At 40.2% G+C, this 66273-nt stretch overlaps 1 protein-coding gene and 1 long non-coding RNA gene across 7 annotated transcripts; one reads left to right on the top strand and one right to left on the bottom strand.

Annotated features, from left to right (window-relative positions):
• Positions 1-918: 918 nt before the first annotated feature.
• Positions 919-1560, bottom strand: LOC121655465. The gene is made up of 2 exons (XR_006013215.1): positions 1060-1560; positions 919-986 (listed from the first exon to the last, which is right to left on the bottom strand). It is a non-coding gene; the product is annotated as an uncharacterized LOC121655465 (long non-coding RNA).
• Positions 1561-16895: 15335 nt separating this feature from the next.
• LOC121653750 (NACHT, LRR and PYD domains-containing protein 3-like) lies at positions 16896-43821 on the top strand. Of its 6 annotated transcripts, XM_042007413.1 has the most exons (15): positions 16896-16955; positions 18090-18158; positions 20121-20205; positions 20489-20608; positions 20807-20938; positions 25975-26053; positions 26190-26409; positions 26549-28352; positions 28434-28598; positions 33088-33252; positions 34712-34879; positions 36362-36535; positions 42073-42234; positions 42693-42739; positions 42893-43821. In XM_042007413.1, the coding sequence occupies exons 3-15, from the start codon at positions 20162-20164 to the stop codon at positions 43432-43434; spliced, it is 3822 nt and encodes a 1273-aa protein (XP_041863347.1). In that variant the 5' UTR covers positions 16896-16955; positions 18090-18158; positions 20121-20161; the 3' UTR covers positions 43435-43821. The 6 variants fall into 6 exon arrangements, 4 of the variants coding, with proteins under 4 accessions (XP_041863347.1, XP_041863355.1, XP_041863364.1 ...); XM_042007421.1 differs by lacking the exon at positions 18090-18158 and having other exon boundaries at positions 16912-16955; XM_042007430.1 differs by lacking the exons at positions 16896-16955; positions 18090-18158; positions 42073-42234 and having other exon boundaries at positions 20043-20205.
• Positions 43822-66273: the final 22452 nt, after the last annotated feature.

Here is a 66273-nt window from a genome sequence, read left to right as displayed (position 1 = left end):
CAACTAAAGAAGTGTCTTTAAAATCCTAAATGGAATATTCCCATCACACAACTTCCTACATGAGAAATTTAACTTGGAGAACAACTCATGTGGATTCTGTGAGACAGAAATGGAAACAACAGAACTTATTTTTCTACTGCAAACAAGCGTATGAATCTCGGACGTCTTTCAAAGTGGCTTCACTCAGAAAATATCCCAGCGCCCCTCTGAATATGTGCTGAGTCACTGCTGGAGCATTAAAGGAGAAGAACTTGGAATTTCTTGGAAATAACTTGATCTGCTGGCCAAACATTTTATTGATAGATGTAAATCTGCCAGAACTAAACCCACTTTAATGGTTGGAAGAATGAAGTGAAAATCTTCTCAGAATGTCTTTGTAGAAAATGAAAAGAAGCCAAAGACTTCTTTCCTGGATGGACTTGTTCATGTTACTAGGCTGAGACCCACCTGCTGTTTGTTCTTAATCCCCTTTCTGTTCTCCTTTATGTTATTCCTCTGAGTTCAAGAGCCGCCTTAACACATAGAACACGAATAACATGGATATAGTGGCTTTTCCCACATGTTTGTAGACATGTTGTAAAGCAATAAAGCTTTATTAAAAGCAGCTTGTTTTCTGGTTCCAGACAGTAAAGCATGTTGGAAAGAAGGTGAGAACGATGTTCTGTGCAGAACAACTCATGAAATGAACATAGAAGGAAGAACATCGTTACTTAGTTTGAACCAAAGAAAAAAATGAGGCACTTTTGTCAATCTTTATATTTTAGGAGGAAAATTCCACATCCATAAAAGTACATTTCACAATCCAACAGCAGCATTTAAGCTGTTTCTGATTGAAGCTGATTTTTACTTTAAGTCTCTAAAACTGATTTTGTCATGATGCTAATAGGTTTGGACTCAAGATGACTCAGAATTCCAGGGATGGGTACAAACTTTTATTTGTTTACAATGTAAGGAATGTGCAATCCGGGTCTTCTAAGTTCAGGCTTCTGTGAATATGGAGACAGATGTTAGTAAGCAGGGGGCGGCAGGTTACAGTGCGTAATGGTGTGGCTGACGTACCAGCAGAGTGAGATCCAGCGGGAGAGGGAGGAATCCTCAAGCTCAGAGCCACGGGAATCCGGGGGGGAAATCTGCTGCGTGCTGTAGGAGAAGCTGCTGAGCAAAAGAGGGGTTAGTATCTGGATAGGTTGAACTGCCGGCCAGGCTGACAGAGTGGGAAACGAGAATCCTCGTGGGGGTTAGGGGGAGTAGTCCGTAATCCGTAATCCAAGTCCAATAATCGATTCCAGAGGTCCAGAGCCAGGAGATCCAAACAGAGACAGGCAGAGTACCAGACAGGGGCAGGCTGAGGCAGAATCCAAATCCAAGGCAAACGGGTCAACAACAGACGGGCAAACAGGCTGAGAAATAAGGGCTGGAAGCGTACAGGGTAGAACCAAGACGATCTGGCAACTGAGAGATGAAACAGGCAGGTATATAAAGTGCTCAGCGCAGGTGGAGCGCATCAGTAATCAAGCCAGCGTGCGGGGAAGATGCCTTCAGGGTAGCTGGGAAAAACCGGCTCCGAACCACGGAGCATGACAGATTTCTAATCAGAAATGCAGATCAATAATTAATATTCATTCACAGCTTTTCAGCCAATAAACTCTCACAAATACTATTATTATATATAGAATATTATGAAGTCTGTCACGCCAGTTTTTCTTTCATTTCTATTTGTTTACTTTCTATACTTTATTTTATTTTCTACTTTATTTTTCCTCTTCATTCCGTTTCTTTCTTCATGTGCATCTTGTACAAACTGGACTGGATTTACTTTCACTGTCTGTTTATTGTTTGTCAGGTTTGAATAAAGCATAAAAACAATGAAGACACAAAGACAATAATGTGAGACAGGTCCAGTTTCTCTGAACATCTGATGATGTTCAGCTTTAGTTTCACAGCAGTTCTCTCAGAGTTTCTGTCATACGTGTTGTTTTCTGCAGCCTGTCAGGATGTCTGATCACAGAGGAAGGCTGTGCTTCTCTGGCCTCAGCTCTGACCTCCAACCCCTCCCATCTGAGAGAGCTGGACCTGAGATACAACCATCCAGGAGACTCAGGAGTGAAGCTGCTGATGGCTGCAATGAAGGATCCACACAGACTCAGGTATGGAGAGGCTGCTGCAGCCACACAATGTCTGATAGAGGAGGAAGATCTGCAGACATTTTCTCTGTCCTTCACTCAGTCCTGCTTCATGCTGGATATGAGTGTTATATGAACCATCACACATGTAGGAGCCTTTTTCCTTTGCTCACAGCAGATATGTGAGTAGGAGAGTCTCCAAGGAGAACATCTGCAGGAACAACAGTGATAACTGTCTGTTGCTCAGAGTTTCTTCAGTCTGGAAACATCTCTGCAGGTTAAAGGGACATTCTGTCATAGAAACATCTTTTCTGTCCTCTGACCCTGGATCAGACACAGAGATGCTCCAGGAAATGTTAGCTTAGCTTAGCTTAGCACAGATATTTATAAAAGCGTGTGCACAGTCATGTTCTTGTAAAGTTCTCTTTAGAAATCAGTCCATGTGGAAATGTGCACGTGTTGATCAGACCTGTATTCCTACCTCTGTATAGATACATTTAAACACATGATGGATGAAAACCTTCCCATGAATGATGATGCTCAGTGATTCTCCCACTTACTGGAGGCTCCTGATGCTGAACCACAGCAACAGACCTACAACATGAATTTAGATGAGACACATATAGAGCAGGAAGTATTCTGGTCCCTGAAGATTCGTTCCCTCTAGATTCTTTCATTCATGTCGTCTTCTGTTGGTGCCGCTGCTCCGTGCAACGTCACACATGAGTGTCATTGCAGTTTTTATCAGTTTCCTTCAATTAGCTGCACACAGCTGATCACAATGATGGAGACAGTCAGTGGAGCCCCTCCCCCTGATCTGATCTGAAAAGAGGAGTTAGACAGGAAAACACAAGTTCTTTACTTCTTCATGCTCCTGAAGTCTGGCTTAGTGTTTGATGATCTGGACTCATAATGAGGACATGAATGAAAATGACTGAGAGAGTCACTGGATTTCTGTCCACACTTTGTCACTTTACACTCAATATTCACTCAGCAGTCACATGACTTAAATGTAGGTTGTTTTACCAGAAAATGCAGCGTCATGCTAAAGATTTCAGACCTGCCGGTGGACTGGATTCCTGTGGGACTGGATCAGGAGTCTTCCTGTATCAGTGCTGCTGATCAGTGGTGTAAATAGATGATAAGGACCTACTGGAGCCACTAGGAGGTGGAGTAGAGCCCTACTGTCCCGTAGGAATGGACTGATAACCACTGATAATGCTGCTTCAGTCATGTGATAACGGCTGGATCGGGTGCTGGAGGAGGTGATGGAGATGGCAGTGTGTGTGTGTTGTGATGAAGATGATGATGTTACATCAGGTTTCCTGGTTAACGTGCAAGGACTCAGTATGTTCACAGCTGATGTTGAGGAAAGATGAGACAGACTTTCCTGAATCCTGTCACATCCTGTATTTCAGCAGCTGCAGCTCCATGTCTGACCACCAGAGGCAGTCTAACCTCTCCTCTTCACTCAGGACTTTAGAGCTTTGATGATCCCATGCTGCTGATTCAGTAATTACTAATTCAATCATCCATCAGATGATCAGTCAGCTTCAATAACAGTGTAGATGTTGGAGTCAGTAGAAGCTGGTGATGTGGCTGCACTTCAAACTGGAAATGAATCAGCAGACTGGATCAGATGTGGAAGAAGTGTGGTGAGTTGATGCTGCTGATCCCTCTGATTCGTTCCTGCTTTAGAAAGAAATGTGTTTGTGTCCACACAGCAGCAGGATCTGCAGGAATAATGTGAGGGAACAAATCCTCAGTGTGATGATGAAGCAGCTGTTAGTGGTCAGTAGGAAACAAGCCGTCACAGCTCCAAACACACACATCATGGCCTCAAACAGAGTCTCTGACAGTCATTTAGCTTCATGTGCAGGAAAAGAACCACTTTAACATTTCCCAGCTGAGTCACAACAAAGAATCTGAGCCAATCTGCTCTGCAGAGGAGATTATTGTCAGAAGCTGATCAATAAGACTTCAGGGCAGAGAGAAGATGCAGCTCTTGGTTAGATCAGGAGTTTCTGCAGAGTTCTTTATCTGTGAAGAGATGAAAAGGAGAAGATGGTTGAAAGAAGAAACTGGGACTTCCACAAAGCAGTTTTCTTGGTGTGGGTGTGGACCAATCAGCTTCCTGATTCTGCTCCTTCTAGTCTGGAGATGCTCCAATCAGGTGGACGTGTCCAGATGTTGGACTGTTCCTTTCTCAGTGTAGAACAAAGTGTGTATGAGAGCCATGTAATGTCCATGTTATCATGCTCTGACCCCCTCCTCCTTTCAGGGTGGAGCCTGCTGGAGAACCGTGGTTGAGACCAGGAGGTCTGAGGAAGTGTAAGTGTGTTTTTTATTGGATTCATCACATTCAACCATCTTCACACTGTCCCATCACTCATTCATCAGTCAGCATCAAAGTGTCAATAGATCAATAACTGCAGCTGGATTGTGTTTGTTCTCTCCATCAGATTCCTGTCCACTCACCATCCACATGGACACAGTGAACAGAAACCTCAAACTGTCTGACAACAACAGGAAGGTGACATATGTGGAGGAGCTTCAGTCATATCCTGATCATACAGACAGATTTAACAGGCCTCAGCTGCTGTGTGAAAATGTTCTGACTGGTCGCTGCTACTGGGAGGTCGAGTGGAGAGGAGAGGTTTATATATCAGTGAGTTACAGAGAAATCAGGAGAGGAGACATTTTTACAAAATTAAGAACATTCCTCACAGGATATGACAGTTTGTTTGGATGCAATGATCAGTCCTGGAGTCTGAGATGCTCTGATGATGAAGGTTACTCTGTCTGGCACAATAATATAAAAACACCCATCTCCTCCTCCTCCTCCTCCTCCTCCTCTGTCTCTAACAGAGTAGCAGTGTATGTGGACTGTCCTGCTGGCTCTCTGTCCTTCTACAGAGTCTCCTCTGACTCACTGATCCACCTCCACACCTTCATCACCACATTCACTCATCCTCTCTATGCTGGATTTGGGTTCTGGTCCTGGTCTGGTTCCAGGTTCTCTGGTTGCAGGTTTGGTTCCTGGGTGTGTGTGTGTTGAGTGTAAAGAGTGTGATGGTAGCAGAGAAACTCTGACTGGTGAACAGATAGTTCAGTCTGTACATGTCTGTCTCTTTCACTCAGAAACATCTTTTCAGATTCATGGATTCAATCAGTTTGTGTGTGAAACTCTTCTAAATGGTTCCTTGGAAACTTCTTCCTCTTCCAGTCCTTTAAAGATGGAAGCTGTGCTTCTTCCAGGATCCACATGTTGTTTCCAGTCAAAGCTTCACACTGAATATCAGGATGTTGTGTTCACTTCATGTCAGCTGCAGTTAGTTCCACTTCATGATGCTGGAAATGAAAATCCTCCCAGTGTTTCACTCTTAGTTTGTTTGCTTCATTCTGTCTTTATTTGGACTTTCTGACATTTTCACATGTTGAATTAAAGATTCATTTTCACATCACAAATTTCATGTTTTGCTTCATTTTCACCACAAATGTTTGACTTTCTACTTGAAATGTAGAATTTAAAGAATTTTCATTCAAACTTTCACATATAAATTTTGTTTATTTTCTTTCAGATTATTTTAGACGTTTTGTGAAAATATTTGATGTTTAATGAAAAGTAAATGTTATAATTTCTCTGTTGGATTTCAGTATATGTGGTTTTGATATTTTATTTCAAATTTCATTTTATTTTTTGTTTCAATCCAGTAACTCATTGGAATTCTTTGAATTTTTTAAATATTTTCCATCATGTTTATTTCTTTGTTTTGTTTAATAAACATTTAACTTTTATTCTGAGGTTGTTTTCATGAGAAGAAACGTCTTGTTGTACCTCGATGTTCTACCAAACATTTCAGAAGGTCTTTGGTTCCTGCAGCTGTCAGATTTTTTAATGAATCTGCAGCTTTTTGTTTGTTTTGTTGTTTGTGTTGAACCATGTTTTTAGTGTATTTACATGTTTAAGTTTTTATCATGTTTTTCCTCTTTGTAAATGTTTGAGATGTTTCCTTTGGGGATGAAAAAAGCTGATCTTAAATAAAATTTTCTTTCTGTTGTGACTCATCTTGAATATTTTTCTTTATGGTTGTGATGATGATGATGATGATGATGATGATGATGACGATGCTCCAGTGAACCAGTAGATGAGAGAGATTCTGTACTTTTCCCTCCGAGACATAAAGAAGAAAATAAAACTACCAGCAGCATAATTTCAGGATGAATGTTATTGTGTGAGTTATATCAGCGGCTCATTTCCAATGAACAGGAGATGAATGAAAGTGGCCTCCAGTCAGGGCGACTATATTTCTAATCACATCATCAGGGTTTGCTGCCTGTTGACAGGCTGGGCTGATCTGCAGTGATTTAATAACAATGAAGTTCATCTCTTCTTCCTCTTTATCTTTCTATCCTTTTCTTTTCTACTCGTAACCTCCTGTGTTCCTAAGAGGAAAACAGGATCCAGGTCCTGCTTCACAGGTGGAAACTGAACTGTGTCCAGGTCCCACTGGACGGGTTTATCCATCCATCCATCCATTTTCTTCCGCTTATCCAGAGTGGGTCGCGGGGGCAGCTGCCTAAGCAGGGAAACCCAGACTTCCCTCTCGCCGGCCACATTCACCAGCTCATCCGAAGGGATCCCGAGGCGTTTCCAGGCCAGCCGAGAGATGTAGTCTGTCCAGCGTGTCCTGGGTCTGCCCCGGGGCCTCCTTCCGGTGGGACGTGCCCGGAAAACCTCACCAGGGAGGCGTCCAGGAGGCATCCTAACCAGATGGCCGAGCCACCTCATCTGGCTCCTCTCGATGTGAAGGAGCAGCGGCTCTACTCTGAGCCCCTCACGGATCACGAGCTTCTCACCCTATCTCTAAGGGAGAGCTCAGCCACCCTGCGTAGGAAACTCATTTCGGCCACTTGTATTCAAGATCTCGTTCTTTCAGTCATTACCCACAGCTCATGGCCATAGGTGAGGGTAGAAACGTAGATCGACCGGTAAATCGAGAGCTTTGCCTTTTGACTCAGCTCTCTCTTCACCACGACAGACCGATGCAGAGCCCGCATCACTGCGGGCGCCACACCAATCCGCCTGTCGATCTCCCGCTTCATCCTTCCCTCACTCGTGAACAAGACCCCGAGATATGTAAACTCCTCCACTTGGGGAAGGACCCCATCACAGACCCGGAGAGAGTACTCCACCCTTTTCCGGCTGATTACCATGGTCTCGGATTTGGAGGTGCTGATTCTCATCCCAGCCGCTTCACACTCGGCTGCAAATCGCTCCAGTAAGAGCTAAAGATCCCGATCAAGCCCGATGAAGATGCTCACTGGGGGCGGGCCGGGGGGCGACCGGGGGTCCGGGGCGGTTGGGGGGCTGGCCTGGGGCTGGGCGGCCGGGTTGCTGTGGTGGGGGCCCGGCGGGGGGGTGGGTTGCCCCGGGGTCTGGGGGCTGCCTCCCTCCAGCTCGGTTGGCCTCGGGGGGCCTTGGTCGCCCTGGGCGTGCCATCGGGGTCGGGCTGATCCGATGCCGGGCGGGTACCCTTGGGATTACAATGTGTCCGTTGGGTCTAAGGGAGGGGTAGGGGAAAGGGGGGCAGCGGGGGTCCTGGTGGGCAGTGGGGGGGATTAGGGCTCATGGGGGTGGAGTCTGCTCTCCTTCTCGCTCTCTCCCCTCCCGCAGGTGGCTCCTTCGGGCGCTGTGCCTTGGACCCGACAAGGATACGTGTGTGCAACCTGGGGCTCTCTGGTCCCCTGGTGTGGTGGAGGGGCTGCCGGGGGTGGGTGGGCGTCCGGGGCGCTCATGCGTTGGGCTCTTGGCTGGGCTGGGCCTTTGCCCCTCTTCCCTCGGGTGGTCTTGGGGAGGCGGGGGCACCTACAGCGGCCAGCTGAGGAGTTGGCTGCCTGGGACGGGGATCTCTCTCCCAGTTGTGCCCCTCCCCGAGCCCCTCTCCTCCCCCGCCACCCCACATCATACACACTACACATAGGGCACTGTGGGGCAGGTGGAGGCGGTGGGTTTGGCTGAGGGGTCCCCATTGCGGGATCCCCCGGTGGACCCCTGCGACTGCCCGCCCCACTAGATTTTAATGACAACCTAGACATCAGTATACATTTAGGGCCTCGGGGGGATGGGCACATGGGCTGTGGGTGGGCGGACAGGAGCCACCTTGGTGGCCCTTCCTCCATCCCCTCCCTTTGTGACCTCTCTCCCCCCGATTTTATTTACATGTTAGACACTACCACATTTAACAGTACTGCACTACACACCAAACACACACTCACACACACTGAGGGAGTCCTGACGGGGTCCTGCTGCCTGGCAGCAGTGGGACCCACCACCATCTCATGGCTCCTTCCAGTTTTTAATTGCACACACAACTCAGGCTGGGGGGCAGGGGGGCGGGGGTCTTCCTACACCCTCGTGTCCCGGGATGCACTCGGGGCTGCGGGGGGTGGAGGTTCGGTGCCTGCCTGGAGTCCTGTGCGGGGTGCTACTGAGCGCCATCTGCCCTGGGGGCTGCCCTCGGTGCCGCATCGGGGGGCTGGTGAGACCCCAGGGAGAATGTATGTGGTTGTGTGTATGTGGAGAGGGTCGGGTCTGGGGCCCACCAGGCCCTAGACTCCCTGGGCTGCCCCTGGTGGGGGTGGGAGGGGGTGGGGAGGGGAGGGGTGGGGGATGAATGGGTAAGGGTTGGGGTAAAGAGGGTTTTTTTTGGGGGGGGGGGGGGGGGGCTGCGGACATGTTCTTGTCCCTGGGGTGCCTAGCCTTGGTGTTGGGTTGGCGTGGCCCACGGTGGTTTTGCCTGGGGCGGTCGGGCCCCGTCGGGTTCCTGGGTGGGGCTTTGCTGGGGGGAGTGGGTGGTCCTTGGGCCTGTGGGGCGCCTGCCCTCTGTGCGGCCCGCAGTGCCTGGCACCCGCTGGGCCTGCTCACCATCACCCTGGGCTGCCTGGTGCCCCCTGCCCCGTCGCGCCGGGGGTTCTGGTCTGGGGGCCCCTCTGCTCTGGTCCGGGTGGGCCGCTGCTCTGTCTACTTTGGCTGACCCGGGCTTGGTACTCTGTGGACCTGCTTGGCCTTTGGGGCATCGGGCTCCCGTCGTCCCCCGCTGATGCTTCGGGGTGCGGCGTGATCGCAGCCCCCTTGCGTGTACACATTTCCTCCTTGTTGCATGGCCACACATGCATGTTAACACGTGCATGCTCACAAATGTGCTCGTCTCTCCATCCACTTCTCACTAGATGTAGCTGATGTTTGTGTGTTGGTACGTTTATCTGCAGGTACGTTTGATGACTATTGTCATTTTTTATATCATCATCATCCTATCTTTCTTTTGGTATCATGTAGTACTGTGGTAGTTTATATTGTTGTTTTTTTTTTGTGATATGTTCTGGGCAGCATAGACAACTGTTATTTCCACATTTTAATCCTGTCCTTTTCTCCCTTTTTTTGCTCTCTCTCTTCCTCTATCTCACTGTCAGGTTCGGCACTGACATATAAGACTAAAGAAAATAAGATTACAATAAAAAATAATAAAAATATTAAGGGCAGCCATGTATATAACATGTCTCCGTTGGTAGAGCAAATCTGTCAAGCAAAATATGGCACACAGACCACCGTTCTGTATGTTAGGATGCTGGACAGGACAGGGAGAAAAAAAAAAAAAAAAAAGAAAAGAAACTAGATAAAGCAAGCATAATAGATAGATCAAAGGCTATATTAAAATCAAGTCACTGCATAAGACCAACAGAATAGATGGATAAAAGGCATCATTAAAGTCAAGAAAAGAAATAAAGCCACCATAACAGATAGATCAAAGGCTTTATTAAAGTCAAGACAAGACATAACACCAACATAATACATAGATCAAAGGCTTTATTAATGTCATGAAATGACATAAAGCCACCATAATAGATAGATCAAAGGCTTTAATAAAGTCAGGCACGACAAAACACCACAGAAACAGATAGATCAAAGGCTTTATTAAAGTCAAGAAACGAAATAAAGCCACCATAACAGATAGATAAAAGGCTGTATTAAAGTCAAGACAAGACATAACACCAACATAATAGATGGATCAAAGGCTTTATTAAAGTCAAGAAACGAAATAAAGTTTTTCCAGTTCACAAGGATAGTTTTCTTTGCGATGCATAATGCTGTGCGTATCATGTGTGCAGAGTTAATTGCCATATTAATGTCACCCAAGTCACCTAGTAGACATAGCGCGGGGATTGTAGGAATATTACATTTAAACCATGTTGACATGTCCACACATACCTGAAGCCAGAACCTGCGGACAGGTGTGCAGGACCACAAGGCATGGAGGTAGTTATCTGGTGCGTTTTCATTGCAGTGTGTGCAGATGTTTGATTGTGACAGACCCATCCTGAACATCCTTTGTCCTGTATAATGAGTTCTATGCAGAATTTTGAATTGTATTAGTTGCATATTTGAATTTTTAGTCATTTTAAAGGTGTTTAAACATATTTGTGACCATTTATCTTTATTAAAGTTACTGGATAAGTCACCCTCCCATTTTGAAGTTGGAAGACAGATTGAGTCTTCTAGTTTAGATAATAGTCTATATGTTTTTGATAATAGCTTTGGGGCATTGAGATTCATGAATTCTGCCACCCTAATAGGTAGCTGTAAGTTTAATTGATTAATGGTATATTTTTTACATATAGTAGATTTAAGCTGGTGATATTCTAAAAATGTTTTGCTACTGATTCCATATTGTGAAGTGAGAATATTAAATGATAAAAAGTTTCCATTTTCTATTATATGTTCTAACTGTTTTATTCCTTTATTTTTCCATTGAGTAAAATTGATAAGCTTTTTGTTTTGCAGTATGTCAGGGTTGTTCCAGAGGGGTGTAAACTTACATGGAAAAAGTGAGGATTTGGTTATTTTTAGAAAATCCCACCAAGCCACTAAGGAGGAACTGATATTGATGCTTTTAAAACACTTATGTGTTTTGATGGTTGAGCTGATGAATGGCAGATCAGAGATAAACACATCCTCACACAATGCTTGCTCTACATCTAACCATGTTTCATCCAGACTGCTAGGTTTAAGCCATTTGGAGATATACTGCAGCTTGTTAGCTAAGAAAACATGATTAAAGTCGGGTAGCTCCAATCCGCCTCTATCTTTAGTCTGTTGTAAAGTTTTTAGACTGATACGTGATGGCTTATTTTTCCATAAAAATTTAGATATGTGTGAGTCCAGTGACTTAAACCAACTGGAGGATGGTTTAGTGGGTATCACTGAAAACAGGTAGTTTACTTTAGATAAAACCATCATTTTAACTGTGGCAACCCTCCCCATGAGTGATATGGGTAAGCGCCTCCACCGTGATAGATCATCCTCTATTGCTTTAAGTAGCTGAACATAATTTAGCTTTGTTAGTTCTGATAGCCTGGGGGAAATGTTTATGCCTAGATATCTAATGTTTCCAGACTGTATTGTAGTATTGGGTATGTTCTGTAGGTCACAGTTGATGGGCATAATAATAGTCTTAGACCAGTTAATAGAGTATTCAGATATTGATGAGAATGTGTTAATAAGTGTGATTGTCTGGGGGAGAGACATCGGTGAGTTCTGGAGAAAGAGTAATACATCATCAGCATAAAGACTTATCTTGTGTTCTATATTTTTGGCATGGATTCCTTTAATCTCTTTATTTTGTCTTATGGCAGCAGCTAGGGGTTCAATAAAAATAGCAAAGAGTGATGAAGAAAGTGGGCAGCCCTGTCTGGTGCCTCTCTGCAAACAGAAGCTTGGAGAGGTTTGATCATTGGTCTTCACACATGCATTTGGGTTGTTATATAATATCTTTATCCAATCTATGTAAGATGACCCAAACCCAAATTTGTTTAACGTTGCAAATAAAAATTTCCAGTTTACTCGGTCAAACGCTTTTTCTGCGTCTAAAGAAATTACTGTGGATTCCAGATTATGTAGAGTAGAATAATCTATGATGTTAATTAATCTACGCATGTCAGTAGAGGAATGTCTACCTTTAATAAAGCCTGTTTGGTCAGGATGTATTATTAGAGGGGTTATTTTTTCTATTCTTCTGGCCAAAGCTTTGCTAATTATTTTGAGATCTACATTTATTAATGAAATTGGACGGTAACTGGATGGAAGTGTCGGGTCTTTACCTGGTTTTAATAGTAGAGTAATATTGGCTAGGTTCATATTTGAAGGTATTTTTTGTTTTTCCTTTATTTCTAATATCATATTGTAGAAAGTGGGTGCCAACGTTGTCCAGAATTCTTTGTAGAATTCTGCTGGGTAACATCTGGACCTTTATTGTTGGGCATATGCTGGAGAGCTTCATGGAGTTCGCCGACTGAAATGGGGGAATCCAAGACCATTTTATCTTCATGTTTTAATTGTGGAAGATTGATGTTACTAAGAAATTTATCAATATTGTCATCTGTTGTAGTTAGTTGTGATGTATATAATGTTTTATAGAATTCTTTGAAAGTGTTATTTATCTTGTCAGGGTCATGGCTGATGTTTCCTTCTGGATCTCTGACAGAGGAGATGGTTGTTTTCTCCTTGTTTGTTTTTAACTGATTAGCCAGGAACCTTCCAGATTTATTTCCATGCTCAAAATTCTCCAAGCGAAGTCTTTGCACCAAGAACTGCGTCTTTTATCTATTATTTCATTAAATTCAAGTTTAGCTTTCTTTATAGCATTTAGTGTGTGTTCTTCTGGGGAGACATGGTAAGCGTCCTCTAAGGATTTAATTGTGAGTTCTAACTCTGAAATTCTCAAAGTTTCCTTCTTTTTCTTATGAGAAGAAAAGGAAAGTATTTTCCCTCTCATTACTGCTTTTCCTGCTTCCCAAAGAACACACGCTGAAGTTTCTGGCAAGTCGTTATTTTCTAGATATAAGGACCATTCTCTTTTGAAGTAGCTGATAAACTCAGGATCTTTAAGTAGTGACGTATTAAATCTCCAGTTTCTAGTTGCTGGTTTATTGCTCTTACTTCTCAGAGTGAATGATACTGGTGCGTGATCACTAATACTAATAGGATGGATCTTGATTTCTGACATGTCATTCATCAGCGAGCTGCTAGTTAAGAAATAATCTAATCTAGAATAGGAACTGAAGAGAAGAAAGTGTATTCTCTTAGTGTGGGATGGTGAGAGCGCCAAGCATCACAGAGACCAAAATCCTTCATGTACTGTTTTACAGTTTCTGAGGATTTCCAGACTCGATGAGCTCCTGTCGTACTTTTTTTCTCCAGTATAATGTTAAAATCACCTCCTACAATTAATGTGTTATCTGAGTGACCATAGAGTGAGGCGAAGAGGGAGTGAAAGAAGGACGGATCATCAACATTTGGACCATATATATCTGCGATACATAACTTAACATTTTTAATAGATAATGTACTTATTATAAATCTGCCTTCTGGATCTATGATTGTATTATCTATATCAAAATTTAACCTTCTATTAATAAGAGTTGCTACTCCTCTCTGCCTAGAATTATAACAAGCTGAATACACGTGTGGAAACTGGGTTGTTGAGAGAAGATCTATTGTTGAGTTTGATAAATGAGTCTCTTGGAGTAATATTATATCTGCTTTCATTTCTTGCAAACGATTAAAAATTTTTAACCTCTTTTCCCCTGTGCCAGCTCCACGCACATTCCAAGTGACAAATGTGAGTTCGTTCATGAACCAACCACAGAAATGAGGGCTATATGCATATTACTGAAGCGTGTGTGCGTGCATCCCACTGCTTCTCTGCGTGCATGTGTATGTGCCTGTTGGTTGTGACAGGGATGTATGTGCACTTGTGCTTGTCCAGTTTTATGGATATAACATGATCTAGTGAGAAAACAGGAAAATTAAAGCACATACCAAGTCAGTAGAGCCACGGAGTGATGTCCGGGTCGCGGTACAGCTGTCCATTAATAAATAATTTATCCACCGCGATGACAGCGCGAGCACCTTGCGTGATGAATTTCCTCCTGATGGGAAACAGGACTCTCCGTCGGTCCAGAATCTCTCTCGGATATTGGTCGTTTACTCCAAAGTTCGTTCCCTTCAGTTCGCGGCCCTGGTTCTTCACCTGCTCCTTCTGTTTAAAGCTGACGAACTTCGCTACAATAGGTCTTGGTCTGCTGGACCCGGGTTTCCTCCCGCCGAGCCGATGGACTCTGTGAAAGGAGATGTTTTTCACCGTTTCCTCCGGGAGCTTCAGGTGGGTTTTGATGAAGTTTTTCACTGTGGTCTCAGGGTCCTCCTCCGTCTGCTCTGGAATCCCTGCAAACACCAGGTTCTCTCTCATGCTCCGCGCCTGCAGATCAATCACCGTTTCCTTCATCTTCTTCTTTTCCTCCGAGAGACGGGTCAAGCCCTCGTTGAGGGATTTTACCGACTCTCTGAGACCATCATTTTCTACAGCCAGAGTTTCTACCTGCTTCTGGCTGAATTCTAGTGATTCACGAAGCGCCTGGAACTCTTTGTGGAGAATTTCTACCAGGCTCAAACGCGCATCAAAACTACTGAGTTTTTTATCTATAGAGATCAGAACATCTGTTGAGTCGTTCCCCGGTGGTGAAACAGCTCCAGGTGAATCCTCATTTTGCTGTCTCTTGGACTTAGATGCGGTGGAGGGAGTGGACGTGTTGTTTGGTTTCCCCATGATGATTCTGTCGTAACAACGATCTATAAAATCTGTCAGGCTGGCCAAATCCTCCTCGCTGTGCTCCAGAGTTAACCTTTTAAAGACACTATTTTCCTACTTTAAAGAATATTTTGATTAGGCTGGCACAAAATACAATTGAATGAAAGTATAAATGTTTGGGCGCGCCTAGTTTGAATCTGCCGTCTCCCCGGAACTACGTCACCTACAGCATTAGCGTCACTTACCTGCCACCAGCCTACATTGACCTCTTTCAGTAAGAGTGTTGACCAATCTGTCTCATCTGATATTGTAATTCTAAAACCACACTACAGACATCTGCTGACCCTAACAAACCAAGGTCTGGAAACTGACCTCTCTGACAGGTCTCCCTTTTTTAAAAAAGTAGAGTCCACAACGGGATCCTCTGTAAGACAAGGCTTCCATCAGGGACAACGTGATTTTTAGTGTTCGATCACATCTCTCTAATAGAACAGGACAGGTGCAGGAGCCTGATTGTTGGAAGCAAGGGTTGCTTCCTAGAGACACACATAGAGGGAAAGTAGCGCCAAAGGACCTCACTGACTCACACCTTGCCTTCTTGCTTAGGGGATTGTTTTGCTTTGCTTTGCTTTGCTTTGTATATGGATTGCTTCGTTAAATAAACCACCACTACCAACAGGAACATGCATCACTCCCCACTCTTGCCACAGACAACAACTCCCAGTCACTTCCTCACATGTCACTTCCTCCCTCAGGATAGGAACCCATGATCCAGGACTACAACTCCCATCACACACATACATTACTTCCTCCCTCAGGATAAGACTACAACCCTGTCATACACATACATTACTTCCTCCCTCAGGATAAGACTACAACCCCGTCACACACGGGTCACTTCCTCCCTCAACACCTATGGTCCTGTTGCTGTGCAGATTGTCTTTTTGATTGAGAACAATGGATGATCAAACTACGTCACACGCTTACAACACCATAACAACAGCTGTGTTTACATCAAGTGATCATAACAGACACGCCCCTCTCTTACACCATCATTAATACAGGTGCACCAGGTGACCTGTCAAATTTGATGTAAGGAGGTTTTAATTCTCTTCCCTGCACTGCTTCGCATTGTGATAAATCCCCGTGTTCTCTAGTTTATATTCCGCTACGAGCCTTTAAAACCTCTTTGACTATCCTCTGTGGTATGAACGGTGAGAAGAGCTTTGACCTCCTCTTCAGTTCATATATCGCATGCTCTGTTGTTGTCGTCCATAGCTGCAACAGTGGTTTTTAATAATGGTGGGGACATAAGAAGCTGAAATCTGGCAAAGGGCGTAGCCTCAAATCACCAAACACCTATGTCATGTGGGTCCCAATGGAACGCTGAAAAGACAATGCCTTGGAGTGGGAGCTAAAATGGTTATAGAAACTGAAGGCCTTTACCCCTGGTTCCTATCTGTCTGAATGTATGAAAAAGTGGTCTGGCTCCTGAAAACGTTACAGGAACTTCAAAAAGTTCCTACAGTGGGAAAGTCCCTTATGAGCTTGGATGGAAGAAACATCCAGAGATGAGACGTTGTTGAAGTTAGCTTCTGATCTGTAATATACAAAAAAGGCCAAATCCACCAGGTCCTGCTAAAAAAAAAAAAAAAAAAAAAAAAAAAAAAAAAAACACCTAAATTATTCTACCGAGCTGGTAGATTCATTGAAACACAGCGTCTGATATGTGAAACCTTTATTCTATTTATGAAAACGTATACAAGGTCCATTTACTTATGTATTGTTAGCATAGACCACAATGCCCCCCCCCCAAAAAAAAACAAGTTCAGGCTCAGGATCATTTTTTGCTTTAACCCCTGCTCACAGTTAAATGTCACAAATCACCATAAATGTCTCCATTTCTTCAAGAACTGTATTCTGTTGTTTTGCAGGATCTGGAAAAGCAGAATGTTGACTTCAAACAACGGAGACATGTGGTTATGTCTGGTTTCCAAAAGAAAAGGAAGCGCAACTGAAAACTGCTGCTGTATTTTTTCCCATTAAACCAATAAAGGGAAGTTGAATTTGCTCTAACAGCAACTCTGGAGTGGCTGAGGGTAGTGTTATCGTTTTACAAAGTCACCAGAGGTTGTGTTCAAGTGGACAGCCTTCCTCAACACGGTGGACTGGTTTAAAAAAAAAAGTAAGTTTCAGCTTTGTTTTTAGTAACTTTACTGTTTATTTTTGTTCTGTAACGTTTGGAAAACATTTAAATTTCTCATTTTAGATTAAACCATTGATCACTCTTGTATTTGAAGAGAAATCTACATGATTAACAGATAATTCATGAACTTGAATCAAATGTCATGTTGATCATCTGAAGTTTGTTTTTCTCAAAAACAAAACAAAAAGAAAAAAAAAAACTACGTCTTCATTTCCTAGATCCAAAGTGTTGTTTGTACTGTAGCACTGTCTATAGAGAGGGCAGTGGTAGACGAAATTGAAGACAGTTTATATGTGTTAACAGACCCCCTTGTAACTTTTATAGTGAACATCTACTGTATCTACTACTGTAAATGAGTTTCATTATGATCAAAAGAGGGGAATTGTTGTGGAAATTTCATATATTCCCTTTACTATATTGTGTTATACTGATCACTCTTAAGGTAAACAGATTGTTTAAGTTCTTGGTAATAGAGTTTAATGCTGAGTAGCCTGTTGCTATCGTAAAAGTGGATGCATTCCTTAGAACGGTTCACGCTGACCTGTGTGACTTATCTGATACTAGCCAGATACCTTCAGGATGACCCAGAAGGGCATCCTGCCTTAATGTCACTGGGGTTGTTTATGTGCGTCAATATAATGCAAAAGCTCATTAGGTTTGCTGAAGTGTCTAATGCTGTGTGAGGAACAGACAATCTCTTTGTCTGTAATTCACAAGATGTATGATGTGCTGTGACGTGATCATTCTGCTTAAAAGATGCTGCATGTGTGCTGTCTCTGTGCTGTCAGACCTCTGGACAGCGTCTCAAATTGCAATTCTATTCTTTCTATTCTTTGTATTTTAATTCTGTGTTCAATAAACTTGTAATCACTTTTCACTTCAGAACCAGACTCCTCATCCTTGACAGAGTAACTTTTTGCCTCTACACAATACCGTTGAAATTTTGGTTGAATTTTAAAAATTGGATAAAAGATAGCCATTGTAATATTCAGCAGTTTATTTTACAAGGACCATTTAAATCCTGATTATTTAGATCTATCTAAATGGAAATGGGATTAAAAATCAGCGTCAGCCATGTTTTGTTCCTTGTCTTTTCTTTATCAACCCATGCAGTAAACAACACCACATGAAAACAGCTGTGATTGTTCTGGATGCATTGGTTTCCCTTTCCCTCCCCATAATGTGAGTGTGTTTTTTGTATGATTTATTTTCTGTCTGATACATTGATTGTAATAGTACCTTTGCCTACATCACTGAGAGTTTGCTGTTTTTCCTGTGGTCTTTAATAATAATAGAGCACATGCAGAGAGGCACAGCCACGGCTATATTTGGTAAAAAAAAAAAAAGTTGCTGACAAATGTGCGGATTTAAGATATTAGTATACAACGGTAACATGTGCTAACACTCAACTGAGTCTGACATGAAGTTCCATTAACCTTTTTTATAAAATTTGTTAATTATTTGAGATGTAGGCGCAGCTACAGTAGCATTATCTCATGTGTGTTGAGAGTGATATAGGCTACTTTAGGTTTTCATTACTATAGGTTTTTTTTCTTTAATTTATCTTTATTTTTTTATTTGAAAGTGTGCTGATCTTCTAATGTACTGTACTGAGTTAACATAAGTTTTAAAAATGCAGAGTAGATGCAATATATTTCCTTTTTCTAAAGGGGTTTCGGTTATTCTGTGGAAACACAGTGACAGGCACCCATCAGGTCTTAAATAATCTTGAAAGCTTCTTGACTGCTGTAGTCCAGATGAAACAACTAGAACACCGGTGACTATTATTTAATATTTATGGAATGACAACACTGGGAAAATGGACCAACATTCACATAATGTAATCATATATGTGGTCATACGTGTCATATATATGGAAGCTGAGAGCAGGGGGCTCACATGTTTTCATATGATAATGAGATCATTGATCTTGTTATCTTGAGTTTTCGCTTGGATCATTCAGATGCAGAGTTGCGAGGCAGCTAGAGTTGGTCCATTACAGAGCTAACTCAGACACAAACGAAGTCACTCCTAGCGATAACTTAAAGACTCAAATCAGCCTAAGACGCATGTCTTTGGTCTGTGGGAGGAAGCCAGGTTAGAACCCATGCATTCACGGAAAGAACATGCAAATCATGGGGAATCAGTATTTAGCAGCTACACTGCGTTACATCAGGTGGTGTTTCTGACAAATTTCCTGTTAATTTTTCTCTGTACATTGAAAGAAAGGACTATGTGTGTCACACCATGCACGTTTGTTTGAACATGGGATGATGAAAAGGTGTGAGAAGCATCCCAAATGTGAACTTTTGTTAGCGATTCAGCTAGTAAGCACATGCTGTCATCTAGCAAAGAAACAAACTGTAGCTCTCCCTTTAGATTTATGGTAATAAGTCTTTAATTATAAACTCATTATGTACAAGACTAAGAAGATGAATGAAACTTACAAAACTTACATTTTGATATGAAATACACTAAAAAGTCCTCTCACTTCCATACCAACTGAAATTAGCCTGAACATAATGTTTGATCACTATTTTGGATATTTCTGCACCAATATGTTTTAACAGCACCCTTTAGGGGCCGAGATCCAGCGAACGTGACAATCAACCCTGTGTGACATCAGTTTGATGATGATGAAGTTTAGCAGTGTTCATTGTGGGTTAGTTGAGTCTTTTGACCTGCTCCACTGCACTGCAGAAACCAGTTTGTAGAATCAGAACCACTGTGAGCTTCTACAGATCCTTCACTAAGACTACAGCCAAACTGGAACCAGTTTATCTTTTGTAAACATCATTCTTTAGTTTCTGTTGCAAAATATTTTGTCCTGTTTCCTGTTTTTAAAAGTTCCATTTCATTTAGCAGCTGCAAGCTTCTGCTCAAAGTCAGTTAGTGTCAGTGAATGGAAATGTCCATCATCATCATCATTGTGTGCTGGGCTGCAGCTCCATGCCTCCATCTAGAGGTCTAATCAAAGAATTCCAGCAGCTGACGGTGGTTTCCTCTTCCTCACACTGCTGTCTGACTGCACTCAACAGTCAGAGCCAAGAGCCAATCAGAAGCAGCTGATCTTTTTAAAGCATAAACGGTGGAGAGGAGGATTTCAAATGATGTGCAGGTGAATAACTTGTGATTCCTCCACAGATAAGGGAGGAGTGTGTGTGATCTGATGTGAATTCAGCAGCATGGCTCAGTGTGAGGAGCATAAGGCTCAGAGCAAGGCTCAGAGGTGAGATGACCATCTCTAACTGTCCTCGACTCCTCTTCATGTCAGAACTCACCAAACCAGTTTTCTTCACAGGAATCAACCTAAACCTGAATCTGAACCTGGTCCTGAACCTGGATTTGGACCTAAACCTAGCTGTGTGTCTTTGGAAATCAGGGAGCCCAAACATGCTGCCTTTGATTTTAAATTAGACAAAGAGTAAAAATTCTTAAACTATCAAAAAAATGAATGAATGAAAATGTTAATGGTTGGAACACTTTAACTGAAAATGTATGCTTTCTTTTAGGATCCATCAGAAACCAGAACCTGAACCTCACCATGAACCTGGACCTGATCCCAGTTGTTTGTCCTGTACAAGCAACCAATCGAAGAATTTTTTAATCAGATTTAAAACAGACCATCAGAGGTAAGATGTATGGAAATGTTGTTAGTGTGTAAAATGTGGCTTTGAACACTTTTTAACATGTTTCATGTGATCTTAGCTTTTTTTCTATGTTAATATGTGAAATGTTGTTTTATGGGAGACTGAGAGGAGAAACTTGTCAATGTTTTTATTGCTGTGACACTTTAACTGAACATGTTGGCTTCAATGTTTTGCTGTTAGTATCTATGAAAGACCTGAACCTGAACGTCAAAGTCAATACAAACCGGGCACTGAATCTGAACCCAGCTGTGTGTCCTTTAAGAGCAACGTGTCAAAAGAAGCGTTTATCTTCTTCAAATCAGACCATCAGAGGTAAGCTGTATGCAAATGCTTAACAGTTTTTATTTCAGCATGTAGCATGTGATCTCAGCTCTTTTTCTTATTTCTGTGTTCATATGTGAAGTGGTGGGTGCTGGGTGTGTTCCACAAATACAGCAATTAATGTGGAAAAAGTCTATTTCAAAATAAGTGCCTGTGTATAAAGATAATTATTATATGCTATTATTAGTAGTACCTGCTTATTCCAAAGGCAGGTCACAAGGGTTGGAGCCTATTTTCAGTTGCTATCTGGGAAGAGATCATCAATCCATCACTGTTACGACCCTTCTTTCAGGGGTATGAGGAAGGGTGTAGCAAAGAAAAATAAAACCCGTTGAGGACAGGTGGTACAATTAAATCGAGCACATTTTATTGGCACTGGTGTGGAACAGAGGGTAAAGCCTGTAACAAAAAGAAAACAAAATGAATACGTGTTGGGGTTAGCGGGACTGCTGAAAGAAACAAACCAAAACATATCCCAAAATCCACCGAGTGCTAACCACAACATAACTGCAAGTCGGGGTGAAACCTAAAACCAAATAAAAAGCAGCAGACCCATAAACTAAAGTGACCGTAGTCACAAACAAAACAAATGCTAAGCTAGCCCAACACTGCAACAAAATAAAAGACAACGAAGGCTGAATACACACCAGGAAGTAGCATGGCTTAAACCAAAACTGGGTGTGAAACAAAAGGTACGACCAATTAAATGGACTGTTCTACCGTCTCCCACCGGGAACACACACGAGCAGCCAGGACATCCTGCTGCACACTCTCGAACAGACCAACACACACACACACAAGACTACCACATAGCACAGCGGACACCCAGTAAACCGTGCTACCAATTTCTGCCAAAGTCAGGATGAGACCACCTGCGCCAACCAGTCTCACCCTGATGCCACAAACACAAACACACCCAGTGCACAACATGAGGGGACCGCGGCCTTAGCCATTCCGGCTTCCCCCTCCTGACTGGCTGCAGCCATCTTTTTCAATCATGGCTTCTAGTAAGCTGCAGCCTGATTGGTCTGACAATTAGCCAGTCAGAAGGGAGGAGACTGAGGTGTGTTAAATCCAGCCACTCCTGAAAGAGAGCCTCCAAACCAGGCAATCAACGGCAGGAATGAGCCGCAGCTGCCAGCAACAGGCAGTGGCCGTAACAATCACAGACAGATAAACAACCGTTGGGCAGGTTGGGATGCAGAAATGATTGACAGACAGCAAATCAGCTCACTAGAAAGATGAAAAGCGAGATTTACAAAGCCGTTACGCCAAACCAAAAACAAAAAGAAAACACATCACCTGACCAGTTTTTCCTTAGCTAGGTCATTATTTTTATTAACTATTTTATATGAACACTGTTAATTTAAACTGGATTAGTGTGGATCAGATAATGGATTAGCTTTATCTGGATTATAGTTGGACCACAATGAAGTGGGTAGACAATGTCTGTAAAAGTGACTTGATATAATACAGTGTGAATAAAGTTGAATTGAATTAAATATTTTTCCCTTAATTTGGTTCAACTCCATCATTCAGAGAGACTGACCTCTCAACTTAGTTTTGGCCCATTGTGAATGCATCACATATTCAACACATACAGTACATACGACAAGAGCAAGGCGGGCAAGGCAACTCATTACGTTAGCCTAGCGCTAGCTTAGCGACTGTGTTAGCAATGTTCATGATAGCACAACTTTTCTAAGAGAAATACTCAGCCATACAGTTGTAAAGTTATTCACTAGTCAGTATATATATAAATAAGGAGTATAGTGGGGTTATTTTGGGGCTCAGCCATGTGTCAAAATCTGCTTCTCTGGCAGCGATAATGTCAAATTCAGATTTTTAATATGTACTAACTTTGTTGTTTATGCATTAACATGAGTAATTAAGGTGGTAATTTCAAATTTCAAATCTTCAAGCATATGGGAGAGGTGTCCTCTCTCATATGCTTCTATGCAGGGTTTTGTTGCCAGTTGTCGCTCATCTCCCTGTTACGCCCGTCACTGTACCCATGCACATTCTTGCAACCAGTTCTCCACTTCCTTCTGCTAATAAAGTCCTTTGCCTGGCCACTTGCTGTTGCTCTCTGTTGCATTTGGTCCTTGCACCAGTGCCACTGCACATTCCAGTCATGCTGCTCATGCTGCTCTTGATGTTTCGAGCTTGTTGCTGCCCTTCTTGTCACCTGGGGCCTCATTTATAAAGCTGGCATAGGTACAAAAACCAGCGTACGCCAAATATAGTCAACTTTTTGGTTTTATAAAAACCAAACTTGGCAGGAGAATGTTCCTACCTCCACTGAAACTCTGACACTAGTGTACGTACAAACGTTGTACAATGGTCCAGAATAAAATCAAGGATGAGGTGATGAGGTGGAGAGTCTGTTGCCAACATGTACCAGTCAGTAAAAGAAAATGTGAGAAGTAAGCTTTGGTCATTTATTCTGAGATCCAGCAGAGCGGGACAGACTGGGAGTCTAGAACGCTTATGAAACACACAAGAGGTGGATTTCATTCATTTATTTATTCTTACAGAATCCTTTTGTAATTGTTCCATCAAGACTATCTCTATTTCCTACAACTCCTTGGCCTCATTGTTAATAGCGATGATGGTGTCCATCTGCACCTGCAGGACTTCCTCTGAGGACACCGCCGACCCACCTGGAACACCCAGGAACTAGAAAGAAATATTATTTAACACTAAATAAACTGCTACCAATCTCAGATGTATCTGTACATGTTTATTTTAGACATTAAAACATAAGACTACATTACCGGCATCATCACTGTCATTTAGCAGATGCTTTTCAACAAAATGATTTACTGTGGGCTGCAATGTCTTGCCTAAAGCCCCAAATGGAAGGTGTTACTGTTCACCCCTGGGGGATTTGAACGTCCATTTTTCCCTCTCGAGCCATCATACAAATGATGTGATGAATATGTATCATAGCCATTTACCGGGCCATTTGTAGCCACCATGTGCGCCCACTTTAGAGTTGATTCTTATTTATAAACGAAAAAAGTCTGAAGTGCGCCGCATTTCCTTTTTGCACTGCAGACACCACCTGTAGTTTGCTTTGCTACGCACAGTTTGAGAAATGAGGCCCCTGCTGCACTTCTGTCTGCCTGCTCGCTCAGAAGGAAGGAGAAGGAGAAACAAAGACAACCCACGAGCAAATCTTCTCCTTCCCAGTTGCACCGGTCATTCTAATCACCTAATCTTTATTATACATGGAGGGATGAGTAGGGTGGAGAGCACACAAACACACCTGTGTGACATAAGAAAACTGAGATCCTTGAAGTCTGTAGATGTTGTAGATGTTTTGTAAGTCGATTGTGGAAGTGAAATTATCTGCAGCAGCATCACAACTACAGACTGAACAAACTAATCAAGAAGGCTGGTTCGTGAAAGCTGGACCCAAATGCAGGACAAGTGGATCTTGCAATGATTACCAATGATTTAATCAAACACAAAATTTCTCAGAAGCAGAAAAATACAAAGAACAAAATTAACAAAATGCCAAAGCCAAACAAAACAAAACAGTCCAGAAGACAGGGTCTCCCATGGGGTGGCCCAGATTAAGGTGGAGAAGCTACAGGACACCAGGGTGGAGCATGTGTAAGACCTGGCAGGAGCAGTGTCAGGAGTTGCTGGAGTTGAACTGGGCGCTGAAGCACCGGTGAATGGTGCACTAGAGACATGGGCTTGTCAAATGAAGCAGGCCTTGAAAGAAGAACTCAAGCAACGAAATTTGATGTCCCGATGGGTCCTGTTTTGTCCAGTTCATTCTGTTATGAATCAAGGCAGCAGGAAACAAGGAAGTGGACTCACAAACACCAGAGGCTGATGAAGGTCATGCAAAGATTTAACTAAACATAAGACACAACTGAAGACTTGACAACAACACTAACATACAGTGAATTAACAAAAGAAAACCTGGAGCATATATATTGAGGGACTGATTACAAAAACGAGAAGCTGGTGTGACAGATGATGACTGGAAGCCAAGATGAGGAACTAAAGCAAATAAGATACACAAGGAAAATAAACTCTACAAAATAAAACAGGAAACAAGACATAACTCAAAATGACAAGACTAGAAACTAGGACAGACTGCAAGAGAACATTTAACCTGCAGTTCTGTACGAGGGATAACTAATGCTGCTGGAGCTGATTGTACAGAGAAGAATGCAGCACAAGCTGCTGAATATAATGGACAGTTCTTCACACCATTCTACACAACACAGTAAGGAGACACCACAGTGTGTTTAGAGAGAGGCTTCTGCAAGCCCACTACAAAACAAGAGGATTAAGAAAGTCATTACGTTGTAAATACATCCATTTTTAAAAAACTTCCAAATACAATGAATTTTGTCACAGCAAAGACCTTGAAAATAAATTTCTTTGTGTTAATTAGTTAATTAATTTTATCTGTTGACATGTTTAAATTTTCCCTTTTTCATTTTAGACAGTTTCCCAAATTCATAGAAATTAGATTTTCGAAATATTGCAAATGTACAGGAGCTTCCTTTGAACAGGAGTGTCCAGCTTCTGTCCTTGAGGGACACAGATAGGTTGGTGTTCAAATTAAATCATCAACAGCTTGTTGTCAAGTTCCCAAGAATGTTGACCTGATTCAGGTATGTGGCAGATGGAAACATTGAAAAACCTGGAGGACAGTAGCCCTCAAAGGCTGACTTTGGACACTCTTGCACTTAGTCCAAGTCAGAACAAAGGACTAAGGGCAAGAGTAAGAACATAGTTGTTCTTCCCTACTACATTGGAAATGGTTAAAAAGATAAACAGTAATATAGTGCAGTTAAAGTTAATAATCCAACTCTGCATATGTCATCAAATCAATACTAAACAGAAAAGTACTTAATTGATTTTATTTTAACGAAGGAAGTGTGGACACAGACCTGCAGTGTTTTGGGAGTTCATTCCACATTTTTGCTGGATAGAAACTGAAAGCAGCGTACCCTATTTTACTGAATGTGAGCTCATTCTTTATTATTCCTTCACAGAGTGGACCAGCAGAGCTCAGATGGTCCCAGTGGTCAATCTACCCAGCAGCATCAAACACAGCTGGACTCCATATTTATGGTATTTATTCGTTCTGTTTAGTCATCTCCATGCTAACCTTTGTAGACCAGTGGATTGTCAGTGTGTCAAACATGGATCTGATGCTTGGCTCCATGATCTCAGTCTGATTGTGTCCTTCATATCGTTTCTCTTCCAGCTGCTGGAGGACAACATTGTCACCTTTGTTAAGAATGAGCTGAAGAAGATCCAGAAGGTCCTGAGTCCAGATTACCCAGAAAGTCAGGAAGAGGATGAGGAGGTGCCAGAGGGTGAGGATGCAGAGCAGAGGAGGATCAGCAGAGATGCATTTGTGAAGATTGCACTGCACTTCCTGAGGACAATGAAGCAGGAGGAGCTGGCTGACCGTCTGCAGAGCAGTAAGAGGATTTCTGTAAATACTTAATGTGCTGGATAAATGACAATGATAAATGTTTACTGACGTCTAAAGACACAAACAACAGTTTGCTAAACGCTGAGTCTGTCTACTAAATGATATTATTTTTTGTGTTCATTCAGAACTTTTTACTTCAGTTTGTCAACGTAAACTAAAATCTGGTTTGAAGAAGAAGTTCCAGTGTGTGTTTGAGGGGATTGCTAAAGCAGGAAACCCAACCCTTCTGAACCAGATCTACACAGAGCTCTACATCACAGAGGGAGGGACTGCAGAGGTCAATGATGAACATGAGGTCAGACAGATTGAAACAGCATCCAGGAAACCAGACAGACCAGAAACAAGCATCAGACAAGAAGACATCTTTAAACTCCCACCTGGAAGAGATGAACCAATCAGAACAGTGATGACGAAGGGGGTGGCTGGCATTGGGAAAACTGTCTTAACACAGAAGTTCACTCTGGACTGGGCTGAAGACAAAGCCAACCAGGACATCCAGTTGACATTTCCACTGACTTTCAGAGAGCTGAATGTGCTGAAAGAGAAAAAGTTCAGCTTGGTGGAACTTGTTCATCACTTCTTTACTGAAACCAAAGAAGCAGGAATCTGCAGCTTTGAAGAGTTCCAGGTTGTCTTCATCTTGGACGGTCTGGATGAGAGTCGACTTCCTCTGGACTTCCACAACAATGAGACCCTGACTGATGTTACAGAGTCCACCTCAGTGGATGTGCTGCTGACTAACCTCATAAGGGGGAAACTGCTTCCCTCTGCTCGCCTCTGGATAACCACACGACCTGCAGCAGCCAATCAGATCCCTCCTGACTGTGTTGGCATGGTGACAGAGGTCAGAGGGTTCACTGACCCACAGAAGGAGGAGTACTTCAGGAAGAGGTTCAGAGATGAGGAGCAGGCCAGCAGGATCATCTCCCACATGAAGACATCACGAAGCCTCCACATCATGTGCCACATCCCAGTCTTCTGCTGGATCACTGCTACAGTTCTGGAGGATGTGCTGGAAACCAGAGAGGGAGGAGAGCTGCCCAAGACCCTGACTGAGATGTACATCCACTTCCTGGTGGTCCAGACCAAAGTCAAGAAGGTCAAGTATGATGGAGGAGCTGAGACAGATCCACACTGGAGTCCAGAGAGCAGGAAGATGATTGAGTCTCTGGGAAAACTGGCTTTTGATCAGCTGCAGAAAGGAAACCAGATCTTCTATGAACTAGACCTGACAGAGTGTGGCATCGATATCACAGCAGCCTCAGTTTACTCAGGAGTGTTCACACAGATCTTTAAAGAGGAGAGAGGACTGTACCAGGAGAAGGTGTTCAGCTTCGTCCATCTCAGTGTTCAGGAGTTTCTGGCTGCTCTTCATGTCCATCTGACCTTCATCAAGTCTGGAATCAACCTGATGGAAGAGGAACAACTTAAAGTTTCTGTGTGGTCTAAATTATTTAACAAACAAAATCTAACAAATCTTCATCATAGTGCTGTGAACAAGGCATTAAAGAGTCCAAATGGACACTTTGATTTGTTCCTTCGCTTCCTCCTGGGCCTTTCACTCCAAAACAATCAGAGTCTCCTACAAGGCCTGCTGACACCGACAGGCAGTAGTCCCCAGACCCACCAGGAAACAGTCTTGTACATCAAAGAGCAGATCAGTGAGGATCAACATGTAGAAAAAAGCATCAATCTGTTCCACTGTCTGAATGAGCTAAATGATCACTCTCTAGTGGAGGAGATCCAACAGTTCCTGAGATCAGGACGTCTCTCCACAGATAAACTGTCTCCTGCTCAGTGGTCAGCTCTGGTCTTCATCTTACTGTCATCAGAAGAAGATTTGGAGGTGTTTGACCTGAATAAATACTCTCCTTCAGAGAAGGTTCTTCTAAAGCTTCTGCCAGTGGTCAAAGCCTCCAATAAAGCTCTGTAAGGACATAGGATATGTACAACCATATTGCTGACTTTGTTGTGACAGATTATTAATTCTCTGAGTATTTTTCACTTCAGACTGAGAAGCTGTATCATCTCAAGCGAAGGATGTGAAGCTCTGTCCTCTGTCTTAAGCTCCCAGTCCTCCAGTCTGGCAGAACTGGACCTGAGTACGTACGACTCTGGAGCCAAGCTGCTGTGTGATGGACTCCTAAGTCCACACTGTAAACTGAAAACTCTCAGGTGAGTTTTTTCTGCTGCTCTGACATATTTGCCTACTGTTTCAGTTCATATACTGTCTCTATGACATAATTTAAACATTTTAAAACTGCCTCATCCCCATTTGCAAGATTTCATTGTTTCATGTGTATTTACTGCAGAAATTAAGAAAAAACTGATCATAAACTAAAGTCAACAAAGCAGATTAGCCTGGCATCCTAAAGAAGAATGGTTCTTAACAGCATCATATGAATACACAGCCTTTTAGCAGTAACTTTTAGCTATTAATTTTCTTCTTAAAATGCATTACAAATGTTTCCAACACCAAAAGAACAGCCTTCACACACACCTGATGCTATTTATCACAAACACAGTTAACTAGGAGTGTATTTAAAAATATAAACAAACGCATCCTTATACAAAACAAAGAAATGTACAAAGCATAAAAGGACAGTGTTGGTTTAAAAAATGATGCTCTACTTTGTGTTTGACATCCTGGTTTAAACCTCAGTGTCTTTGTTCCCCTTGTTAATCTTCTTATTTGGATTCAGTGGCTTCTCACACACACATACAAAATACACTAGACACGGGAACCAATGAAAAAAGTATTGTATATGAGAGTTTATATAAGTGTATGAGTGAGGTCGTTATAGTACCAGTAAGATGTTATATGGCTTGAATGAAAACTGGGTAGTATGTGTGTGTGAGGTAATTTTATTACAGAAGAGGTGGGGCTACAATCTGGAGTGCAGAGAGTGCATCCATGGATTCTTAGTCAGGTTTGATAGTAAAATTTGTAATGTTGCATGACTTGTCATAACAGCAATGAGTACATATTTACAGCAAAAGGTAGAACATCACTGGCACTGATGGAAGTAACAGAAGAAATAATAAATGCATAGATCAAGGAAAACATGTAATTGGTATATTTGTAGACTTTAGGAAAGCTTTCGATACAATAAATCCTTCAATACTCATTAAGAAACTGCAGCTGTACGGCATCGAGGTAGCAGTGCTGTACTGGATCACCAGTTATCTGTCTGAGATACAACTGTTTGTAAAAATGGGTGAACACATGTCTGAGTGTGTGGAGGTGGGCTCCCCCAAGGGTCATATTTCAAGTCTCCAAATTACTGAAATTAATACTGTTTGCTGATGATATTAATGTATTAATATCATTAGGAAATTATTATAAAAACATAGTTATTATTACAAATAATAAAATTAATCAATTAAAATATGCATGATAGTAATAAATGCCACCTCTCTGGCAGGAAGGACCCTGAACTGGTGCTCGAGGTTAAGCAGTTGCGGCTAGATATAGTTGGGCTCACCTTGATGCACAGTTTGGGCTTTGGAACCACTGTCCTCGAGAAGGGCTGGACACTCTCACATTCTGGAGTTGCTCCCGGTGAGAGGCGCAGAACAGGTTTGGCCATACTTATTGCCCCTCAACTTGGTGCCTGTCCCTAAGGGTCAGTATCGGGTCTTAAATTATACATTGTATGCTGAGGCATGTCATGGACACTCGGGTGAAGAGAGAGGCGGAGCTGTTAACTGTTCACCACCTGGTCGTGAGTTGGGTCAGATGGTCAGGGAGGATGCCAGTCAGACCTGGCAGACTCAAATGTGTTGTGAGTGTCTGCTGGGAAAGTCTGGCAGAGTTTTAACTCCCATCTCCAGCAGAACATCAACCAGGTCCCAGGTGATGCGGAGGATATTGAGTCCAAGTGGGCTGTGTTCTGTGCCTCTATTGTTGAGGCGGCCAACTGGAGCTGTAGCCGTAAGGTTGTTGGTGCCTGTCATGGAGGAAATCCCTGAACTCGTTGGTGGACACCAGCAGCGAGAGATGCCATCAAGCTGAAAAAGTCTGGAGTGGCCATGGAGAATCTGGATGTCTTCAAGAACTCCACATGGCTTCAAGAAGATTCTGGTCCACCATCCGACACTCAGGAGGGAAAAGCAGTGCTCCATCAACACTATATACTGTGGAGATAGGGGGGCTTTTGACCTCGACTTGGGACATTGTGAGCCAGTGGAGGGAATACTTCAAAGACTTCCTCAATCCCACCAACACATCTTCCAATGAGGTAGCAGAGTCTGCGGACACTTGCATGGGTGCTTCTATCTCTAGGGCTTAGGTCATTGAGGTGGTTCAAAAGCTCCTGAGTGGCAGGGCCTCAGGGGTGGATGAGGTCAGCCCAAAGTTCCTTAAGGTTCTGGATGCTGTAGGGCTGTCTTGGCTGACACAGCTCTGCAGCATTGCGGGGACATTGGGGACAATTCCCCTGGACTAGCAGACTGGGGTGGTGGTCCACCCCTTCAAAAAGGGGGATCAAAGGTTGTGCTCCCACTACAGGGGGATCACACTCCTCAGCCTCCTTGGTAAGGTCTATTCAGAGGTCCTGGAATCTGAAAGTATATGGTCCCTCTTGTACAAGCTGTTAAGTCACTGTATGACTGGTGCCAGAGCACCTTTGTCTCTGATTCTGTTCATAACTTTTATGGACAGAATTTCTAGGCACAGCCCAGGCGTTGAGGGGATCTGGTTTGGTGGCCTCAAGATTGGGTCTCTGCTCTTTGCAGATAATGAAGCCAACAGAACCATAATGTGGTTCTGTTGGCTTCATTATCCGCAAAATTATCATCAGCTCATGATCATCAGCTCTCGCTGGAACAATTCACAGCCGAGGGTGAAGCAACTGGGATGAGATTCAGCACCTACAAATCCAAGATCATGGTTCTCAGCCAGAAAAGAGTGGAGTGCTTTCTCTGGGTCGGGAATAATGTCCTGCCCCAAGTGAAGGCATTCACATATCTCGGTGTCTCTTGTTCTTTTGTTTACGAGGGAAGGATGGAGCAGGAGATCGACAGGTGGATCAGTGCGGTGTCTACAGTTATGCGTATTCTGCATCGGTCTGTTGTGGTGAAGAAAGTGCTGAGCCAAATGGCAAAGCTCTTGATTTACCGGTCGATCTATGTTCCTACCCTCACCAGTGGTCATAAGCAGTGAGTAGTGACCGAAAGAATGAGATCACAAATATAAGTGGCTGAGTTTTCTCCAAATAGTGGCTGGGCTCTCCCTTATAGGGTGAGAAGCTTGGTGAGCTCGGGCATCTGGTCAGGATGCCTCCTTGACACCTCCCTGGTAAGGTGTTCCAGGCACATCCCACTAGGCTGAGGACCCAGAGAAGACCCAGGACACGATGAATGTACTATATCTCTCAGCTGGCCTGGGAATGCCTCGGGATCCCCCTGGACGAGTTGGTAAATGGCCGGGGAGAGGGAAGTCTGGGTTTCCCTGCTTTGCTGAAATATAAATCCTTTCTACCACCTTTCAACTACTTTATTAGAGAGGAGAAGTCCCCTGATTTGTATTTCAGAATTGGTTTATAATTTCTGTCCCTACATTCATGGCCCCTAAATGATCAGACCTGCCTCTCCAACATCTGCGCAGCACCAATGATTAGGTTAAGACATCCCCTTGTTTCCGTGACAGTGACATGGATCTGATTGATATGAAACTGATAAATGTTGCTAACTTAAGCTAGCACGTCCAAGAACAATACTTGGATAAATATGTTCCAGTGTGAACCACAAACCACTAATTTCCTCCTTTTAGGCTGAACGATAAACAAATGCAACAAGAGAGACGGTGCTAGACGGTGCTAGTGGCAGAAAAGCTGATCAGCTGATCACAGACAGCCATCATGATTCACAACAGTAGAGGGAGGGGGATGCTGCCACCAGACGACCAGAGCAGTGGCGTTTAGGCAAACTACATGAAAATTAATTTTTTTCTTTTTAAATGCAGAAAAAGTGCAGGTGTTGAACCCTCTCACCAGTAAATTGTGGGTGTTAAAGCATCCTCATCTCTAACAGGTGTGATGCCCTCAAATCCATCCATAGAACCAGCCTACTCACCTTTTTCCATATTGGCTCGAGACATCTCCATGTCTCGCCATTATGAATGACAGATGCTGCACATGCGTTAAATGCATTTAACAATTTGAACGCAATTAATTACATGAATTAGTTACAGCTATTAACATCTTATTTTTGACACCCTTAGTTTTTACGTATTTGTTAAAGTTAAATGTAAATTGTGTGGGCTGCCTGAATTTCAAGGTTAGTAGTGGCTGCTGGTCCTTGTTTCTTTGAGGGTCTCACTTGCATTTGCACAATCTCAAATCCACCCACATGCATAAATACCCTTATTCTTACAGAGTTACTGTTTTACCCTGCGGGTTTAATCACCCATGTTTTCATTTACTTGTTCCTAGTCTTGTTTGTGTTCTTAATTGATCCTGATGATGTTGTTGCTTCTTATGATTTGTCTTCTTAGTTGTTTTTTTTTTTTTTTTTTTTTTTTTTTGTAAGGTAATAAAAAGTTTTGTTTTCTTTTCTGGGTTTTACTGTTTGGTTGTACAATTGCAACAACCATAAAATCCATTAAACTCAGTAAACATAAAATGTGACCTTTTCTTACTTATGTTCAACAATTTCTCTTCAGACTTAGAAGCTGTATCCTCTCAAAGGAAGGATGTGAAGCTCTGTCCTCTGTCTTAAGCGCCCAGTCCTCCAGTCTGACAGAACTGGACTTGAGTATTAATGACTCTGGAGTGAAGCCGCTGTGTGTTGGACTGCAGAATTCACATTGTAAACTGGAAACTCTCAGGTTAGTTTTCTCTGCTTTACTGATATATTTATCTACTGCTTCATTTTCATGCCGTCTCTAAGATGCAATAATCTTAAACATTTTCACAACCTGGTCCTGAGATGGACTGGCAACCCATCCAGGGTGCCTAGTCACTGCTGGGATAGGCTGCAGTTCACCAGCAACCCTGCATTGGAATAGAACAGGTAGAAGATGGATGAATAGATAGAAAATAATTAATATTTTCTTCTCGTCTAATCTATACTTGATAGATCACACATGAACTCGGGATGAAAAAGATTTTTATTTAATTCTGGTAGAAATACATGAAATGATGGACCTTTTCTCCACTTTTAATTTAACTGCTTTGTTTCCATCCATCCAAACAGATGAAAAAGGATGAATAAGAACAGAGACATGAAGTATTTTATAATTCCCAAGGAATAATAAAGTGAAGCATCTGCTAAATGTAATTTAATGTAATGAAAACTACCTCCATGCAAAAGGAAAACACAACTAGGGCTAGAAATGATCATGCATGCCAAGCCTGTAGTTGCTGGTGAAACGACATCCTCATCAGACCTAACAACCGCTCATATAGCTAAGAGGTGTGTTGGTTATCTAGTCCATGTAATCTCTGTGTCTTCACTGATGGTGTGCTGACTTAAAAAAAAAAAAAAGACAGGTTTTGTTTTAAGAGACCAAATAAGCACAAAGAGAACAGAGACCTAACATTATTTTGTTGTCATGCTTTTTGCCGGTGTACACAGAGCCTGAATGTGCAAATGCAAACAGACGTGGCGGACGTAATTATTTACAAAAAGATTTCAGTTCATTTTTACATCGACAGGATTCGCTTTGCATTTTAAGAAAATGTCACTGTGGAGCCTGTTTTTAAACCTTTGAGGTTTCATCCAACCAAAATTCTGTTAACGTGCATACGAACGGCCAAAACTTAATAAGACTTTCGCATCTTAATGTTTCAAACATCTCTGAAAACCATTTCTGGTTAAATTATGCTACAAAATCTCTCACAAGGCACTTATTTTCCTCCTCTTCACCCCTTCTGATACCTGCTATAGTTGTATTCTCAGATAATTTCTGTAATTGACATCTGCAGCGGTGTGAACGAGCGTGCGCTGTGTTTAAAGTATTACTTTATGCAGTGATAATTTAACCCTTTACTGACTTTACGTAGGTTGCCAAAATATCTGTGACAGAAAAGTAAACAATACTTCAAAGGTCTGAACATCAGCTCATTTAGGGGATATTTTCTATTGTTTACTGGTCAAAATCGATGTCTGCATGCATGTATGTGTTATCACTGGCGTATTATGAGCTACGCTAATGATCTGACACATTCTCGTAAGCGTAGAATTTTAGGTTTGTTCATATATATAACAGGTAAACTTGAAAGCAGAATTTGAATGTAATGACAGTTTAATGCAAATTATATCTATTTGTTCAATACCCGTTTTAGGCTCAGTGTCTGCGGCCTCTCTGAAGGAAATGTTGCAGCTGTGTCCTCATTTCTCAGCTCCCAGTCCTTCATTCTGAAATCCCTCTACTTGAATCACAACAGTCTGCAGGATTCAGGAGTGAAGCTGCTCTCTGGACTGAGTCCACACTGTCAACTGCAAACTCTCAGGTGAGGTTGTTTAGATATTAGCGCAGCATGGGATGACATTTTATCATAACAGCCAATTTCCACCGTGTGCATGTGCACTGCAGCCTCCTGAGATTGGTGAAGAAGCTTCCCAGCTTCGTTGCAGCTCTATGCTAAACATATTTGCAAAGTCGATAGTTGACAAAGCTTCCAGAACACGCCAAGCTCAGCAGTTCAGATAGACCAGACAGAAAATCAGACACGGGAGCAGTGTTAAAGCTTCCTGTAATTTTTAAAATAAAAGCCTAAGTGCAGATTTACGCTGCTAAACTATATAAACATGATGTCATTAATTGGTCAAAGGGTTTCAGTGTTTTTTTTTTTATTTCCGCCCTATGATGGCTGACAAGACATTCATCCTATAAGTGAAGAATCACAAGATTCTCCAACTGTCCTGTGATTTTGTGATCTTGCGGATACAGTTCGGCGGACTGACCCGCTGTGGAGGTCGTAACGAAACCTCGGCGCAGCAATGTTACACCAAAATCTGTGACTCGTTAGAATCTGTGACCACAAGGGGGCGATAGTGTACATTTTTTTGCATGTAAGTCTTAGAAGACAAGCAAAGTTTCGAAGACACGCGTGTTTAGGTCTGAGTTCATTGTAACTAAAGTCACACATTCGGATAGCTATCAGAAATGGTGATCTCTGTGTTCTTGGCTATGTGAAGATCACATATCATACCAGAAGAGCCCAGACTATAAGAGGGGTGACTTAGGTCACCATTTTTGATAGCTATGAAAATGTATTTTCTTTGCTTGTCTTTTAAGATGCACATGCAGAAAAATGTGCATTGTTGCCCCCTGTGGTCACAGATTCTGATGGGTCACAGATTTTGATGCAACACTGGAAAGTGGCACACACACACCGGTGGACATTGGGTGTTAGATCCTTTAGCTGCTCTGCCCCCTTCAGGGAACACACTCCCTCAGCACATGTGTACAATAACATCTTTATACCTTCAATCATGTCTCAAAACATCTGTTCAGACTGGTTTCCCCCTCGTGAAAATGTGTTTTTTACTGTATTGTCTATCTTTTATTATATTATTGTGTTGTGTTTTTTGTAAGGTGACCTTGGAGAGTTTTGAAAGGCACCTTTAAATGAAGATTATTATAATTTCTATTACTGTTATTACATGTTAAACATGGTTGGTCACTGCCAGCTTTGAAGTCTTGAACTGAACTTCATCAACGTCATTGATTAGATTCTAAATTTAGTTACCAGTTTAATTACTTCTGCTGTAAAAATCAAATTTTAAACCGTAATAAACTAAAGTTAAAAGCTGAAAATTCTCACCCACCATGCTGAATCTCCGTTTCCTTCATGATATATCTTTGGGTATGATGACACAGTTAGAAACCAGTGTTTCGCTTTTGTCTGTGTTTTAGCTTTCACAAACATGAGGGGTGAGTAATTTCTATCTCATACATAGTTTTTTCTTCTCTTCTGTTGTGTCCTCAGGCTGAGTGTGTGCGACCTATCAGAGAGAAGCTGTGAAGCTCTGTCCTCAGCTCTCAGCTCCCAGTCCTCCAGTTTGAGAGAACTGAATCTGAGCAACAATGACCTGCAGGATTCAGGAGTGAAGCATCTGTGTGGTGGACTGGAGAGTTTAAACTGTAAACTGGAAATTCTCAGGTGAGGTTTAGTCATTGAAAAAATTATGAAAATTGGTTAACTATTGATGACTAGCTAAATACCTGTGGAAATGTGTTTGTATCAATATCAGACTAGTGGGATATTCCAGAAAGAAGGTTTAATAAATCCTGTCATAAAGCCTGTGCTCGAGGCTGCTAAATCCCCTGGCATCTTAAGCCAGCTACGATGTATGAGGGTATTTCCCTTTCCTGTCTTTAATCAATAGTAACTGTTCGATTAGAAAGCAAGATTTCTTGTTTTCATGCTCAAATTGTAAAGGGTAATGAGTGGCCCCAAAAGCAGCACAAATGAATCATTAAACAGTCTTTATTAAGGCAGGTTGTGCAGGATCAGAGATTATAGCAGGGTGAGTTCAAACCCAGGTCTCACATGTGCCAGGCAATCACTGGACCAACAGTGCAGGCAGAAACTGCATGAGACTTGTAAACACGTAATTGTCCAAGTGATCTCAACAGGCTCTATGAATGCAGTGGAGGAGAAAAAGCACAGACTCAGTGCAGATGGAAGTTCTGGAAAATGGTTCAGGTGAGAGCTGGGTGCAGATCCAGACCGGGGCTGAGAGGCGAAAGCAATGGTCTGAGGCAAGTCGAGTCGATACCAGGACAGCAGTCCTAGAAACAGTGCTGGAGAGTCAGGCATAAACGCAAAGAGCGAGTGGAGTGAAGCTGCATTGATTGGAGCTGGTGACAGCAGCAGGTGGAAACAGTTAAGCTGAGCAGAGCAACAGAACAGACTGTCACAAATATCATGTTGCTCTCTTTCAAAACTCTGCTCTCACACTCAAAAGTCCCTACTAGCTCTCAACTATATTGTTCTTCCTTTCAAAACTTGCTTCTCTTCTTAATTTTACTGTTTCAGGTTCAAATCTCCTGTGTTCAAGCTTGGTCTTGTTTCTTCATGCTCAGACACATTCTCTGCACTATTGCCAACTCCTCAGTAAGAAAAGTTGCCATTGGCTGTCCTAAAAGTCGCTGGAAGTTGCTAAATGACTGAATTAACATATAGGTGCATATAGTTGTAATTAGGGGTAAAAATAGTTTTGAATTCTTGCCGGTACAAGTTCCAAAACCTTTATCGCTCTATCACTTCATTCATTTTAAAATAACAAACTCAAAACTGAAACAAGTAAAACCATTTAAATATTTTACTGTAGGCTACATGTAGGCCTATGGAGTAAGGAAAAATTAAAAACACTTGACAATATGTTAAACTATTTATTTTAATTGGAACATTAATAAACATTTGTCCAACTAAAAATTTTGTCCTGTTCCGGTGGGTTCTTGGTGTCTATTGACCAATTGTGGAAACCGTCCCAGTGCATTAAATCAAACTCACTAATCTCCATAGCAATTGCTGTGTTTGGGAAGTAGATGCACCAGTTGTTAAGCACTTTTGTTCTGTGCCGGTAAAATTGAAAAATAAAAAAAAAATGAAAATAAAACACGAAGCAACTGCTTACTTTCTTACTGATTTTAATCAGAGCATTCAGCAACGAACGTAAAGACATAACACGTGGTTCACGTTTCGAAGGCGGGGTGCTCTCTGAGGGGGGGAGCAGGGCAAGAGCCTTGAGGAAGAGAGGGAGATGCCCGGTCAAAGCTCCATCCAGTATGGACTAAAACAACACTGATAGTTCAGAAACAAATTGGAATGAAGGAATTTTTAAACACAAAGTAGTTTTCAAAACTGCATGAAAACTGCATCTCTTGTCTGACTCAGAGTGCAGACGTGACTAGTTCTGACTGAGGCCTTTATGGCAGGCAGCCACTCTCCCATCTTCCTGGTACTGCGTACCGCCAGTGAATCTTTTAGTGGTACACAGTACAGGCTTACTTTCACCCCTGCTTGTAATGGATTCTGCCATGGAGAGGAATGTTGTTGGAGAGGCAAAAATTCACGAAGAGACAACCTAAAAATGTTTTAAACAGCAAAATAATCAGGTGTGTTGCAGCAGGGTGACAACTAAGACCTGCAGGATATTGGGCCTTGAGGACCATGGCTCGGGACCTCTGGTCTAGAGCCAATATGGAAAAAGGTGAGTTGGCTGGCTCATGCATGGATTTGAGGGCATCACACCCATGGGAGATGAGGATGTTGTAAAACCCACACTTTCCTGGTGAGAGGGTTCAAAACCTGCACTTTTCTCGCTTTAAAAAACAAAACAAAACAAACAAACAAAAAAATGTGTTTCACGTAGTTTGCACAAACGTCGTTGCTCTGGTCATTTTCATTCTGCCCAGTGTGGCAGCCTCCTCCTCACCCACTCCCTCTCCTTTTGTGAATCATGACAGCTGTCGGTGATCAGCTTTTCTGTAGCTAGCAAAATCTGTCTTGTTGCATTTGTTAATTGTTTAGCTGAGAAGGAGCAAGCTAGCGGTTCATGATTAACACTGGTACATATTTAACCAAAAGTATTGTTTTTGGATGCGCTATTATGTTGACAACGCCGACTGCTGAGTGAGAGTTTACACCACAGCAAATTAAAATGAAAGGTTGCAGGTTCTAATAATGCACCTGGACAGACGGATTCACAAGTAAAACAATGTTTTTTTAGCATTGGAAGTGGAAAACTGGTGGGCAGGGTTCAAACTACAAAATGACCATAAAGATGAACCGGGATGGAGGGTGAACACTTGTTCACCAGCCTACCGGAACACACACACACTCATACAAATCCATGTTGTTATTGATTTGATAGTATTAAAATCACAGCAGCAGGACAACCGTCGTAATAAGGCATGCAGTTTTCATAGGCATACTGCAGGAAGGCATATGAAATCGCCAAGCGTTTAGCTTGATCAGCCAACAAATTGGCTGACCCGCAATAATGAAGTCGCAGGTGACTCTAACCTGACCTCAGTGATTAGTGGTCTACCCCACTGCAAAGAGGTTATACCAGTGTGAGCATCTAAAGAAGATGTGCCGAGCTTCTAAAGATGCATGCCAAAATCTGGCAGGGGAAAGAAAGTGGTACGACAGCTAATGATCTGTCACAGCGCCACCCAGGAAGCACCTGCCCAAATATACAATCATTCAGCTCCACCCCTGCAGTCAGCGCTGATGGATTGCACCTGGTATGTGCAAGTAAGGAGGAGGAGGGAACATTTATCAGTCTCATGTCAATCATGTCACTGTCACAGAAACAAGAGGATGGCTTCACTTAATCATTGGTGCTGTGCAGATGTTGTAGACAGGTCTGATCACTTAGGGGCCATGCATGTAGGGAGAGAAATTATAAACCGATTCTGAAATACAAATCAGGGGAGCTCTCCTCTAATAAAGTAGTTGACAGGTGGTAGGAATGATTTATACTTCAGCTATGCAGGGGCGAGTCTAGAAAAGTTTAGATGGGTGGCCAGGCAGGGGCACTGACCAGGTAAAGGTTGACACAAATGAGATATACTTTTTATGCTTGATTTTATGTGATATTAAACTGATTATTATAACTAAAATGATCATTTTGGGTGCAGCATCTGAATCTTAGCAAAAGTCTAGTGGATTACGTGCATATGTTTGTGCTTATGCACCAAATAGCAGTTCAGAGTACCCACCTTTTTTGGAGTCCTGGGGGGGGGGACTTCTGCTGGGGGACTGCAATGCACACATGGGCAATGACAGCGAGACCTGGAGGGGCGTGATTGGGAGGAATGGCCCCCTAATCTAAATCCAAGTGGTGCTTTGTTGTTGGACTTCTGTGCTCATCATGGATTGTCCGTAACGAACACCTTGTTCAGAAATAAGAGTGTCCACATATGCACTTGGCACCAGGACACTCTCGGCCGCAGTTTGATGATCGACTTTGTAGTCGTGTCGGACTTGCGGCCGCATGTCCTGGACACTCGGGTGAAGAGAAGGGTGGAGCTATCAACTGATCACCACCTGGTGGTGAGTTGGCTCAGATGGTGGGGGAGGATGCTGGTCAGGCCTGGTAGACCCAAGCATGTTGTAAGGGTCTGCTGGGAACGTCTGGCAGAGTCCCCTGTCAGAAAGAGTTTCGACTCCCATCTCCGGCAGAGCTTCAACCATGTCCCCGGGTGAGGCGGGACCAGAGGGTGTGCTCCAACTAAAGGGGGGTCACACTTCTCAGCCTCCCTAGTAAGGTCTATTCAGGGGTGCTGGAGAGGAGGGTCCGTCTGATAGTCAAACCTCGGATTGAGGAGGAGCAGTGTGGTTTTCGTCCCGGTCGTGGAACAGTGAACCAGTTCTACACTTCTTGGGTCTTGGAGGGGGCATGGGAGTTCGCTGCAGCAGTCCACATGTGCTTTGTGGACTTGGAGAGGGCATTCGACCGTGTCCCCCGGGGACTCCTGTGGGGAGTACTCTGGGACTATGGAGTGCTGGACCCGCTTGTACAAGCTGTCCGGTCCCTGTACGACAAGTGTCAGAGCTTGGTCCGCATTGCCGGCAGTAAATCAGAATCATTTCCAGTGAAGGGTTGGACTCTGCCAAGGCTGCCCTTTGTTACCGATTCTGTTCATAACCTTTATGGACAGAACTTCTAGGTGCAGCCGAGGTGTTGAGGCGATCCGGTTTGGTGGCCTCAGGATTGGATCTCTGCTCTTTGAGGATGATGTGGTTCTGTTGGCTTCATCGGGCCGTGATTCAGCTCACACTGGAGTGCTCTCTCCGGGTCTGCAATATGGTCCTGCCCCAAGTGGAGGAGTTTACGTATCTTGGGGTCTTGTTCACGAGTGAGGGAAGGATGGAGCGGGAGATTGACAGGCAGATCGGTGCGGTGTCTGCAGTGATGCGAACTCTGCATCATTCTGTCGTGGTGAAGAGGGAGCTGAGCCAAAAGACAAAGCTCTCGATTTACCGGTCGATCCACGTTCCTACCCTCACCGATGGTCATGAGATGTGGGTAATTACCGAAAGAACGAGACTGCGATTACAAGGGGTCGAAATGAGTTTTCTCCGCAGGGTGGCCGGGTTCTTCCTTAGAGATAGGGTGAGAAGCACAGTGATCTGGGAGGGGCTCAGAGTAGAGCCGCTGCTCCTCCACATTGAGAGGAGCCAGATGAGGTGGCTCGGGCATCTGGTTAGGATGCCTCCTGGACGCCTCCCTGGTGAGGTGTTCCAGGCACGTCCCACCGGAAAGAGGCCCCGGGGAAGACCTAGGACTCGCTGGATGGACTACATCTCTCTGCTGGCCTTGGAATGCCTCGGGATCCCTCCGGATGAGCTGATGAATGTGGCGGGGGAGAGGGAAGTCTGGGTTTTCCTGCTTAGGCAGCTGCCCCCGCAACCCGACTCTGGATAAGCAGCAGAAAATGGATGTATGGATGGACTTCTTTTTAATTTACAAAGAGATTGGTATACATCAATCTCAGATCCAATATATAAAAATATTTACAAGTTTGTGAAATGGTATAATGATGTGAGTTTTTTTTGTTTGTTTTTTGTTTTCAAACTTGCAAAAGAAGTAAGGAACATTTGCAAGAAGATATTGGTGAATGGGACAAATTCAGCTTTAGTACAGCTGTTCTCTCTGAATATTTGTCGTGTGTTTTCTGCAGCTTGTCAGGCTGTCTAATCACAGAAAAAGGCTGTGCTGCTCTGGCCTCAGCGTTGACCTCCAACTCTTTCCATCTGAAAGAGCTAGACCTGAGCTACAATCACCCAGGAGACTCAGGAGTGACGCTGCTCTTGGATGCACTGAAAGATTCACACAAACTCAGGTATGAAGAATCTGATGCCATCCACACAATTTGTCTGATAGAAGAGGAAGTATGGAGGCCCTGCAGTGTCACAGCGATACAAAATATCACAACGCAAACACAAAAGCTACAACCCTACACAATTAATACCATCCATCCATTCATATTCTACTGCTCATCCTGAGCTGGGTTGCAGAGGCAGCTGCCTAAGCAGGGAGGCCCAGACTTCCCTCTCCCTGGCCATATTTGCCAGCTCGTCCAGGGTGATCCCAAGATGTTCCCTGGCCAGCCAAGGGATGTAGTCCCTCCTTTATTGAGCTATCAATTTACAAATCAATATTGTCATTAGCACTAGAGAGGCTACTGACTTCCATTCTGACTGGGGATCCAATGGATTAGTGAAGAACTATGCTTGTATGAAAGCCATGAGATGTCCATGATAGAGACGATGCTGCTCTGACCGCCTGTCCTCCTTTTAGGTGGGAGCCTGCTGGAGAACGATGGTTGAGACCAGGTCTGAGGAAGTGTAAGTGTGTTTTTCATTAATTAACATAACAGCTTTTCATTTAATTAATGACATCCATCTCCACTGTCACACCACTCATTTTAACTGCCATCAGTTTCGAACCAATAATAGATAAATAACTGCAGCCAAATTGTGTTTGTTCTTTTTCATCAGATTCCTGTCAACTTACAATTGACACAAAAACAGTAAACAAGAAACTCAGACTGTCTGACAACAACAGGAAGGTGACACGCATGGAGGAGCTTCAGTCATATCCTGATCATCCAGACAGATTTGATGTCTGGCCTCAGCTGCTGTGTAGCAGTGTTCTGACTGGTCGCTGTTACTGGGAAGTCGAGTGGAGAGGAGATGTTTCTATATCACTGAGTTACAGAGGAATCAGTAGGAGAGGAGATGAAGTGTGTGTGTTTGGCTCCAACGATCAGTCGTGGAGTCTAGAGTGCTGTGATGATGATGGTCGTAACTCTGTCTGTCACAACAACAGATGCACACCCATCTTCTCTTCTTCTTCCTCCTCCTCATCCTTCTCTAGAAGAGTAGCAGTGTATGTGGACTGCCCTGCTGGCACTCTGTCCTTCTATAAAGTCTGCTCTGACACACTGATCCACCTCCACACTCTCGACACCACATTCATTCAACCCCTGATTCCAGGATTTGCAATCTGGTCCTCTGCTTCCTCAGTGTTCCTATGTTGAGTTTATGAGTGTGGTCCTGTTACAGAAACGGTGACTGCTGAACACACACATGTTTCAAATTCATTTAAATTATCCAATCAGTTTCTGTTTAAACATCTTTCACTTCTTCATGTTAGAAATCAAAATCCTCAAAGTATTTTAATTTTAGCTTTTCTCGTTTTGTCTTTATTGGAATTTTATGACATTCGTTTATGTATTGAATAATTGACTTTGCAGGTCTACATTTATATTTAAAACAAAGAATTAAAGAATAATTTTGCTGTTCACATTTTTTATTTTGTTTTTAACATTTTGGTCAAATATTGGATGTTTAACACAAGAACCGTAACTCCTAAATTTAAACCTCATGACTTGTCCTAGAATTTATGTCATCTTGAGAACTATAAAGTGTCTATATTAATATATATATATATATATATATATATATATGCGATTAATCTCATGTCATGCGATTAATCGCTATTAAAAAATTTTAATCGTTGCCCAGCACTATATATATATATATGTGTGTGTGTGTGTGTGTGTATGTGTGTGTGCGTGTAATCTCCTGGACCTTGGCTCCAAAGATTTTTCTCTAACTGGACCACTTTAAATTGTAGTTGAATAACCCTGTTCTAAATCATCTCTACCATGTTCTAGATCTTAATTCAGAATTCATATCTCATCATCTCATCAACCGTCTCCATGGTGATAATTTCTGTCATAAAACCAGCAGATGTGACGACTGAACAGCTAACATTGATGAAGAAACTGATAAAAATGATGATCTGGTTAAAAACATGTTTTTCCTTTTATCACTGAAGTGAGTGTTTGTGCAGCAGTGATAAAAGTCCTACAGCAGCATCACCCAAAGTAAACACCTGCTGATAAAACACATCATTGGCAGTTTGTTTTACAAGTTTTTCTTCACTTTAGTTGTAATAATCAGGTCAAAATTTGATAAAATCTAGACCTAAAGAAATGGTCTCATCTGTGCCCCCATTTTCCTGGTTAGTTCTCCTGTCTGGCCCCCCATCAGAAACTTTCTAGACCCGCCCCTGCATAGCTGAAGTATAAATCCTTTCCATGGCTACATCCTTTCGTCAGCTACTTTGTTCTAGAAGATTTTGCCAAAAACAACACTTTGGGGTAAAAACGTGATGTGTGAATCATGACCTGCTAGTTTCCTGCATCTCAGCTGAACGATGAACTAACACAACAAGAGATAAGTCGATCAGCTGATCACTGAGAGCCATTCATGGAACAAAATGAGAGGAGGGGGAGGAAACAGCTTTTTTAATTAATTAATTTATTTTTATTATTATTTTTCCTGTCTTCCGTAAGCACTTTGAGATTACCTGCAATATGAAGTGCTATACAAATAAAATTTATTATTATTTATTATTATTGAGACGACCAGAGCATCACTACACTAAAAGAAATAATTTGTTGAATGAACTTAAAAAAAATAATGGAAATCATTTCCACACAATTAAATTAAATTGTTTAACTTATTTTTGTCTAGTGTGAGTCAGTTCAGTTGTGTCTGTTTAACTAATTTTACATCAGTTTGATTTAAACTAATACTTTATGTTAGTTCAACTTAATTTACATCGGTTAAATTAACTTCACTGTATCTAATATAATCTAATATAAACTAATTAAAAAAGAGTTTAAAAGACTTATCTAAATAGGATCAGAGTAAATCATAAAGAATGAGTTTTCTTTACTCAGATATATTTGGTTGACCCAAACCAAGGATATTTGGTTTAAAGAACTGAAATGTTTAATGTTGAAAATAAATTAATTAATTAGGTGGAAATGATTTCCATGATTTCTTCAAGTTCATTCAACAAAATAAAATCAAAACTTTGGTGCCAAATGTAGGAATAAAAACACAGTCATTACATGTTTGAACCAAACTGTATTTAAGCCAAAAAACAACAACAGTCTAATAAAATGGTGACGCTGGCTTACAAAAGCTGTGTAGGGACCTTATAAAAACAAAAAAACCGCAGAACACTGTTCTCAGTTTCTTAAGTGCACACATGTTTTTAGTTTTCTTAATTCACAAAAAAAATTAAACAGAAAAAAAACCATATCTAACAAAGACTAACAAAAATATAAACGAGTAAATAAATAAAAAATAACCCCCTTAATGGCACTCCCAGTTCACCTGACAGTCTGCAGACAGTAATGGATTCAATATAATATTAGACAATGTTCAAACTTGTCAAGTTTTGAGGAAAAAATGTATTTCTTAAATATGCAGCAGCTTACTACTGTCTAAGAAATGAAAAAAGAAAGATGTGACTAAAAGTATATTCAGTATTTTACATTACTGTTCAAGTTTCTCTTAAATTTACACACACAAAAGGCTTTTGGCTAACATGTTACAAAACTGTTAAAGTTGAAAAATGTATTATGAAATAATCTTTAAAGCTGCTGAGACTATTTTACTTCTCCCAGAGACTTGGTTACTGCTTTAAAGTGCAACATGAACCCTTTAACAACAGTTATAAAGAAAGAACAGTATGTTGGGCCGTGTGTGAAATGTGCTCTCGTTTTAGCCATTTCCACGCCAGCAGTGTTTTCAGAGTTTGGACTTTGGGTGAAAACCTGTTTCTTTCTGTCTCTAGAATTATTTTCTGCACAACCTCAAATGTACAATTTAACTCAGGAAAGAATTTAGGAAAAAAATTAAATAAAGTGTTTTTGGAAGTTTATTCCATCTTCAGTATTTCACATTGCTTTTAACATATTTCTCTTAAATATAGTCAGCACTCTAAAAGCTAAACTTTCATAGTCGTTTGGTTGACATGTTACACAACTGTAATGTATTATGAAAGAATCATTAATAAACTGTTAAGATTATTGTAATTGTCCCAAACCCAGACTTTACCGCTTTTACGTGCAACATGAAACCTTTAAAGGCAGAATTTGTAGGATTTCACGGCAATTCTTTCCAACGCCAGGTGGCAGTAATAAATAAAACACAACTCCGTCACCTCCACAAACCACCACAGGGTGGCAGTAATGAGCAATACTCCTCACCCCTCCCACCCCCAATTCACACAGCAACGCCACTTTCATCTCCACCGTCCACAAGACTTATTTAGGAGCTGAGATGGCATCCAGTTTTTCAACTCCAAGTGAACCAGTAAGTAACTGTTTAAACAAGTTCTGCCTCACGCTGAAAATTGTAATTTACTGTGTTGTTTGCGAAGTAGTACATGTTAAAATTGCAATGTAGCATTATGGAATAAACAATGCTAGTAAATGAGGCAAAGCTATGTGATTAGCTATCTAGTTGCTAGGTTAATTATAACGTTATAAATGTTCGCAAATATTCAGCTAATATTAGACTGACTTAGACTAACAGAGAGTGACACGATAACACAATGCAGAATTTGCAGGTTTGAATGTTATAGACATGTCAATTTGTGCACTTGTGTTTTCAGAGTGACGGGGACAATGTGTCACAAAGTCCGCAGCGTTTGAGCCGAGGCAGGTCAGGTGGACGGTCGAGAGGACGGGCAAGAGGGTTCAAGGTACGAGGCAGAGGCAGAGGCCGAGGAACACGAGCTGTAGCTTCCAGCGCTGAGCACTCGGATAGAGTTGAATAGTATCGCCGTGACCATTTGGCTGCCACACAGGTAAAATGCATACATGAGGACGTGGTTGTGAAAGCTCTCCAAGTAAGCTGTAGATCTATTGAAGTTAAAAAAAATTAAAAAAGAGATACACACATACAAACAAAGTACTGAGATATTAAATTTTAAAACACAGAAACCTACCTAAAACGCAAGTACTTATGGATATCCTTCAGCCACCGCTTCTTCAGAACAATATTCACAAGCGCTTCATGAGCCTTTGAATCTTTCTCTATCCACTCCTTTTGGGCTTCCTCTATTGGACCATGTTGACATTGGCCAGTTGCCCACTCATGCTCATTGCATACGTGGTGGATTATTCCAACCCACAGTATCTATCTTAACTTTAATAAAGCCTTTGATCTATCTATTATCGAGGCTTTTTTTCTTTTCTTGACTATAATAAAGCCTTTGATCTATCTGTTATGTTGGCTTCATTTCATTTATTGACTTTAATAAAGCCTTTGATCTATCTGTTATTGTGGTGTTTTGTCCTTTCTTGACTTTAATTAAGCCTTTGATCAATCTATTATGGTAGCTTTATTTCTTTTCTTGACTTTAATAAAGCCTTTGATCTATCTATTATTGTGCTTTATTCAATTTATTAACTTTAATAAAGCCTATGATCTATCTGTTATGGTGGTGTTTTTTCCTTTCTTGACTTTAATACAGCCTTTGATCTATCTATTATGGTGGCTTTATTTCTTTTCTTGACTTTAATAAAGCCTTTGATCTGTCTGTTATGGTGGTGTTTTGTCCTTTCTTGACTTTAATTAAGCCTTTTTTCTATCTGTTATGGTGGTGTTATGTCCTTTCTTGACTTTAATAAAGACATTGATATATCTGTTATGGTGGTGTTATGTCTTGTCTTAACTTTAATAAAGCCTTTGATCTACCTAATATGGTGGCTTTATTTCTTTTCTTGACTTTACTAAAGCCTTTGATCTATCTGTTATGGTGGTGGTTTGTCCTTTCTTGACTTTAATAAAGCCTTTCATCTATCTATTATGGTGGCTTTATTTCATTTATTGACTTTAATAAAGCCTTTGACCTGTCTGTTATGGTGGTGTTTTGTCCTTCCTTGACTTTAATTAAGCCTTTTTTATATCTGTTATGGTGGTGTTATGTGCTTTCTTGACTTTAATAAAGACTTTGATCTTTCTGTTATGGTGGTGTTATGTCTTGACTTAACTTTAATAAAGCCTTTGATCTACCTAATATGGTGGCTTTATTTCTTTTCTTGACTTTACTAAAGCCTTTGATCTATCTATTATGGTGGTTTTATGTCATTTCTTGACCTTAATAAAGGCTTTGATCTATCTGTTATGGTGGCGTTCCTTCATTTCTTGACTTTAATAAAGCCTTTGATCTATCTATTATGTTGGTGCTATATCGTGTCTTGACGTTAATAAAGCTTTTGATCTATCGGTTATGTTGGCATTATATAGTTTCTTGACGTTAATAAAGCTTTTGATCTATCGGTTATGTTGGCATTATATAGTTTCTTGACTTTAATAAAGCCTTTGATCTATTTATTATGGTGGTTTGTATAGTTCATTAACTTTAATAAAGCCTTTGATCTATCTGTTATGGTGGTGTTTTGTCCTTTCTTGACTTTAATAAAGCGATTGATCTATCTGTTGTGGTGGTTTTATGTCATTTCCTGACCTTAATAAAGCCTTTGATCGATCTATTATGGCGGCTTTGTTTAATTTATTGACTTTAATACAGCCTTTGATCTATCTGTTATGGTGCTGTTTTGTCCTTTCTTGACATTAATAAAGCCTTTGATCTATCGTCTATAGTGGCTTTATTTCATTTCTTGACTTTAAGAAAGCCTTTTGTCTATCTATTATGGTGGTTTTATGTCATTTCTTGACGTTAATAAAGCCTTTGATCTATTTGTTATGGTGGTGTTTTGTCCTTTCTTGACTTTAATAAAGCCGTTGATCTATCTATTATGGTGGACTGGTCAGTTTATTGACTTTAATAAAGCCTTTGATCTGTCTTTTATGGTGGTGTTTTTTCCTTTCTTTACTTTAAAAAAGCCGTTGATCTATCTGTTATGGTGGTGTTTTGTCTTTTCTTGACTTTAATAAAGCCTTTGATCTATTTATTATGGTGGTTTTAAGTCATTTCTTGACTTTAATAAAGCCTTTCATCTATCTGCTATAGGGGCTTCATTTCATTTCTTTACTTTAACAACGCCATTGATCTAACTATTATTGACATTAATGAAGCCTTTGATCTGTCTGTTCTGGTGGTTTTATGTTATTTCTTGACATTAATAAAGCATTTGATCTATCTATTATGGTGGTTTTTATGTCATTTCTTGAAATTAATGAACCCTTTGATCTATCTATTGTGGTGGTTTGTACAGTTTATTAAATTTAAAAAACCGTCTGATATATCTGTTATGTTGGTGTTTTGTCCTTTCTTTACTTTAATAAAGCCATTGCTCTATCTGTTATGGTGGCTTTATTTCATTTCTTTACTTTAATAAAGCCTTTCATCTAATTATTATGGTGGTTTAATCAATTTAATGACCTTAATAAAGCCTTTGATCTATCTGTTATGGTTGTGTGTTGTCCTTCCGTTACATTAATAAAGCCGTTTATCTATCCTCTATGGTGGCTTTATTTCATTTCTTGACATCAATAAAGCCTTTGATCTAGCTATTATGGTAGTTTTATGTCATTTCTTGACATTAATGAAGCATTTGATCTATCTGTGATGGTGGGGTTCTGTCCTTTCTTGACTGTAATAAAGCCTTTGATCTATCTGGTATGGTGGTTTTATGTAATTTCTTGACATTAAGAAACCCTTTGATGTATCTGTTATGTTGGTGTTTTGTGCTTTCTTGACTTTAATAAAGCCTTTCATCTATCTGTTATGGTGGTGTTTTGTCCTTTCTTTACTTTAATAAAGCCATTGCTCTACCTGTTATGGTGGCTTTATTTCATTTCTTTACTTTCATAAAGCCTTTCATCTAATTATTATGGTGGTTTAATCAATTTAATGACCTTAGTAAAGCCTTTGATCTATCTGTTATGGTTGTGTGTTGTCCTTCCGTTACATTAGTAAAGCCATTGCTCTATCGTCTATGGTGGCTTTATTTCATTTCTTGACATTAATAAAGCCTTTGATCTAGCTATTATGGTGGTTTTATGTCATTTCTTGACAATAATGAAGCATTTGATCTATCTGTTATGGTGGTGTTCTGTCCTTTCTTGACTTTATTAAAGACTTTGATCTATCTGGTATGGCGGTTTTATGTCATTTCTTGACATTAAGGAACCCATTGATCTATCTGTTATGGTGGTGTTTTTCCTTTCTTGACATTAATAAAGCCTTTGATCTATCTGTTATGGTGGTTTTATGTCATTTCCTGACATAAATAAAGCCTTTCATCTAACTATTATGGCGGCTTTGTTTAATTTATTGACTTTTATTAAGCCGTTGATCTAACTATTATGGTGGTTTATTCAATTTATTGAAATTAAAAAAGCCTTTGATCTATCTGTTATGGTGGTTTTATCTCTTTTCCTGACATCAAAAAAGCGTTTGCTCTATCTGTTATGGTGGTGTTTTGTCCTTTCTTGAATTTAATAAAGCCTTTGATCTATTTATTATGGTGGTTTTACGTCATTTCTTGACTTTAATGAAGCCTTTGATCTATCTATTATGGTTGTGTTTTGTCCTTTCTTGACTTTAATAAACTCTTTGATCTATCTTTTTTGGTGGTTTGTTCAGTTTATTGACTTTGATAAAGCCTTTGATCGATCTGTTAAGGTGGTGTTTTGTCCGTTATTGACTTTAAGAGAGGACAAAACACCACCATAACAGATAAATCAAAGGATTTATTAAAGTCAATAAATGAAACAAAGCCAACATGTTAGATAGATCAATGCCTTTATTAATGTCAAGAAATGACATAAAGCCAACATAACAGATAAATCAAAGGCTTCATTAATATCAAGAAATGACATTAAACCACCATAACTGTACATGTCTGTACACGGCTTCAGGACGGTCCGTGCAGACCGCAATAAACAACTCAGCGGGAAGCTGAAGGGAGGTGGAATTGCGGTGCTGGTAAACCAGCGCTGGTGTCATCCTGAACATGTCACTGTTAAAGAGAAGATCTGCAATAGAGACATTGAACTGCTAGCTGTGAGTCTCCGCCCGTATTATTTACCCAGAGAGTTCACATGCGTTATTCTGGTAGCGGTATATATATTACCTGGTACCGCTCCAGACGCAGCCTGTGATGTCATTAACTCTGTAGTGGCCAGGCTTCAAACACAACATCCAAACGCATTTGTGGCGATCTCTGGAGATTTTAACAACATCTCCCTCTCTGCAACTCTACCAACTTTCCAACAGTTTGTCAGCTGCTCCACCAGAGAAAACAAAACGTTGGACTTATTTTATGCAAATATTAAAAATGCATACAGCTCCTTTGCCCTGCCACCTTTAGGAAGATCAGACCATAACCTAGTTCTTCTCTCCTCCTCCTACAAGCCCATCGTTCAGCAACAACCAGTCATTAGAAAGGCTATTAGAACCTGGTCTAATGAAGCTGAAGATGCTCTGAGAGGATGCTTCGAGGCTACAGACTGGAACGTCCTATGTGAACCTCATGGAGATGACATCAATGCCTTGACTGAGTGTGTGACAGATTATATTAACTTCTGTGTGGACAGCACCGTTCCAACAAGAACAGTGAGGTGCTTCCCCAATAACAAACCCTGGATCACCAGTGACCTGAAAAAGCTGCTGAACATCAAAAAGAAAGCTTTTAGGGATGGAGACAGGGAGTTATTGAAGTCCACACAAAAACAACTTAAAACACAAATGAAGAAGTGCAAGGAGGACTACAGGAAGAAGTTGGAAAGTAAGCTTCAGAAAAACAATGTGAGGGATGTGTGGTCAGGAATGAAGAAGATCACTGGCTTCGGGATAAAGGAGGATCAGACTGATGGAGGTCTGGACAGAGCGAATGAACTGAACATGTTCTTCAATAGGTTTAGCTCACCTCCTGCTTCAACCCCAACTAGCCACACACCCTCCATGAGCCCACAGCTTTCCTGTCACACCTCCACTCTGTCACCCTGCAGCTCAGTCAAGGACCTGGACACAACCTCATCTCCCTCCACATCAGGACTTCCTGAAACCTCCTCTGCCTCCACCTCCACTCTGTCTGTCTCCTGTAACCAAGTCATGCAACAACTGGTGAAACTGAACCAGAACAAGGCTGCAGGTCCAGATGGTGTCAGTCCCAGAGTTCTCAAGGCCGGCTCAAAACAGCTATGTCCGATTCTCCAGCACCTGTTCAACACCAGCCTGAGCCAGAAAAGAATCCTGGTGCTGTGGAAAACATCCTGCCTTGTTCCAGTGCCTAAAAAACCACAACCAGCTGAACCAAAAGACTACAGACCAGTCGCCCTGACATCTCACATCATGAAAGTCCTGGAGAGACTCTTACTGGCTCACCTCAGCAAGCAGGTGAACACCTTTCAGGACCCATTACAGTTTGCATACCGTAATGGGCTTGGGGTTGAAGATGCAATCATATGGAGACTTCCGGTTTGGGAGCATGTGAGATGGTAGCTTGAATCAGAGCTCTCACCAGAAAATCATAATTTTCCCCATACAAAATAACTTAACTCGAAACCTACACTGGAAGATATGTGGGGATGAGCGGAAGACATAAAAAAAGACGACAAAACCAAAACAAAACCGAAAAAGACTTGGAAATGGAAGGAGAAATCGCTGGAGACCGAAGGCTAACAGCTAATGCTCAGGGGAGTATGCTAGCACCTAACGCATGGCAAGATGGGATCGATAACATAACAAAGGAAATACGAGGGCTGAAACAAGAAATGAAAAGTGATCTGGCAATACTCAAAGATGAAGTGAAGACTGACCTTAAGCAAGAGTTAAGCGCGTTCAAAGAGCAAATCGATCAGAGACTGTCGGAAAGTCAGAAAGGATTTCAAGAGCAGAAACAAGCTCTAGCAGAAGCGCAAACACGAATAGGAGAACTGGAAGAGTGGAACGTTGAGTCGAAGCGAGCCCTCCTAACAGTTTTGGAAGAACAGCGAGCCCTAAAAGAAAAGTTGACTGATTTAGAGGGAAGATCACGGAGGAATAATATAAGGATCTTCGGAATACCGGAGGGTGCAGAGGGAAATTCCACCCCCCGCTACGTGGAAAATCTGCTGCGGAGGGAATTGGAGCTACCGGAGGAGACCCGTCTCTTAATCCAACGAGCACACAGAGCAACAGTGGGGAGGCCTGGACCCGGAGCAGCACCCAGATCGATCATTGTTAACTTTTTACAGTTTGATACAAAGGAGTCCATACTCAAGAAAGCGTGGCAGAAACACGTACAAGTGGATAATAAACCACTGTTCTTTGATCATGATTATCCCAGTGAGGTGGTCAAAAAACGCAAAGCATACACCAGTATAAAGAAGGTGCTGAAGAAAAATGGGATAAAGTTTCAGACGCCGATGACAAAAATCAAAATCCACTGGCAAGACGGAACTAAAATATACGACAACCCACAAGATGTAGCGCAGGAGATGCAGGAGAAGGGACTCGAGGTGGAGATGGGAGAAGGGGACCAAGAGGACGCAGTATACAACAGGATCAAAGAAGTGTTCCAATGGGAGAGGATCGGGGAGCCACCGGTATCGACAGGGGCCAGTCTGAGAGCAAAACAGAGGCTCCAGGAGTTTCGGAGAGGAGGTGTCAGTACGAAGGATGGGAGGTAGAGAATACAAACATGATCAAAACAAGACCATGAGGCGGAAAATCCTTGAGACTTTTTGTTGGTTTAATTCCTTTGTACCAGCTTAATTGCTATTTGTGAGATGATAAAACTTTATATAGCTGGTCAGTTCTGTACGACATTGTTTCTCATTTGGAATAGTTATTCTAAGGACAGCCTCAACCTACCTCCCTACCAAAGTTGATGTCTTTAACAATGCAAGCTTGGTGAGAAAAGTATGAACCGTTGGACAAGTGTAGAATGAAGGGAAGACTCACTTCTGAGTACTATCCTACCTCTACTGAGGGGCCCTCCTTTTCCAGGAGGCTCTACCCCTCCCCTGCCAACAGGACCTGGGGACCGACGGAAGGTCCTCGAACTTACTGGGTAAAAGTTCATAAATGTTTTTTTTTGGTTATTGTTCTTACAGTTAATTGTGTTGATGGTGACAAGGTGACAAACAAGGAAAACTACTTGACTATAGATGCAACTTAATGAAGTAAAAATAATATCTTTAAATGTGAATGGGCTAAATAATCCAATCAAAAGAAAAAAAGTTCTTAATAAGTTTAAAAAAGAAAAAGCTGAGATAATTTATCTACAGGAAACACATCTTACAGACAAAGAACATGAGAAATTTAAGGAAAAGGGTTTTAGGAATACAGTTTACAGTTCATTTACAGGGAGCAGTAAAAGGGGTGTAGCAATCTTAATCTCTAACAAAATCAACTTCGAATGCATAAAAGAAGTAAAGGATAAAGAAGGCAGATATGTTATGGTTAAAGGGAAATTGGAAGAAGAGTTGGTCACGTTGTTTGCTGTATATGCCCCCCCTGAATCAGATAAATCTTTTTATAAGACCATATTCGATATAATTAGTCTAGAAACTGATGGAATACTGATTTGTGGAGGTGATCTAAATATTGCTCTAAACCACTCACTTGACTCCACCAGCAAAGCAAAGGGTAGTAAAACCAATATAGCCCACTATATAAACACAACATTAACAGAATTGGGAATCATAGATGTCTGGAGGGAGAGTCATCAGTTGGAAAGAGATTACACATTTTACTCCATCCCACATTCAGTTCATACAAGAATAGATTATTTTCTAATGAACAAGGAGGATGGGTTCAGAGTAAAAGAGTGCAGGATAGGTACAGCAGATCTATCAGATCACTGTGCATTGAGTTTGAAAGTAAACTTAAACAGGAGAACTAAGATCACAAATTGGAGACTGAACACTGGCCTATTAAACGATAAAAAATTGGTGGAAGAAATGAGAAAAGGCATAGAAACATACAAAATTGAAAACAATCAGGGAGGAGTAGATCCTACAATAGTGTGGGACGCAATGAAGGCAGTGATGCGGGGCAACTTAATATCAATGGCTTCATACAATAAAAAACAAAAACTGAAAGAATATCAGGAAACGATAAAAGAACTTGAAAAACTCGAAAAACTGCATAAGAAGACAAATGATGCGCATATATTGGTAAAGATTAAGGAGGTAAAAACCAAACTTGATGCTATTCTAACGAAAGAAGTGGAAAAAAAGATTAGGTTTCTTAAACAAACATATCATGAAGGGGGCCCAAAAATGACTAAATCTTTAGCCAGACAACTAAGGAATAAACAACAGTCAAATACAATCTACAAAATTAGAGACCCGATATCCAAAGAATTAATGTATAAACCAAGAGAGATTGAGAGAGCATTTGAAGATTACTATACAAACCTATACAAACAGCCTACAACAGCAGATGAAGACTCAATAAAAACATTTCTAAACTCATTAGATCTCCCACACATAGGCAATCTGCATAATGCAGTGTTGTGTTCACAGATTACAGAGGAAGAATTGGACAATACAATCAAGAAAATGAAAACTAATAAGGCCCCAGGTACTGATGGTTTTCCTATAGAATGGTACAAGACTTTTAAAAAAGAATTAAAACCAATGTTGTTAGCATCATTCAACCAAACACTTAAGAACAGAATATTGCCTCCATCATGGAATGAAGCCATAATTACAGTCATACCCAAGGAGGGTAAAAACAGGGAATACTGTGAAAGCTATAGACCAATATCAATACTAAATTGTGATTACAAGATATATACGGCAATCATATCCAATAGATTTCAAACTTTTATTTCAGAGATTATAGACGAAGATCAATCAGGTTTCATTAAAGGGCGACAGACCCAGGATAACATTAGGAGGACCCTACATGTAATTGAGGAAATTCAGAAAAAGGAGGAAGGTGCAATTCTTTTGAGCTTAGATGCAGAAAAAGCCTTTGACTGTGTAAGCTGGAGATTTCTGTATCTGTGTCTAGAGAGATTTGGGTTAAGCTCACAGTCAATTGCATGTATCACAACGCTGTACCAAGGTCCCAGGGCAAGAATTAAAATAAATGGCAGCCTCTCCAATCGGTTTAGACTGGAAAGATCTACAAGACAGGGCTGCTGCCTCTCTCCTACTTTATTTGCAATGTTTATTGAGCCCTTGGCCCAGGCGATAAGGCAAGCTGAGGAGATAGAAGGGGTTGAAATTAAAGGTAATGAACATAAAATTGGGTTATTTGCAGATGATGTCTTAATATACTTAAAACGACCAAACGTATGTCTACCTAAACTAATGAGTCTTTTGGAAAATTACGGATACATGTCGGGATACAAATTGAACATTGAAAAGACTCAAATCTTACCGTTCAATTATAATCCTACCATAGACATCATGAAACAATTCAACTTTAAATGGGGGAAAAAATCAATCAACTACCTAGGGATAACTATTACAAATAAATTAAACGAATTATATAAAACAAATTATACTCCCCTGAATCAGGAAATATACAATGACATGGAAAGGTGGGGAGTTTTGTTGCTAGACATGAACGCAAGAATAGAAATAATTAAAATGATCATATTACCCAGAATTTTGTATCTATTTCAATCTTTACCAATAACATTGCCAACCTCCCAATTTGCAGAATGGGATAAAAAAATCTCAAGATTTATCTGGAATGGAAGAAAACCAAGAATTAAATTTTCTACACTTCAAATACCAAGGGCAGAGGGAGGACTGGCTCTACCCAATCTCCAAAATTATTACTACGCAGCACAACTAAAGCCCTTGATTTGTTGGTGCAACAATGACTACTTTACTAAATGGAAAGAAATAGAATTAAATGTTGAAAGACACAATGTAATGGCTATGATTGCCAATAAGAAAATGTTAAAAGACAACGTAAAGGAATTAGATTCTATTACCAAATTCACCTTGGAGACCTGGTCCTCAGTAGTCAGGAAATGTAAAATTGAGAACGAACTGAAGATCTACAGATGGCTTGCATATGATGAAAGCTTTAAACCAGGAATTATAAACCCAAAATTCAAGGAATGGTCAAATAGAGGGTTGACTATGATATCTAAATTGATAAAAGGAGGGGAAATTAAGAGTTTTCAGACACTACAAAAAGAAGTTAATTTGGATAAGCAGGACTTTTATATGTATCTCCAGATTAGAGACTATTATTATAAGGAAATAAGGCCTGACCTCCCAGGTGAAATAAACACAATTACAGAAATATTAGACAAAGCATTTAGGAACATAACTGAGAAACTGACATCAAAACTTTATCAAGGTTTAATGGCAAATAGGAAAACTTCAACATTATATATAAGAGATAAATGGGAAAAAGAACTAAAGGTGGAAATAACTGATGACATGTGGTATGATATTTGTAAGACGCAACAAGGTACATCAAGCTCTAAAATATGGAAGACATTTTGTTGGAAAAATATTGTCAGATTTTTTATTACACCAAAGATTAGGAAGAGCTCACTGTCTATACATCAACCCTGCTGGAGATTGTGTGGTGAGCAGGATGTAGGTCATGCACATGTTTTTTGGTATTGTAAAAGGATGACAGATTACTGGGACAATATATGGAAACAATTAAAGGAAATATTGGGATACGAATTACCTAAAGTATGTACAGTCTTGTATTTGGGACATTTATCAGGAATCACTTTCCCAAGCAAAGACCGATATTTGATAAAGATTCTTTTGGCAGCCTCAAAAAAAGCAATAACCCGAAAATGGTACAATGTCAACCCTCCCACTTGGGAGAACTGGATAGAAATAGTGGAGGAAATTCATAACATGGAAAAACTTACATATATTATTAGACTTCAGCTTCCGAAATGTGAAAACAAGTGGGAAAAATGGTCAATATACAGAACTTGTCATAGAAATAAGTATTAACCTGTGTACTTACCTGTCACTGTTTTGTTCTTTTGTTACTGATTGTGTTGTAAAACATGAAAATAAAAACTATAAGTATAAAAAAAAAAAGAAGATGCAATCATATACCTGCTTCAGAGAGCCCACTCTCATCTGGACCAGTCAGGCAGCACTTTGAGGGTCATGTTCTTTGATTTCTCAAGTGCTTTTAATACGATTCAGCCTGCTCTGCTGTGTGAGAAGCTGCAGAAATTCCAGGTGGATCCCTCCACAACCACCTGGATTTACGACTACCTCACAAACAGACCACAGTTTGTGAGACTGAAAGGTTGTGTGTCTGAGATGGTGGTCAGCTGCACTGGAACACCACAAGGGACTGTACTTTCACCATTTCTATTCACGCTGTACACCTCAGACTTCCAGTACAACTCTGAGTTCTGTCATCTGCAGAAATACTCTGATGACTCAGCAGTTGTTGGGTGTATCAGTGATGGACAAGAAGCAGAGTACAGAGAACTGGTCGGTCAGTTTGTGAAATGGTGCGGTGACAATCATCTCATCTTGAATACCAAGAAAACAAAGGAGATGATTGTTGACTTCAGGAGGAACAAGAACACACATAGAAGTGTTTCCATCATGGGAGAGGAGGTGGAGGTGGTGGAGGAATACAAGTACCTTGGAGTTCAGCTGGACAACAGACTTGAGTGGAAAAGCAACACTGAGTACATTTACAAGAAAGGTCAGAGCAGACTCTACTTCTTAAGGAAGCTGAGATCTTTTAACGTCTGCACCAAAATGTTGCAAATGTTCTACAGGTCTGTTGTTGAAAGTGCAATCAGCTTTGCAGCAATCTGCTGGGGCAGCGGCATCAGAACCAGAGACTTGAAAAGAATTAACAAACTGATCAAGAAAGCAGGTTCTGTGCTTGGAGTAACTCTGGAGCCGCTGGAGTTGATCATCAAAAAAAGAATTCTGTACAAGCTGACGAAGATAATGGAAGATCCTTCACACCCCCTACACAACGCCGTGACGAAACAACAGAGTGTGTTCAGTGGGAGGCTTGTTCAAGTCCGATGCAAGACAGAGAGATACAGAAGATCCTTCCTTCCAGCAGCTATCAGGCTGAAGAACAAAGCCCTTAATTAATTAATGTGATTGTTTTACTAAAAAAATTACTACTACTACAATATTGAATTTCCCTTTGGGATTAATAAAGTATTTTTCATTTCATTCATTCATTTCATTTCATTCATAACAGATAGGTCAACGGCTTTTTAAATGTCAATAAACTGAATGAACCACCATAATAGTTAAATCAACGGCTTTATTAAAGTCAAGAAATTGAACAAACCACCATAATAGATAGATGGATTGCTTTATTAAAGTTAATACAAGACATGACACAACATATTAGATGAAAGGCTTTATTAAGGTCAAGCAACGAAATAAACCACCATGAAAAATAGATGAAAAGCTTTATTAAAGTCAATAAATGAAACAAAGCCACCATAATAGATAGATCAAAGGCTTTATTAATGTCAAGAAATGATGTAAAGCCAAAATAATAGATAGATCAAAGGTTTTTTTAAAGTCAATAAACTGAACAAACCACTATAATACAAAGATCAAAGGCTTTATTAAAGTCAAGAAAAGAAATGAAGCCAGCATTATAAATAGAGCAAAGGCTTTATTCAAGTTAAGACAAGACATAACACCAACATAATAGATCAAAGGCGTTATTAATATCAAGAAATGACATAAAACCACCATAACAGAAGGATAAACGGCTTTATTAATGTCAATAAAATAAATAAACCAACATAGTAATTACATCAAAGGCTTTATTAAGGGAAAGAAATTAAAAAAGCCAACATAACAGATATATCAAAGGCTTTATTAAAGTCAATACACTGAACAAACCACCATAACAGATAGATCAAAGGCTTTATTGAATTCAATAAACTCAATAAACCACAATAATAAATAGATTTAAGGCTTTATTAATGTCAGGAAATGAAATAAAACCACCATAATACATACATCAAAGGCTTTATTAAAGTCAAGAAAAGAAATAAACCCACCATAATATATAGAACAAAGGCTTTTTTAAGGTAAAGAAAGGACCAAACACCACCATAACAGATTGATAACAGGATTAATTAAATTCAATAAACTGAACAAACCAGCATAATAGATAGATCAAAGGCTTTATTTAAGTCAGGAAATGAAATAAAGCCACCATAACAGATTGATCAAAGGCTTTATTAAAGTAAAAAAACTCATTAAACCACAATAATAAATAGAGCAAAGGCTTTATTAAAATCAATACATGAAACAAAGCCACCATAATAGATAGATCAAAGGCTTTATTAATGTCATGAAATGGCATAAAACCATCATGCCAGATACATCAAAGGCTTTATTAAAGTCAATAAGCTGAACAAACCACCATAATAGTTAGATCAAAGGCTTTATTAAAGTAAAGAAATTAAATAAAGCCACGATAACAGATATATCAAAGGCTTTACTAAAGTCAAGAAAAGAAATAAATCCACCATAATAGATAGATCAAAGGCATTATTAAAGTCAAGAAAGGACAAAACACCACCATAACAGGTAGATCAAAGGCTATATTAAAGTCAATAAACTGAATAAACCACCATCATAAATAGATGAAAGGCTTTATTAAAGTCAAGAAATGAAATAAAGCCACCATAACAGAAAGATCAAAGGCTTCATTAATATCAAGAAATGTCATAAAACCACCAGAACAGATAGATCAAAGGCTATATTAAAGTCAATGAACTGAACAAACCAGCATAATAAATAGATGAATGGCTTTATTAAAGTCAAGAAATGAAAAAAGTGTTCCGCCTCCAGCATTGTAATAGTTTCTAGGAGGACACATTTCAATGTAGGACCAGTTTGTAATAGTTTCCGGTCGGACATATTTTGGTGACGGACGAGTATGAGCCTCCGCATGTAAAAGCAGTTACAAGTCAGCTTCATCACAAGAGCTCGGTCAAATCTTTGCCTGTAAGTAATAGTGCATGAGCATCATAGTTTTGTGATGAATATGTTTGTTTAGAGAAGTATTTAATGACGTTCGTGTCAACCATTAGTTTTACACGAGTTGTGTGTAAGGTTAAAAGTCTGTGGTCGACGTACTGTTTCAGTGTGTTGCATTTGGCGCTAGGCTGCAATTTCTTGTTAGAGAATTGTGTGGAAGAAAACAGAAGAGATTTTATAAGTTTGTAATGTTTATTTTCTGTTCATTCTTTCAGTCTTACAGATTGAATGGAAGCTGTAATAAAACTGAGGAGAGAAAAGGCAAGCATCAATCCTCAACCAAACTTAAGGATTTTCCGTTCTTCATTCTGTTAACTATATGTCTAGCTGCAGATAAGAGATGTTGCCAGGCGAGGGCAGAACACAAAGGCTTTATTAAAGTCCATGAATGAAACAATGCCACCATAACAGATAGATCAAAGGCTTTATTAATGTCAAAAAATGACATAAGCCCACCATAACAGATAGATCAAAAGCTTTATTAAGGTCAAGAAATGACATAAAACCACCTTAACAGATAGATCAAAGGCTTTATCATGTCAATATACTGAATGAACCACAATAATAGTTAGATCAAAGGCTTTATTAAAGTCAAGAAATGGAATAAAGCCCCCAAGCAGATAGATCAAATGCTTTATTAAAGTCAAGAAAAGACAAAACACCACCATAACATATAGATCAAAGGCTTTATTTAAGTAAAGAAACTAAATAAAGCCACCATAACAGATAGGTCAAATGCTTTATTAAAATCAATAAACTGAACAAACCACCATAATAGATAGATCAAAGGCTTTATTAATGTCAAGAAATTACATAAAACCACCATGACAGATAGATCAAAGGCTTTATTGAAGTCAAGAAATGAAATGAAGCCACCATAACAGATAGACCAAAGGCTTTATTATAGTCAAGAAAGGACAAAACACCACCATAACAGATAGATCAAAGGCTTTATTAGTGACAAGAAATTACATAAAACCACCATAACAGATAGATCAAAGGCTTTATTAATATAAATATAGGGAATACACCACCATAATGGTTGGATCAAAGGCTTTATCAAAGTCAATAAACAGAACAAACCATCGTAATAGATAGACCAAAGGCTTTATTTTAGTCAAGAAAGGACAAAACACCACCATAACAGATAGATCAAAGGCATTATTAAAGTCAAGAAAGCACAAAACTCCACCATAACAGATAGATAAAAGGCTTTATTAAAGTAAATAAATAAAACAAGGCCACCATAATGGATAGATCAAAGGCTTTATTAAGGTCAAGAAATGACATAAAACCACTACAATGGTTAGATAATAGGAGTCATTAAAGTCAAGAAATTAAAAAAAGCCACCATAACACTAAGATCAAAGGTTTCATTAAAGTCAATGAACTGAATAAACCACCATAATAAAAAGATGAAAGCCTTTATTAAAGTCAAGAAATGACATAAAACCACCATAACAGATAGATCAAATGCTTCATTAATGTCAATATACTGAATGAACCAAAATAATATACAGATCAAAGGCTTAATAAAATTAAAGAAATGAAACAACGCCACCATAAAAGATAGATCAAAGGCTTTATTAAAGTCAAGAAATTAAATAAAGGCACCATAACAGAAAGATCGAAGGCTTTATTAAAGTCATGAAAGGACAAAACACCACCATAACAAATAGATCAATGGCTCTATTAAAGTCAATAAACTGAATAAACCACCATAACAAATAGATCAAAGGCTTTATTAATGTCAAAAAATGATAGAAAGCCACCATAACAGATAGATCAAAGGCTTTTTTTAAGTCAAGAAATGACATAAAACCACAATAACAGATGGATCAAAGGCTTTACTAAAGTCAAGAAATGAAATGAAGCCACCAAAACAGATAGATCAAAGGCTTTATTAATGTCAATAAACTGAAGGAACCACCATATTAGTTAGTTCAAAAACTTTATTAAAGTCAACAGATGACATAAAACCACCATAACAGTTAGATCAAAGGCTTTATTAAAGTAAAGAAATTAAAGAAAGCCACCAAAACAGATAGATCAAAGGCTTTATTAAAGTCAATAAACTGAATAAACCACCATAATAAGTAGATCAAAGGCTTTATTAACGTGAAAAAATTACATGAAACCACCTTAACATATAGATCAAAGGCTTTATTTTAGTCAAGAAAAGACAAAACACCACCATAAAAGATAGATCAAAGGCATTAATAAAGTCAAGAAAGCACATAACTCCAACATAACAGATAAATAAAAGGCTTTATCAAAGTCAAGAAATAAAACAAGGCCACCATAATAGATAGATCAAAGGCTTTATTAAGGTCAAGAAATGACATAAAACCACTATAATAGTTAGATAATAGGCGTCATTGAAGTCAAGAAATTAAAAAAAGCCACCATAACACTAAGATCAAAGGCTTTATTAAACTCAATACACTGAATAAACCACCATAATAAAAAGATGAAAGTCTTTATTAAAGTCAAGAAATGACATAAAACCACCATAACAGATACATCAAATGCTTCATTAATGTCGATATACTGAATGAACCACCATAATAGTTAGATCAAAGGCTTAATAAAATTAAAGAAATGAAACAACGCCACCATAAAAGATAGATCAAAGGCTTTATTAAAGTCAAGAAATTAAAGAAAAAGGCACCATAACAGAAAGATCAAAGGCTTTATTAAAGTCAAGAAAGGACAAAACACCACCATAACAGATAGATCAATGGCTCTATTAAAGTCAATAAACTGAATAAACCACCATAATAGATAGATCAAAGGCTTTATTAATGTCAAAAAATGATAGAATGCCACCATAACAGATAGATCAAAGGCTTTATTTATGTCAAGAAATGACATAAAACCACAAAACCAGATAGATCAAAGGCTTTATTAATGTCAATAAACTGAATAAACCACCATAATAGTCAGATCAAAGACGTTATTAAAGTCAAGAAATGACATAACACCACCAAAACAGATAGATCAAAGGCTTTATTAAAGTCAAGAAATGAAATAAAGCCACCAAAACAGATAGACCAAAGGCTTTATTATAGTCAAGAAAGGACAAAACACCACCATAACAGATAGATCAAAGTCTTTACTAAAGTAAAGAAATGAAACAAAGCCACAATAAAAGATAGAACAAATACTTTATTAAAGTCAAGAAATGAAATAAAGCTACCATAACAGATAGACCAAAGGCTTTATTATAGTCAAGAAAGGACAAAACACCACCATAATAGATAGATCAAAGGCTTTATTAAGGTCAAGAAATGACATAAAACCACTATAATAGTTAGATAATAGGCGTCATTGAAGTCAAGAAATTAAAAAAAGCCACCATAACACTAAGATCAAAGGCTTTATTAAACTCAATACACTGAATAAACCACCATAATAAAAAGATGAAAGTCTTTATTAAAGTCAAGAAATGACATAAAACCACCATAACAGATACATCAAATGCTTCATTAATGTCGATATACTGAATGAACCACCATAATAGTTAGATCAAAGGCTTAATAAAATTAAAGAAATGACACAACGCCACCATAAAAGATAGATCAAAGGCTTTATTAAAGTCAAGAAATTAAAGAAAAAGGCACCATAACAGAAAGATCAAAGGCTTTATTAAAGTCAAGAAAGGACAAAACACCACCATAACAGATAGATCAATGGCTCTATTAAAGTCAATAAACTGAATAAACCACCATAATAGATAGATCAAAGGCTTTATTAATGTCAAAAAATGATAGAATGCCACCATAACAGATAGATCAAAGGCTTTATTTATGTCAAGAAATGACATAAAACCACAAAACCAGATAGATCAAAGGCTTTATTAATGTCAATAAACTGAATAAACCACCATAATAGTCAGATCAAAGACGTTATTAAAGTCAAGAAATGACATAACACCACCAAAACAGATAGATCAAAGGCTTTATTAAAGTCAAGAAATGAAATAAAGCCACCAAAACAGATAGACCAAAGGCTTTATTATAGTCAAGAAAGGACAAAACACCACCATAACAGATAGATCAAAGTCTTTACTAAAGTAAAGAAATGAAACAAAGCCACAATAAAAGATAGAACAAATACTTTATTAAAGTCAAGAAATGAAATAAAGCTACCATAACAGATAGACCAAAGGCTTTATTATAGTCAAGAAAGGACAAAACACCACCATAACAGATAGATCAAAGTCTTTACTAAAGTAAAGAAATGAAACAAAGCCACAATAAAAGATAGAACAAATACTTTATTAAAGTCAAGAAATGAAATAAAGCTACCATAACAGATAGACCAAAGGCTTTATTATAGTCAAGAAAGGACAAAACACCACCATAATAGATAGATCAAAGGCTTTATTAAGGTCAAGAAATGACATAAAACCACTATAATAGTTAGATAATAGGCGTCATTGAAGTCAAGAAATTAAAAAAAGCCACCATAACACTAAGATCAAAGGCTTTATTAAACTCAATACACTGAATAAACCACCATAATAAAAAGATGAAAGTCTTTATTAAAGTCAAGAAATGACATAAAACCACCATAACAGATACATCAAATGCTTCATTAATGTCGATATACTGAATGAACCACCATAATAGTTAGATCAAAGGCTTAATAAAATTAAAGAAATGACACAACGCCACCATAAAAGATAGATCAAAGGCTTTATTAAAGTCAAGAAATTAAAGAAAAAGGCACCATAACAGAAAGATCAAAGGCTTTATTAAAGTCAAGAAAGGACAAAACACCACCATAACAGATAGATCAATGGCTCTATTAAAGTCAATAAACTGAATAAACCACCATAATAGATAGATCAAAGGCTTTATTAATGTCAAAAAATGATAGAATGCCACCATAACAGATAGATCAAAGGCTTTATTTATGTCAAGAAATGACATAAAACCACAAAACCAGATAGATCAAAGGCTTTATTAATGTCAATAAACTGAATAAACCACCATAATAGTCAGATCAAAGACGTTATTAAAGTCAAGAAATGACATAACACCACCATAACAGATAGATCAAAGGCTTTATTAAAGTCAAGAAATGAAATAAAGCCACCAAAA

Source organism: Melanotaenia boesemani, chromosome 2 (assembly GCF_017639745.1).
Source record: "Melanotaenia boesemani isolate fMelBoe1 chromosome 2, fMelBoe1.pri, whole genome shotgun sequence".
In the NCBI taxonomy this organism is placed as follows: domain Eukaryota; kingdom Metazoa; phylum Chordata; class Actinopteri; order Atheriniformes; family Melanotaeniidae; genus Melanotaenia; species Melanotaenia boesemani.
The sequence above is the reverse complement of the archived record's forward strand: the minus strand, read 5'-3'. Positions and strand labels throughout refer to the sequence as shown.

Coding starts and splice junctions, on each gene's coding strand:
- LOC121653750 (XM_042007413.1), top strand. CDS start 20,162: ATGGCTCAGTGTGAGGAGCATAAGGCTCAGAGCAAGGCTCAGAG. Junction 26,054..26,189: donor AGCTGGACTCCATATTTATG/GTATTTATTCGT, acceptor TTTCTCTTCCAG/CTGCTGGAGGACAACATTGT. Junction 42,740..42,892: donor GAGACCAGGTCTGAGGAAGT/GTAAGTGTGTTT, acceptor CTTTTTCATCAG/ATTCCTGTCAACTTACAATT.